Source organism: Leptodactylus fuscus, chromosome 1 (assembly GCF_031893055.1).
Source record: "Leptodactylus fuscus isolate aLepFus1 chromosome 1, aLepFus1.hap2, whole genome shotgun sequence".
In the NCBI taxonomy this organism is placed as follows: Eukaryota; Metazoa; Chordata; class Amphibia; order Anura; family Leptodactylidae; genus Leptodactylus; species Leptodactylus fuscus.
In genome coordinates, this window is record NC_134265.1 from 192272462 (window position 1) to 192344550 (window position 72089).

General features: G+C 41.1%; 4 protein-coding genes across 6 annotated transcripts in view; 2 read left to right on the top strand and 2 right to left on the bottom strand.

The window, feature by feature from the left end:
• NR2C2AP (nuclear receptor 2C2 associated protein) overlaps window positions 1–5417 on the top strand; it is a 12064-nt gene extending 6647 nt beyond the window's left edge. The window contains exons 3-5 of the mRNA XM_075280552.1: window positions 3751–3856; window positions 3968–4035; window positions 4881–5417. Of these exons, the coding sequence (XP_075136653.1) occupies window positions 3751–3856; window positions 3968–4035; window positions 4881–4997 (291 nt within the window). The 3' untranslated portion in view covers window positions 4998–5417. The remainder of the gene's footprint in view (window positions 1–3750; window positions 3857–3967; window positions 4036–4880) is intronic.
• A 5290-nt stretch (window positions 5418–10707) lies between these two features.
• On the bottom strand, window positions 10708–31426 carry RFXANK (regulatory factor X associated ankyrin containing protein). Of its 3 annotated transcripts, XM_075280408.1 has the most exons (10): window positions 31304–31426; window positions 29288–29416; window positions 27384–27464; window positions 23242–23307; window positions 23061–23161; window positions 17991–18116; window positions 15911–15977; window positions 14482–14562; window positions 13028–13073; window positions 10708–12951 (listed from the first exon to the last, which is right to left on the bottom strand). In XM_075280408.1, exons 2-10 carry the CDS (start codon window positions 29412–29414, stop codon window positions 12936–12938), a joined length of 711 nt encoding a protein of 236 aa, XP_075136509.1. In that variant the 5' UTR covers window positions 29415–29416; window positions 31304–31426; the 3' UTR covers window positions 10708–12935. The 3 variants fall into 3 exon arrangements, with proteins under 3 accessions (XP_075136509.1, XP_075136511.1, XP_075136510.1); XM_075280410.1 differs by lacking the exon at window positions 17991–18116; XM_075280409.1 differs by lacking the exon at window positions 13028–13073.
• A 106-nt stretch (window positions 31427–31532) lies between these two features.
• Window positions 31533–41818, top strand: BORCS8 (BLOC-1 related complex subunit 8). The gene is made up of 4 exons (XM_075280592.1): window positions 31533–31829; window positions 33002–33114; window positions 39272–39336; window positions 40229–41818. Exons 1-4 carry the CDS (start codon window positions 31793–31795, stop codon window positions 40338–40340), a joined length of 327 nt encoding a protein of 108 aa, XP_075136693.1. The 5' UTR covers window positions 31533–31792; the 3' UTR covers window positions 40341–41818.
• Window positions 41819–50476: 8658 nt separating this feature from the next.
• TMEM221 (transmembrane protein 221) lies at window positions 50477–63036 on the bottom strand. The gene is made up of 3 exons (XM_075264111.1): window positions 62451–63036; window positions 59179–59264; window positions 50477–51098 (listed from the first exon to the last, which is right to left on the bottom strand). Exons 1-3 carry the CDS (start codon window positions 62735–62737, stop codon window positions 50536–50538), a joined length of 936 nt encoding a protein of 311 aa, XP_075120212.1. The 5' UTR covers window positions 62738–63036; the 3' UTR covers window positions 50477–50535.
• Between the last annotated feature and the right edge of the window lie 9053 nt (window positions 63037–72089).

Consider the following 72089-nt stretch of genomic DNA (forward strand, 5'->3'; position numbering starts at 1 on the left):
AATGTCGGACCTGAATGGAGACTGGTGTGGAGCGATCTTAGACTCCGCCTCCTCCAGCAGAGCCAGCGCTGATTGGTCGAGTTCCGTACTCTGGCCAATCAGCGCTGGCCAATGCATTCTATTAGCCCGATGAAGTAGAGCTGAATGTGTGTGCTTAGCACACACATTCAGCTCTACTTCATCAGGCTAATAGAATACATTGGCCAATCAGCGCTGGCCAATGCATTCTATTAGCTTGATGAAGCAGAGTGTGCACAAGGGTTCAAGCGCACCCTCGGCTCTGATGTAGCAGAGCTGAGGGTGCACAAGGGTTCAAGTGCACCCTCGGCTCTCCTACATCAGAGCCGAGGGTGCGCTTGAACCCTTGTGCAGCCTCAGCTCTGCTACATCAGAGCCGAGGGTGCGCTTGAACCCTTGTGCACACTCTGCTTCATCAAGCTAATAGAATGCATTGGCCAGCGCTGATTGGCCAGAGTACGGAATTCGGCCAATCAGCGCTGGCTCTGCTGGAGGAGGCGGAGTCTAAGATCGCTCCACACCAGTCTCCATTCAGGTCCGACCTTAGACTCCGCCTCCTCCAGCAGAGCCAGCGCTGATTGGCCGAATTCCGTACTCTGGCCAATCAGCACTGGCTAATGCATTGTATTGGCGTGATGAAGCAGTGCTGAATGTGTGTGCTTAGCACACACATTCAGCTCTACTTCAACGGGCTAATAGAATGCATTGGCCAATCAGCGCTGGCCAATGCATTCTATTAGCGTGAACTGAGTTTGCACAGGGGTTCTAGTGCACCCTCGGCTCTGCTACATCAGATTGCTACATCTGATGTAGCAGTGCCGAGTGTGCATCAGATGTGTAGTTGAGCAAAACTGACTCAGCACTGCTAAGTCTGCATTCGCATAGGAATGCATTGGCCAGCCTTCGGCCAATCAGCGCTGGCTCTGCCGGAGGAGGCGGAGTCTAAGGTCGGACCTGAATGGAGACTGGTGTGGAGCGATCTTAGACTCCGCCTCCTCCAGCAGAGCCAGCGCTGATTGGCCGAATTCCGTACTCTGGCCAATCAGCACTGGCTAATGCATTGTATTGGCGTGATGAAGCAGTGCTGAATGTGTGTGCTTAGCACACACATTCAGCTCTACTTCATCGGGCTAATAGAATGCATTGGCCAGCGCTGATTGGCCAGAGTACGGAATTCGGCCAATCAGCGCTGGCTCTGCTGGAGGAGGCGGAGTCTAAGATCGCTCCACACCAGTCTCCATTCAGGTCCGACCTTAGACTCCGCCTCCTCCAGCAGAGCCAGCGCTGATTGGCCGAATTCCGTACTCTGGCCAATCAGCACTGGCTAATGCATTGTATTGGCGTGATGAAGCAGTGCTGAATGTGTGTGCTTAGCACACACATTCAGCTCTACTTCATCGGGCTAATAGAATGCATTGGCCAATCAGCGCTGGCCAATGCATTCTATTAGCGTGAACTGAGTTTGCACAGGGGTTCTAGTGCACCCTCGGCTCTGCTACATCAGATTGCTACATCTGATGTAGCAGTGCCGAGTGTGCATCAGATGTGTAGTTGAGCAAAACTGACTCAGCACTGCTAAGTCTGCATTCGCATAGGAATGCATTGGCCAGCCTTCGGCCAATCAGCGCTGGCTCTGCCGGAGGAGGCGGAGTCTAAGGTCGGACCTGAATGGAGACTGGTGTGGAGCTATCTTAGACTCCGCCTCCTCCAGCAGAGCCAGCGCTGATTGGTCGAGTTCCGTACTCTGGCCAATCAGCACTGGCCAATGCATTTCTATGGGGAAAAGTTAGCTTGCGAAAATCGCAAACTGACAGGGATTTCCATGAAATAAAGTGACTTTTATGCCCCCAGACATGCTTCCCCTGCTGTCCCAGTGTCATTCCAGGGTGTTGGTATCATTTCCTGGGGTGTCATAGTGGACTTGGTGACCCTCCAGACACGAATTTGGGTTTCCCCCTTAACGAGTTTATGTTCCCCATAGACTATAATGGGGTTCGAAACCCATTCGAACACTCGAACAGTGAGCGGCTGTTCGAATCGAATTTCGAACCTCGAACATTTTAGTGTTCGCTCATCTCTAATAAAAGTAACTCACAGATGATAGTGATCATATATGCATTTACAGTAGGTGCTAGAATGGAATGGGTAAAATTATGTGCTGCTTGGTCTGCTATGGATAATGTAAGTGGTACTGCCTCCTGTGAAGTGTTCGTATGATGCACCACGTGCTGTACCTACATCAGACTAGATGGGTTAAGGTTTCATTTAGGAGGGGCATATTTAGTTTCTTTGTGCACACCAAAATGCCTAGGTGGAAAGTGTTAGCTGTGATGGGTTTAGCGGACGCTCTTGGAGCTGAAGCAGCACCTACTGGATCCACACCACACCTTATTTTACACAGCCATTAACAAATATTACACACCACCTAGCTAACTGCACAAAATGAAAAATTAATAATGGTTGTAGCAATGCAAAGCAGTCCAACTGATGGGGCCCAGTTACTACAGATGTAGGAACCACTGGTGCAGTGTATAAGACAGCCGAAACTCGGTGCCATATCCAAAATATAGATATCTACTATAATAGTACAGCAGATGTCTGCAAGAGGCCATGTAACTACAGCATGTTAACCTGTTCTCTGCCATTGGAGTGGAACAGGTTACCAGATGCTGTAATAGATTAAAGTGCAGCACCAGCACTCTGCAGCTCTCTTCCCTGCTCAGACACTGATGATCCGGGCCAGGGACAGAGTTGTTGCATGCCGGAGCTTAGATGTCCAAATGCCTGAAAAAGTTTCATAAAACTTTTTTTCAACCTGTAAAAAAAAGCTTTTACAGGCATCTATGAATCCTGTACAGGCGTTGTGATCTCTGACTCCCACACCCATTGATGTGTAAACCATATTCCAATTTATTATGCAAATGACGGCAACCCCCTATTGACAAGGCTTTGGAGTCAGTAGGGTAAACCACCAACTTTGACTCCTCTATTTTTCCACAGCCTGACGCCTGCTCTGACTCCTTTAAAAAGGGCTGAAAGCCGGTATCAGGCAAAAGCACTAAAACACTATTTCTGAAAAAAAATTGATTTGCATCTAATCAATTATATAATATAAATAATTGTATAACATAATTTTAAATAAATAACTATTGTATATTGAAGCCAGAATCAGTAACTTTTTATCCAAGTTCGACTCCACTCAAAATTGGTCTGGGACTCCCTGTCTGTCAGTTATTTTTTCTCAACATCTGATACAAGGAGAAGGAGCAAGAAGCATACAGCTCCATTCTCTGTGTAGTTACTGAAATCAGACACTGTAGCTTAGCTTCCATTGAAATAAATGGGAACAAATCTGCAGTTCCTGCTCTGGCTACTACACATCTGTCTGCTCCATCCTTCATTCACTGGGTATCACCTGCTGAGAACAGCTGATTGATGGGAGTGCTGGGCGAATAACCCTCGCTTATCTAATATTGATGACCTATCTTAAGGGTAGGCCTCAATATTTTTAGCCTGGAAAACTGCTTTAGTACTCTTCTGTTTCCCTACCCTATGCTAGTGCTGCAGGGGAAGGTCGCATATGATGCCAGGATCTCTCGCATATTATAGTTTACTGCTGTGGATCACAGTAGAGAGACACTGACTGCAAGTAATCCTTAAAGGGATTGCCCAATGCAGACAGCCCACACCATAGTCAGTAACTTTTATAGCTTGCGTATTTTCTTGCTCTAGGGCTCATCTCAGTGGGTTACACTGGAGTTTCCACACACAGTCTGCATGTCAGAAATCCACATTCAGTTCCAAGGTGGCTTTTCCAGCAGGACCTGCATTCTAGAAGGTAAATTGGAAATCGATTATCTTGACCTAACGGATTTGTATAAATAGAAAGCACAATATGTTTGGTAGCTGTTGATTTAAGACAAAAGCCTTATTTATATTTTATTTGTAGGATGCCTTAAAGAAAGTGAATTGGTGAAAATTGCAGAGTTTTACCCAGAGGATAACAGTGCCCTTCAGATATCCTTTATATTGTGGTTATCATTTCTAGTCTTTCACCATTGATTTCTATGAATGCATGCTGCCATTCTGAAGATTAATGCCATTTCTCTCCTTCATTCTCTCCATAGAGTACTTTTCACTTAATTCGCACATTCTGCGGTAGGAGTCCTTTTCTGCTTTGGAATAAAAAGTAATAATACTTTGTCCTTGATCAGCACAACTGTCTCTTGCAGAAGTGAATTGCAGATTACATTTTTGGCACATGATGCCACACTGTGGAGTGTGCAGGTAGCCTCATGTAATACACCTGCCTACCCATTCCAATCTCATTCTCTATTTAGACTCTGCATAGGCACCCAGCAGAGCCAAGGAAGAGTTTGTTGGCTACCACTTCTCCTGTGTGAAATAGAAAATGTAGTAATCTAAAGTCATGTCAGTCATCAGTTATTGGAGATACTGCTCAAGTAAACTGGCAGGGATTACTATAACTATGTGGCTTGGTGAGGTCGGACCATCAGTCTGATCAGATTTATTATCATTTACGCCAGTTTTCAGGTGAAAATGAAGCCAGAAATCTATGCCAGCAAGGAGCTGGCATAGATGTATATTCAGGTGCACAGATCCTGGAGGATGTGTCCAATTTAAAATGGGGGGGTGCAATCGCCGATAGGGCAAGGATCATCAAGACCATAGCCTGGTATATACTGTTTATACCATGTTTACAGGAATAGATACCTGCAGAGAGTACTTTCCTTTTGGTAATGAAAAACGGTCATATCACTACTTTTCCTTCTCAAAATTTCTTACACTTGCTTAACTTATGTTCTTAGCTTGTGTTTTGTTCCTTAACTTCTGTGCTGTACAAATTTGATTTTCCAGAGCAGCATGCTGAAAAGCTGCGTTTATGCTTCACAAACAGTACTGATTTCTTTGGGAGGATTGTGATTTACCACCTCGATGTGCTTGGCCGCAAGAAGTGAAACTACAGTACAGAGATCCTATAGGTTCAGTAATATGGAATGAAATTTGTTTTTGTTCCTGAGGAGTCCAAACAATTTCTGCCATGCCTGGATTCTCAAGAGTGCAATGAACACTGATAATGCAATGTATTGCAGAAACTACAGTTGCCAATACAATCAGTATCACGTGTCTTGTATATTGTGCGAACATATCTTTACTGAACTTTTACAGAAGTATGTGAAAACCCATGTAAATTTGAAGCTCTAACATCAAAATGACACACTTTGATGCTTGCTAAGGAAGGACGAAACATGATACAAGTTTTACTTCTGCCAGGTCTTACTGTATTAACATGAACCAAATTGTAAAATGTTTACATTAAAATGTGTAAAAAGCTTCCATGTTCTTTACTTCAGGGGTTAAAGGGTTTGTGCTAATTTTGACAAATCACAAAGTATTGATTGGTAGGGGACAGACTGTTAGCACCTACAACATTTCTAAGGACGGGATGGTTTTAGTGTGGAACACGTGTCAAACTTAAAAGCTATTCCCATGTACATAACTATTTTTAAATTTGTAGATAGTGGATACGCCCATCAATGCAGGAACTTTCAAAAGTCAGAAAATCAGCCATGACTTCCTTATTATGGCCAGGATATCTCCTGATACATGTAGTCCTCTTGTCTGATAACCCAGCTACAATAAGGAAATCATGGCTGGCTTCCTGACAAGTCCCAGACCATAGAAAGCTTCTGTATTTGTGGTCATATCCATTGGCAACCGATCAAGACAGCAAGAATGTCACCACTAAGAAAATTAGAGAAAATCTTTAAAACTCTGCAGAATTTTTAACTACTTACATTTGCAAAAATGCTTAGCTTTTAATCATCTACAAATATAGATATGATTATGTTCATGGGAATACCCCTTTAAGGCCTTTCAGCCAGATCTGGTCCTCTGCGTAATTTTTGAAGTTTGCAAAGTCGCATAAGAACTTGCTCTTCATTTTCCCTAGAGTATGTAGCCAGTTCTTGGCAGATGGGGTGGCACCAGCACAGTAAGTGGGTGCCATTGTAGATTCTGAGATCCAGCATGCAACGCCATACCACTCTGTTCAAAAACTTAGAGGGAGTGGCAGAGCTCTGACAACTCTACCTAGGCACCCAAGCCACACTGCAAGTGGTGATAAAGAGGTGAAAAGGTGCTGGATATTACCTAACCTAGTCCTAAAGGCCTTGGTCTTTTACTAAGTATGTGGGACACACTAACCTCTCTGGTAGAAAAACTTTAACCACTTTATCAGCAACCTAAAAAAAAAAAAAAAAAAAAAAGAAGCTACATACACCATAGAAAGCCTGCTGGGACAGAACCATTTGTTTCATAATATATTTTGTGTAACTCCTGCCCCTTTATAGATTTTTATGTGCAATCCAGAGAAACACCATCATATTGCACCAAGCCGTGCTCCATAGCCGCCCTCAATATATCTATGACTGTATCCTTCCACTAGATTGCTGTAGTCTACATTTGTAGATTATTTTGTACAATTACAAATGGCATTGAGAAGGCAACCATAATGCTGCTGTGGCCCTTGGTGAGATTAGTAGCCCTGGTGGTGTAGAGTATGCTTTAAAAGAGGACCTTTCATGTCCTTATGAAAGTGCAGTTTTATATACCGCTAGAAAGCCAACAGTGCGCTGAATTCAGCGCACTGTCTGCTCTCCCAGTATGTGCCCTCTATCAGAAGGGGGTTCCTCATAGTTCGAATTTTGCCAATTTCTCTCAATGAAGAGAGAGAGTTGGTAAATACAAACACCACATCATCTGCAAATAATCACACTTTATGCTGTCTGTGCCCCACAGATATTCCAGTTATCAATGAATTCATTCTAATGGCCTCTGCCAGGGGCTCCATGGCCAGAACAAAAATTGGTGGTGAGAATGGGAAACCCTGGCGGCTGCCATTCAATGATTGAAAAGTATCTGAAAGAGTACCATTAGCCAACACTCTAGCTGATGGAAAGATGTACACAGTCACATAGCCTTACATAGTAGAAAAAAAGTCCCAATGGATTCTGTCCAATGCCTTCTCTGCATCCTTTGTGAGAAGCAGAGAAAGACTTCATTATAAACATTATATGAACAACATGCCATGTGCCATCTGAGGCCTTCATTTCTTTCATAAATCACACTTGATCATTATGAATATGATCGGGATGGATTTCCAAAAGTCTGTTTGCTAATATCCTTTCATATATTTTAGTATCTGAATCTAATAAAGAAACTAGCAAAAATTTGGTATGGTAGTTATAGTAGCTTGTAACATTTCTCTTGGAAGAGATTCTGAACTCATTATAGCATTATAGAATACTGTCAGATCCCTACCCCCCCCCCCCCACCAGAGGAGACTTTAGTTTTTAGTTTTTTCTAGTTTTTCTGATTATATCATATGTCCTCTGATAACTGCCTTATGGGCATTCCATAATGGGGCTGGATCTTCTATGGAACCCAGATTAATTTGAAAATATTCATTAATCGCCTTCTCCAGTTTATATTTCTAAGATGATAAAGAAATACATAGTTTCTGCATATACGTGTGGAAGTAGCCTTCATTTCTATTGCAAGTGGCATTGTAATCAGACCAAGAAGCCGCCTCTATAGTAGAAGATCTGACTGATGTAAGAGTCCATCAACCTACAATGAAAAAAATCTATCCAAGAAAATGATCTATGTCTAGGCAATTACCGTATGTACTCGAGTATAAGCTGACCCAAATATAAGCCGAGGCCCCTAATTTTACCACAAAAACTGGGAAAACTTATTAACTCGAGTATAAGCCGAGGGGGGAAAATGCAGCAGCTACTGGAAAATTTCAAAAATTAAAATGGTCTGAGTTATTGGGTGCAGTAGTTGCTGGGTGCTGGGAAAGGGGAGGGGATGTTTTGGTTGTCTGTCTGCCCCTTCCCTGAGATTGACGACTGTTTTTTTTTTTTTTCCCCCACTTGGAATTCAGCCCGGCTGAATATAGGGTATCTGCAGTGCTCCTATTACCCCCTTTCCGACGGAAGAGGAACACTGCAGATACCCTATATTCGGTAGACCGAACCGCACTTTCAGACACAGGATACCTAATGTGTATGTGTTTCACAGTCATTTTCTACTTTTGTGTTTATTCTAGGGAAAGGAGGGATTTAGAACTTTTAATTTTTTTAAAGCTTCTTTTTTTTGTCTTCCTTCTGCTCAATCCACTTCTGGCTTCGTCTCTAAAAAAACTCAGCAAAATCTGCAAGAAAAATAACCAGTTTTTTCGCAAAGCAGGGCTTTATGATCAATTCTAAACAATAGGTTTTCTCATTGGTCTTTTTGTGTATAGTAATGCTGAGTAATATGTCCAACGGCCTTCACAGAACATAGCAAATTCTTAGCTGGCTGGAATAAAGCCCCAGTGTTATCAAATAAAGTATGGACAATTTACTCTATGTGATATTTCTGTCTCAAGACTTGTATGAGGGTGGGTTCACATTTTTGTTTTTACTGTCCATTGCTCTCATCTGTCATAGAAAAAAAATGTATAGAAAAAAAAATGAATGAACACGTGAAGAAAAATGTGCAAAAAGCCCTGGAAAGTCACGACCTGGTATATCAACCCAGTACTACACGCAGACAGGTTAGGGTCACCTGAACCCGTATTTTCTCCTTGTGAACAAGATATCACATTTTTTGTTAACATACAAATGAACTCTTAAGCAACGAGGGCATTGTCCGTTACTTCTTTAATTACCGTATATACTTGTGTATAAGCCGACCCGAATATAAGCAGAGAGTCCTAATTTTACCACAAAAAATCTGTGAAAACTTATTGACTCGAGTACAGGCCGAGGGGGGGAAAGCATTGCAGCTTAGTAACTCCATGGGGATCATAGTAATAGCAGTTAACCCTATCAAGTCCCTCACATTAACCCCCTGGGTGCCTCACATAAGAGTTACTGATATGTGGGACATATGGAGGTAATAATTAGATATCTTCATAATTAAGGTCCTTCATTAGTACCCTCATGTGTCTCACATATTAGTAACCATACCTCCCAACTTTTGAAGAACCGAAAGAGGTACAAAATGTGCAGCGCGCGTAGTGCGCCGCTGCAAATCTAACACCGCCCACTTTTTGATGACTCCGCCCACTCGTTAATTTTTCACGTACTCCCACACAATATAATCCTCCTACAGTCACCCGTAAATTATATGTCCCCCCTCTATCTCTCCCCCAGTTTCATATACACCCTTCATCTGCCCCGTTTCATGTCCCCCTTCCATCTCTGCCCCCAGATTCATGTCCCCTCCATCTCTGCCCCCAGATTCATGTCCTCTCCATCTCTGCCCCCAGATTCATGTCCTCTCCATCTCTGCCCCCAGTTTCACGTTCCACCTCCACATTACACTTACCTTCTCCTCCACTCCCTCGCCGATCTCTGCGCGCCTCTCTCGCTGACACATATGCGGCTGAAGCAAGGAGCTGACAAAAGGTCAGCTCCTCACTTCGCCGCTGCCACCAGCTACTGGCTTGTAGACGCGATGTGACATCACATCGCATCTACAAGCCAGTAGCCGGCGGCAGCAGCGAAGCGAGGATCTGACACAGGTCAGCTCCTCGCTTCAGCCACATGTGTCAGTGAGAGAGGCGCGCAGCGGTAAAGCGAGGAGCTGACCTGTGTCAGCTCCTTGCTTCAGCCGCATATGTGTTAAACTCAGATCTGCGTCCTCTGGAAATCGGGACGGTTGGAAGGTATGTAGTAACCCTTATATGGGGCACACAGGGGTTAATATGAGGGACATGATGGGGTTAACTGTTATTAATGTGAGGCACATGTAGTTACTGAAACTAAATTAATAACCTCAAATGCCTGACATTAATAGGCAGAGTAACTAAAGGAAGGTCCCTGTGTGTGTCACTTTACTGTAGCTTCCTCTCCTCCATACAACAGACATCTTCTATAAGACATAATGAATCCTGGCCACTCATCTGCAGGGTAGATGCTAAATCCTAGTGCGCTAAAGGACCTCTGATGATGTCATGACCATGTGATCGGCCTTTGGTGTGGGCTGAGCTACTAGGATTTAGACTCCACCTTATCTGCAGATGTTACATACCAGTGGCTACAGGACCTTTGATGACATCACAGTCACATGACCTCATGACAAGCCAATCACAGAGCAGTAGCGCTAAAAGACCTCCCCCTTCCAGTTTTCTGTGCTCCGTGGACCCTGACTTGTGTATAATCCGAGGAGAGCTTTTTCAGCATGAAAAATGTGCTGAAAAAGTCAGCTTATACTCGAGTATATACGGTACATTAATTTGCATATTGACAAGAAAAGGCAAAGTCTTGGGTATCAAGGGCACTGATTCACAAGGGGAAAACACAAATAGATTCAGGTGACTTTATCCTATCCATCTATGGGTTGGGTTGATATACTGAGTTCTGATGACAGACTCTTTTTAATCTTCAATAAAGAAGAGTTACGGTTTTAGTATAGAGCTCTGCTCAGCCTTCTGTTGTTGACATGTCTAAATCATGTCCTTGTTTATGAAGCCTACTAAAAAAAAAGGCAATGGAGAGGTTTTACCTTGGAAAGTGGTAAAGTGGTAGAAATCTAAAAACATATCCAGTAGTTTCAGCCACGATACAATAATAAGAGCAAAACACAATATGTGCAAAACCATTACTTTATTTTAATAGCATAAAATAATTCTGTATTTTTCAGGGAAGAAAATTTATTTAAATCCCTCTCAGTATTTTCTTGTCGTAAAAACTATACATTAAACCTGATTTTATAACTGGAATACCTGATTTTTATATATGAAAACAATAATCTGCAGAAAACCTGGCACTAGGATAGCTCTTATAGGTTAAACCTCGTGAAAATGCTTGTGGCATATAACATGGCAGGTGATTGTGCAATATGGTTTTAATAGAAGTAGAAGGACATAATTAAAATGTGTAATTGGGATTTTCACTTGTATATAAATTCAATGTGTAATAACACACCCTTTCTTATATATTTTGTTTTTTAGCTGACATTTAAGATCGCTGCTGTCAGTCAATGGAAGTAACCATTACATATATGTAGGAGAAAACATGTCCTGTAAATGTTCTGGTGACATGGACACCCTGAATACACATAGAATTCATTCATACATTTGTTATAATTTCTACCAGAAAACTGGTGCAAATTCGAAGTAAAATCTACACGTGCCCCTAGCTGTCACACAGCCCACCCCACTATTAATAGCCATAGGCCTCATCTCATCAGCGGCGTAAGCATAGCAAAATGTTGCAAATTCATTGCATTTACCCCCCTTTTTTTTTTTTTGTTACACCGTAAAACTAGCACAAAGTCCGTCATAAATGTCTCACAATATCAGAAAGTTGCATAAATTCATTTACCTTATGCTGGAATGGATGACAACATTTGTGAAATGGGCTCTTTTTTATAAATGCAAGGCTGTTTTAGAGCAATGGAAAGTTCTAGTCTATATCTTGTCCTAAAAAAAAATGACACAGACCTTTTCTTTCAAATGTTGACTCCATATAGATATCCATCCAATAAACAGATGACCAAAATATGATGTGAATGGCCCATTGCAAAAAGGTCCATCTTGTGTGAACAGTTTAATATCATTACATGAGCTCTGTCACTGTGACTTGCTTGGTAAGTACTACATACACTTCCAGTAATGCTTGGTCTTATATCGCATTCTCCAGAGTTTTCTGCAAGCTGTATACAAATTTCAGCTCTAGCACACATAGGCTGTGGACATCTGTAAATCCAATGCTTCCTATGAAAAGGTCCAGAGCAATGGTACAAGATACAAGGGCATGTTCCCCCCATGACAGAACCATTCTAAAGTTCAGATCCATACATGTGCTTTAGTCATAGCCCTGGTAACTATTTTTTTTGTGGCTTTTGACCTTAACTGTTGTGACTTTATCAACTGTGATGATGTCTGTGACAGATCAGGTCACTTTAAAGGAATTTACTATTAAAATGCTAGCTGTCTAGAAAATACATTCAAATATCCATAGAATGAGACTAGCAGCCATTTAAGGGGATATCTAAGACATAAACACAGTGTAATTGATTTATTTTACAACTGGTATTTACTAAATACAAAGACCCTGAGCACCACCATGAAGCCGGGGACAACAAAGTCACCAAGTGCCAGTGTTACACGAGGTAATGTCTACAGATCATCCCATTTCTGGAACAGCAGAGCTTTCTTGCTCAACTTTTTCCTTTAACTTCCATTGAAGGAAATGGAGCAGTGCTATGTCTAAATAGGGTGGCAGGCAGGACAGGTTAAGATACTGGGGTTCTTCTTGTAGAAACTCACACTTATCACAAGTATGGGGTATATCCAGATGATATACCTTACATGTGTGAATTGGGAGTACTCCATCAGCCTTCAAATCTTTAGAGGTGTAAAAATGCTATATGACATACATTTCTATGTTATGAGAGCTAATGAAATGTGGTTTTTTTTTTCTTTTAATACTTTAACTCTACAGATTCATATATGCTGGAGATCTAGATATCCCACGCACACAGGCCCTAAAACCTTCCTAGGTGGGCAAGGCACATTCAGAAATAAAATAATAATAATAATGATAAAAAAAAGCAATTTCTGTCTACTTCTCCTTAAAGCAGAATATACAGATTTTGTTTCTGTCCTATTTGTCTAAAGTATTTTTCTCCACGTCATTTATTTCGCTGTAGAAGAAGAATAAAGTTCATGATAGGTTTGTTAGATGTCGGGAGTTAATTTAGCATTATCCTCTGTGAGATACAGAAACTGTCCACATTCTCATGGCTCTGTCAGATGAAGATGAAGTGACAAAATTGCTCCGAGTCTCTCTTCTGCCCATCACGGCTGATTCTGAAACAGTTTTAGGATGTGATTTTCAATTACCTGTTGAACTAAAGAAAGTAAAAAATATTCTTAAAACTATTTAGAAACAGTGTACATTTATACTTTCCCCATAATAGGGCCCACCATTCAGAAAGCATTTCTCCTGCACAGTAGCACTTCAGCCCATTGCCTATAGTAGGGAAATGGTGAATAGAACAAAGGATATGAGGTTACCCTGGACTAGAAAAGTACTAAAGAAGACAAGATGTGGAACAACTAGACATAATTAACAAAAAAAAAGCTTAGCTGTAGATATAGATCAATGTATGGTATGTTACTTACATATATTATGTATTTTCTCCTCCTTTCATCATTTCTATAAATTTGCTATGCATTGGTTAAATCACAGCCTTCCCCTTCATGTAGTCTTAAACACAAGTACAGAGATTGTAAAGCTCTATAAATGTTCAAAGCCGTTATGGGCATTTTTTTTAAATCAGCCATCCCATGGTAACATCTATTCATATGAATGGGGCTATTTTTACCAGTTTTCACAGATTCCACAATAAACTCATAGGAGGGATGTGTGAAAACGGGTACCCCACATATGGACAATTCTATTTATCCATCTAAAAACAATGTTTCATGAATTCACATGTTCTACTGATTACAGAACTTATCCCATTTCAGGATTTCAGCTCCCCTGCTGCCTCTCCCATCTACTTCCTGGATTTCAGCTCAGTCCAGACATAACAGTGCACTAATCGGGAAACTGTTCTAACTGTTACATGGGCTCAGCAACTAAAAGCAATATGTAGAGAGAAGGAGATAAGAGAACATAGATGGCTGGGAGCAGGGACTGAGTCAACAGCCTGACCAAAATTGAATGTGATCCTCAAGATGGAAAATCCCTTGTGGTTGAGGCCCCACATTGTGGAAACACAACTTTTTATTTTTTATTTATTTATTTATTTTCTAATGTAGATTGTGAGCCCTATATAGGGATCACAATGTACATTTTTACTATCAGTATGTCTTTGGAATATGGGACAAAATCCATGCAAACACGGGGAGAACATACAAACTCCTTGCAGATGTTGTTCCTGGCGGGATTCGAACCCAGGACTCCAGCTCTGCAAAGCTGCAGTGCTAACCACTGAGCCACCTTTTTACCCCAAAACTCTTTTTTTTGTTGCAGATTTTGTTGCTGTGTTTTTGAGCCAACACCAGGAGTGGACAGACTGAACAAAGCACATGAACTTCCTATATATTTCCCATTCCTTTTGTAGCCATTCTTGGCTTTGGCTCAAAAAAGAAAAAAAAAAAAAACGCAGCAGATTCTGCAACAGAAAAGCAACGTTTACGCAACATGGGGCCTTAGACTTAAGCTAAAAAAAAACTTTTAATGACACGTGCACTTTCAATTGAGTATCATACTTCTAGTGGTAGGGGATATATCCATGGTTGCTGTGTTCTACAATGACAAATGTAATTGTTACATTTTACACAAGATACAAATTGAGACAACCATGTAACAGGCAATGTTTTCTTGACATTTTGCTTTTGTTTGAATGAACTGCAATAACTGTTTAATATACCTTTTTTAAGTCCCAATGCAACAGCAAGATCCATTGGAGTATATCCAGAATCTGCCTCCATTGTTAAATCAGCTCCTCGCTCTGTATAAATATATATATAGAATGGCCAGAGGTCAAACTAAGTCATGGTTCATCTAAAACGTATACAAATTTACAGAATGCAAATTGCATGCCATTGACATCTCAGTTTACATGCAGTGACCATTGCTCTGGATTCCTACAATTTCAGTCTAGCTGATGAAACAGAATAAATTGATTCTTATATGCTAAATATAAATAAATATAATATAAATAATTAAAAACCCTGTGAGAAGAGATTTTGTGTAACCATCTTAAGTAGTGCCATTCTCTTGTCTTGATCAGTTGCCAATGGATATGTCCATAAATGCAGATACTTTGTATGCTCTGAGCCGCAGCCATGATTTCCTTGTTCTAGCTAGGTTATGTCCTCATGCATGTATTGTCCCTGCTTATTTCTGTGTAATGAATATGGAAATCCTGACTGGGTCTTTAAATTAGTGCGAAGGCATAGAAAGATTATTCATTGATGATTGTGTCCAACCTAGCAAGACAGCTGACTAATCATCTTATTGGTGACAGTCTGTCATCTTGCTAGGTTTCCAGTGGACATGATGTAATCTTCCATCTAAGAGAACTGAGCCATAGACTCTTTCAGGCTGAATTCACACTTTGTTTCAGTATTCTCAAAAAAAGTATGTCCAGCAACCAAACATCTTACATGCTCCAGGAACAAGACAGAAGAAAAAATATCCGCTTACGCGTTTCGGGACATGTTGTTGCGTCCCTTAGTCATGTGCTATGACGAAGGGACGCAACAACATGTCTCGAAACGCGTAAGCGGATATTTTTTCTTCTGTCTTGTTCCTGGAGCATGTAAGATGTTTCCTTTTCATTTTTTGATAAAGTAAAAGTTATATTTTATTCAATGGTTGCTGGACATACTTTTTTTGAGAATGTTTGAACATTGTTGACCCCTTTTAGTCAGGGTTTTGTCCGATGCAACCATATCGGATCTACAATTGAGTCTGATGTAGCATTTATCTTTTGTAACTCTGTTTCAGTACTATGTTACGGTTTATTCAACAGGAAATTATACACTACATTTTTTTTTATACTTTGGCATTTTTTTTTCCTTTGAAAACTCAAAATGCTCTGAGTCTTTTTGGGCATTTTCCTAAATATTTCATTATAGGAATAAAATATGCCACAAAACTATGCATGCAAAAAATGTCAGAAAAGAATGCACGTGATAGCGGTCTTTTATTCAATGTATTACTTCCACAGAATAGGATAAAAACTATGTGTGCAGGTAGCCTCAAATATTTCTACAAGTATTTTTCAAATTAGCTATTTCCTTATATAATACAATAATGTCCCTATGATATTGAGAATAGGAATAGATAAGTACCTAGCAACACCTCCACACATTTTACATGATTCCCTCTCACTGCATACAGTAATGGCGTCCCCCCATTCTGCAATATAAAAACAAATAAATTATATGTATTATTATAATGTACATTCTACTTGGTCATAAGAGCTATGATAAACCCATGATGGCATAACATAAAGCATCTCACCACAAAAAATTATGGGAAAACTGCCAAGCTAGCTCTTAGTAGAGACTGCCCAAATCTTTATTGTAGACTAAATATAGAAGGGGTTTTATTTCATATTGAGATTCTAGCTAACAACACAGCATTCTAACATGCAGATAGTACAAGATGCAACAGTTTCTATATCTCCATCCTATGAAGATATGAATGACTGTAATCCATTACCAAGTTTAACTCAATTTGGAAAACATCCCAATAGATAAAAGACACACTATAGAAGCAATATACAGTGCCTTGTGAAAGTATTCGGCCCCCTTGAACTTTTCAACCTTTTGCCACATTTCAGGCTTCAAACATAAAGGTATAAAATTTTAATTGGGGGGAAGAATCAACAACAAGTGGGACACAATTGTGAACTGGAACAAAATGTATAGGACATTTTAAACTTTTTTAACAAATAAAAAACTGAATGATCCAAAACATAAAGCAAAATCTACAATGGAATGGTTCACAAATAAACGTATCCAGGTGTTAGAATGGCCAAGTCATAGTCCAGACCTGAATCCAATTGAGAATCTGTGGAGAGAGATGAAAACTGCTGTTCACAAACGCTCCTTCCAACCTCACTGAGCTCCAGCTGTTTTGCAAGGAAGACTGGGCAAGAATTTCAGTCTCTCAATGTACAAAACTGATAGAGACTTACCCCAAGAGACTTGTAGCTGTAATTGCAGCAAATGGTAGCGCAAGGGGGCCGAATAATATTGCACGCTCAATTTTTCAGTTTTTTCTTTGTTAAAAAAAGTTTAAAATATCCAATACATTTCGTTCCACTTCACAATTGTGTCCCACTTGTTGTTGATTCTTCCCCAAAAAAATTTAATTCGATATCTTTAAGTTTGAAGCCTGAAATGTGGCAAAAGGTTGAAAAGTTCAAGGGGCCCAAATACTTTCGCAAGGCACTGTAAAACTAATGCCATTAGAGATTTTACACACATGAAAAGGTGTAATGTTTTCACTTTATGTGTAAAAACTGTTAAAATATTAATAAACTTATGTATTTTTTTTATCCTAAATCAAGTTCAGGGAACAAACTTTGCAATATGCATAACTAAAGAAAGTTGCTGATTCTTTACAAAATACTTTTAACTTTGATTCTTATATGAGCGATTCTGATCCATACTGTCCCACATCTATTTACAATGAAGTCTAAAGTAGAGTAGTAGAGTAGAGTAGTAGTAAAGAAAATTCACTCTTCACGAGGCTAATGTCTTGAAAAGCGTAAACCAGATTTTTTTGTTTTTTTGTCATATGATGTTTTCACAATGTTTTGGATGTTTTTTTCGTGGTATATTTATTTATCTTGTTATTCTTAAATAATTCTCATCATTAAAAGTTTCATGCGATCCTAATATATTTTTGGTGGTTGGTTTTGCGTTTTTTTTCGATAGTTTTTTTTGCCTGTAACAGAAGTTTTTCCGTGCACCGTTAGAGAATATTATTTGCAGGATTTGAATATTTTGGGCTGTGTTTTTTTTCTTTTTTCAAAACTTATTTATATTTGCAAAAATGTTAAAATTTTAATTGTCTACAAATCTAAATATGGTTATGAGTGTGGGAAATCTTTTAATCCTTTCTGCGTTGGTGTCTCCGTAGGAAAATTGACGGAGAAAAAAGTCCTACATATTGTCAACTTTATCATTTTTATTTGTATATTTAAATATATATTTCAGTTTTTATTTTGTATTGAAATTATTTTTAGGGCTCTTTATGCAGGTCGTATACTGTAACCCAGTGTTGAATGTACATAACATTTACATTTTTTTTTTTTTAATTAAAAGCAGAATGTATTAAAAAATGCATAAAAATAGCAAAACCTTTTTTTCTTTACCCCATTCACATTAAAATGAGAAAACTGTTATTACATTACCTTACCCAGTCATAAATATTAATATCAACTTTCTTATTTAGGAGTAAAGTCACAATATCAGAATATCCTCCAGTGCTTGCTAGAGACAAGGCACTTTCTCGCTCCTTGGCCAGTATGTGAGGATCTGCTCCCTGTGGACAGACAGCAGTGTGTTTATTGCATAGTAGCTGCATCAATTCAAAAAGTGGAAATAACATTTAAAGAGAACTTTTTTCCTCCACCGCCAACTGCAGTTTGTATCATTTGTTAAAAGGTGCCATTCCACTGATTCCAGGACAGTTGGAATATTTTCTCTAGCCCCCGCCGTTCACAGGTAATCAATGCTGTCAGCTTTGCTGGCTGATAAGCGGTTTAGGCTCTGTACTGTCAGGTGGGAAGTGTCAGGCAGAGGCAGGAAAGGCTACATGATTCAAAGCTTCAATCTGAGGTAGACCTGGTCAATGCTCAGAATTACACCTTTTGCCTGCTCCTGCCTGACACCACCCACCTGACCGTACAGAGTCTAAAAATCCCAACTGTGCCACAGACAATAGGGCAGTGCCTATTAAATGATGCAAAGAGCTGGATGTGGTGAAAAATCCTTTTCAAGGCTAAAGTGCTGCTTTTTTTTGTTGTAGATTTTGTTGCAGTTTTTTGAGCCAAAGCCAGGAGTGGATTGCGAAAAGGGAGACGTATAAGAACGTCCAATATATTTCCCATTCCTATTATAGCCATTTTTGGCGTTGACTTAAAAAAAACGCAACAAAATCTGCTGCTGCAAAAAAAAAAGCTTTGTTTCTGCAACGTGGGGCCTTAGCCTAAAAGTGGTATCAAAGCATATTTCTTCTGTAAAGTGTTTGCTGGTCTGGTTTGCTGGGTGAATATACATCTGTGACATCTCTGCACCTACTCACCTAATTTCTTTTATATAAGCAAAAATTCCGCAATGGAGGTTCTACCACAAATAAAATTGTTTCTAAACCAATTATATGCGGCTTCTGTGTGGAGCAGTCAGTGTATAGTAAACATACCTTCTGTGTGCAAGTGCAATTACTTATTGCTGTTGTGGGTTATGGAAAATCAAATACCAGTAAGTAATCATCATTATTTACTTAAGCACTAGAAAGAGAGACACCTTCCCCTCTATGGGAAAGATCTGAAGCAGCTCTCACATCCAACCACTAGTGGTTAATGTCTTCCAGCTGCAGACATTTTTTTTGACTCTCAATTATTGCTTTCCGCCTTCCAGAAGCCATAACTTTTTTTTTTCCACAGGATATAGGAGGGCTTACTTTTTGTGGGATAAATTGTACGAATCAGTATTCCATATGATGTACTGGGAAGCTGGAGAAAATGAAAATGTGGTGGAGTAAAAAACTTGCTACTCTCAGTCCCAGGATCTCTGGAAGGCTTTGATACAAATAGGATCCTTAGCAATGACAATTGCATTCTCCTTGGCTAGAACAGGGCTATCACTATGACCCTTGCCTGGCCCTCCCTGATCTTACTCAGAACAGCTAGAATCAGGAAGAAGGGAGGAAAGGATTAGGTCAGATCAAACTCCCATTTGTCACACAGCGCATCCTCCACAAAAGGGGATTCCCCTGAATTCAGGGAGACAACCCTATCCACTTTCCTATTGCATCTGCTGGTGAATAGTTCTATTGTGGGATCCCCCGATGACTGACAATTTCTTGGAAAAAAGACCTTAGACTGCAGTGACTCAAGAAGTCTACCCTGCCCTTTTCTGACTCTCTGATATGAAGAGCTAAAACGGGCAATTCTAAGCTCTGACACTAGCTGCTTCTCAATGAAACTCTGAAACACAACCCCTGCCTTATTCTGGCCTTCAGACATTGCAGAGCTTAAATAGTAGATCAGGCATTAAAATTAACTACACTTGTTGCTTGGGAATGGTGGGGGCCAGAGAGAAAATTCCAACTGAACTGGAATCAGTGGAACAGTGCCTATTAACAGATGCTAAAAACTTGATTTGGTGGAGGTGGTGAACGGTCCCTTTTTCATCCGGTGAATTGGAGAGAGGAGAATATTTCCACAATGGTACAATAAATGCAAGTTGGACATAGCGTTTTCTCATTGGACGATGAAGGCTTTACACTCATTGTGTTTAGAGTTAGCCAATGCCTTCCTGGGTCTATTCTAATAATGGTTGTTTTCATTTCCTGATCTGGGCATTGGTTGTAGAGATAAGGCATATGCAAATAGTGCGAATCACAGTACTACCATGAGAATACAGGACCAGACTAGACTTTGGAATCTCTGCCTGGTCCTGTCACATAGCAGCGGTAAGGTGGCCAATTTTAATGCAGCAGGCGGAAGAAATTCGGAGAGCTGGAGATGCCCTAGATTGCTCATTAGCATAATATCATTTATAAACGTCCAGATTAGAAAATAAAAACCACCATTACAATCAGATGGGCATAATCTATCTAGCAGTGTTTTTTATGCATGTGCTCATCCCTGGCTACAGACTCCCTTTAATTACTAAAATCCAGAAAATGATAACAAGCAGCCACTTTCATACCCTCTGGGACTACCATGGTAGGTGACAGTGGCACATTATCTTGCACTCTAACCTGAGCCTTTCCTCTGGTCCGTGGTTGCTGCTGACATTGCTAATGTTCCTCCATTTTGGCGGCAAGTAAAAACACAGAGACAACTGGAAACACTGCTTAGAACGCAGCTCACACCAGCGCCTCTACCTGTGTCTTCCATCTTCTTATACTTGTGGTAGGATCTCCCAGCATCTCTGTAGGAAGATCTCTCTGGTACCATCCATTCGTAAGTGAGCTGTTCTTTGCACATGGTATATTGTCATGTCTGCTGGTGCACCCATTTTTGCCTACAGTCACTGCACATTGGGACGTGTCAGTCTCTATGTCAGCGGGTTGTGCTGGGTGGCAGGCACAGGGGAAACAGATTCTCTCAGGTTTTTTGGCAGATGCACCCACAGCCTGGGTGCACCAAACAGAACTATTTTTTTTTGTATATGGATTAAAAGTTGATTTTCTCTACAGCAAGATTGCACATTGAGCTATGTTCACTATACCACTAACCCACCCCTACAACAGAAAAAAGTGGATTAGGGCCAGGGCCCTATGTTGTGAAAACACCATACGGTACCAGTAAAGGAGATGTATTCTGGCTAATCTCATCCACACATTGCAGAAAAATATCTGTAGCTGAAATGCTGCAATTTCAAAAACGGTTGCATTTTCGTAAATTACAGCATATCAATTATACCTATGGAAACATTGGAGTTCTCTGTATAGTTATAATAGAGACAGAAAGTCTGCACAGAGAATCTCTGCAGGCTTTCTGTGAAAAGCACTGCAGAAAACACCACAATACGTTTCTGCCGCAGTCTTTTCCATAGTGCTACTTGTCTATGGCTCGCTATGTGGAGGATTAGCTGTAAAGTGATTTTGGTGATGGTAAATTTTCTTTAGGGGTTATTGTAATGGAAAAATTATTGTTCACTTCCAGAGGATGATCTGTCCTGGTCATGTGCTGGATAGACAGGTGCAAAGTTTGTTACACTAAGGTTGTCAGAGAGCTCTTTTGTTCAACACCACTGTCAACACCTTCGCAAGACCAGAACATATTTTCATCTTCTGAAAATGAACAGTGAATCCACTGATTCAACAAGAGCAACCAGACATCCTGCAAATCATGAGCACTTCATTAAAAAAAAGTATGTTAGAAAATAGCTGAACCTGAAATACTCCTTTGAATTGAAACTGGATTTCGACTCATAAACCAGTCCACTTTTTATTTTCCCAGTTTAATTTTGCTTGTTTACAGTGGTTAGCAAGACTACTTTCACTTAAAGGGAGTCTGTCACCAGAACCCAGCATATCAATCCAGCTCTGCAGTTAGGGCGGATTCACACCTGTGCTCAGACCCTGTTTCGTGGGTTTCCGTCTTATGCCCGAGAAACTAGACCTGCATATCTGACTTTGTGTCCAGTTAAAAAAATGGTTTCGCCACGGAGAGGCAGAAGGCGCTCACGGGCGGACACTTTGCAAACCCAAATGAACTCAAATGAATGGGTTTGAAAACTGACTGGCGGTTTCTGTCTCCTGTCCAGTTTCTCGGGGCAGAAGACGGAAACCTGCAAAGCAGAGACCGGGCGCAGGTGTGAACCCGCCCTTAGATTGATTAGGCCCGTTTCACATCTGCATTAGGCCATTCTGTTCCCCTATCAGCATGAAATATGCAGAGAGAAAAGTCTTGCAAGCAGTAATTTTCTCTCCACTTTTATTGTGCGGAAAGATAGCAGAAACCACACGGACCAGAATATAGTCTATGGGGTCCGCGGGTTTCCTTAGGTAACCGCTTTTTTATGTGGATAGGTTTCCATTTGTGGGTTCCCGAACAGAATCCTGAACGCAGATGCGAACCGGGTCTTAGGGTCACCTAAATCATACATCATTTTCCTCTTGTAAACTGGTGCCTCCATTGTCCAGCCTTTCTTGCCAATATGTAAATGAACTCTTTGGTGCAATGAGGGTGTTAACATGTTGCTCCAAAAAGGTTAGTTGTAATGCTGTCGGAGCTCCAATGTGCTCGAAAATTTACAAAAAACGCATTCTCGGCCACAAAGGCACCGATTGAAAAGGAGAAAACACGTTTTCATTCAGATGATCCTAATGTATGCATCTGCAGGGTGGGGTTGATATGTTCTTCCTTTAAGAGCAAAGTCACCAAAACCAATTTCTATGGGACCAGCTGACTATGTTATGTTTGTGGATGCGTGCTAACAAATGATGTCGGGATAAAACAATTGACCAGGTTGAAATTTAACATGCCTAACCCTTTGTTCTCACAAAAGATAATCCGCCACCAAATTGTCTGCCAGCGGTTTACTTCCCTTCTCCTGTTGTAAGCACATGCATGCCTGACCTAACCAAGCATACATATGTATGGAGGGGCTGTGAGAAACAGTTACTAGCCAACAACAAGTTAAGGTGTACAACTAGCTATAGAGACAGTTTCGATACATGAGACCCATAGTCCTAATCTTCAATTTCTTTCACTTATTCTATAGCTGCATAGCGACTTGTCTTATTTACCATATCGAGGAGGTAACGGACAGTCTCTATCTCACCAAAAGCAGATGCCCACATTAAAGGAGTAAAGCCTCGCTCATCTGGACGGTTTAAAAATGTATCATCTAGATGCAAATCAAAAGACTCATTAATAATTTGCCTACGGTAGTTACATAACAGCTGTTTCTGGGTGGGTGTGACTTACCCTTTTGCAGATATTCTTTTAACTGTGTCAGCTCTCCCTGGGCTGCAAGTTGCTGCACAGAAAGGGCTAGGATGAGGCAAAAGACACAATTTATCATTAGCCATTCTTTACATAGAACATATACGCTATAAATAATCAGTGGAGATTCAGTGAGAAACTTATGCAAAACATAAATTATTGAATTAAACCATTTAGTGACTGGACTGTTTTAGGCCCTAATGGCCAAACCATTTTTTTCCGACATTGAAAGACTATACATCGGTTTCTAGTGGGTTAAAAGTTATGACTATTTTCAAATTACGCCCCTTAAAATTGTTGTTTCGTGAAACCAGTCAGCAAACAACTAATCTCAGCAGGTTCAGCTTCACAATCTGCAGTCAGCCATTCATTTAGATCTTATTATGACTTTAAAGCATAACAAAGCAACTTTTATGGCACCATTTGTATCATTAACAATATACTTTTAACAAATGTTAGCTCTTTTCTGTGAAATACTGACAGTTCTTTATACTTTACCTTGTTTTTCTATTAAGAGATGTGAGCTATACCCTGCTCCACTGGAGTATAAGTGTTTGGCTCTTACATAATGCAGGAAAGTTAAAGTTCAGTAAGGGTGGGTTCACACCTGCGCCCCGGTCTCCGATTTCAGTTTCTGTCTTCTGCCGACAGGAGACAGAAACCCGGCAAAAAAACGGTTTCGCCACGGAGAGCACAAAACACTCATGGCGGACACTTTGCAAACCTATTCAAATGAATGGGTTTGAAAAATGACTGCCAGTTTCCATCTCCTGTCCAGTTTCTTCGGCAGAAGACGGAAACAGAAAGCAGAGACCGAGGCGCGCAGGTGTGAACCCGCCCTAAGGGTCATTTCAAACAGCTATATCTCGGATATTATAAAACACCATTATATGAGACCAGAAGTACCGTTGCGGGAAATACAGTCCTGGCTGTAAATGTTGGCACCCCTGAAACCATGACACTGGACCCTATACTGTGATCCAAAATGCTTTGGTAATCTTCAGATTTCATGATGTCTTGCACACAGCTTTTTTACATCTATGTGTGAGCAGTGGGGTCCCTCTTGGGTCTCCTACCATAGCGTTTCATTTCGTTCAAATGTAGACGGATAGTTCACGCCAAAACACTGATGCACCCTGAACCCGCAGGACAGCTTGAATTTTTTGTAACTTGATTGGGGCTGCTAATCCACCATCCGGACTATGCTACATTGCAACCTTTCATTAATATTCCTCTTCCATGCATATCCAGGGACATTAGCTACAGTGCCATGGATTGTAAACTTCTTGATTATGTTCACCATAGACAAAGGAATACCAAGATCTCTGAGATGGACTTGTAACCTTGAGGTTGTTGCTATTTTTCCACAATTTTCACTCTTAAATTCTCTTCTCCTCGTTCTCCAAGCTTAGTGTGGCACACACAATGCAAAGATTTAGTTAACTTCTCTCCTGTTTAATCTGGTTTCAGATGTAATTTTTATATTGTCCACACCTGTTACTTGCCACAGATGAGTATAAGAAAGCATCACATGCTTGAAGCAGTGCCAACAATTTTGTTTGCACCATTTTGTGAGTTTTGTGTGTAATTATGACCGATTTGCCGTTTTTTGTGTTGTCCCAATACACACAAAGAAAATATACATTTGTATAACAAATCATTTGTAATTACAATTTTCTGAGAGAATTACTTCATTTTCTGTAAAAGTTTCAAGGGTGCCAACACTTATGCCCATGACTGTATATCTATAAACCTTAGCTTCTCTATATCACAAAAGAACCTGCCCTAGTACTTACCGTGAAAGCAATTTATAGCTCTCAATAGCGACATAACAGAAAGAATAAAGAACTGCAGTATCTCACAGAAAGGAGTCATAATTTCTTAGTAATAAACTTTAATTTATTTTTCATTAACACAAATACTGACAGAAACTCAAAAGTCTGAAAGTTTAGCTACAATGAAAAAAGGGAGTTTGGCATCAGGAAAATCGAATCAAATCTCAGTACCTTGCAGTGCTCCTTATACATATTCCAGATATGCCCTATTTAGCTCCATTAATGAGAAAAGCTGAATTCATATGCAGATTGGTGATAAGTTCTTTGGGAGGTTCCTTATCTTCCCTATGCTTTGCTCTGCCTAGCTCCGCCTAAATTTCTTGATTCCCAGGAAAGAGCTAGGCAGCAGTTAGGGAAGGTTATCTACAGAGTGAAGCCTGAGGAAGGTAAGGAATGCCCCAAAAGCTTAATTTACCTAATTTACTAATGAATAAAACAGCAATTGTTATCGGTATTGGAGCTTCAATGCTGAACTGGGATTACTTTGATCATGATTTTCCTGCTGCAGACTACCGTATATACACGAGTATAAGCCGACACGAATATAAGCCGAGGCTCCTAATTTTACCACAAAAAACTGGGAAAACTTATTGACTCGAGTATAAGCTGAGGGGGTGGGGGGGGGGATGCAGCAGCTACTGGAAAATTTCAAAAATTAAAATGGTCGGAGGTTTTGGGTGCTGGGAGGGGGTGTTTTGGTTGTCTGTCTTCCCCTTCCCTGAGCTTGAGGACTGTTTTTTTTTTTTTTCCCCCATTTGGAACTCAGTCTGGCTGAATATAGGGTATCTGCAGTGCTCCTATTAACCCCTTCCTGACAGAACAGGAGCACTGCAGATCCCCTATATTCAGTAGACCGGGCACTGTCAGACACAGAGATACTTAATGTGTATGTGTATCGCAGTCATTTTCTACTTTTATATGTATTCTAGGGAAAGGAGTGATTTAGAGCTTTTTTTTTTTTCTCTCCACTATTTTATGGGAGATTCTGTACATTGATATTGTGGCTGGTCATAGACCTCCCCCACCACCACCTTAAAAAAAATAAATAATTTTTTTTTTGCTGACTTGAGTATAAGCCATGGGGGGCTTTTTCAGCACAAAAACTGTGCTGAAAAATTCGACTTATACTCGAGTATATACGGTACTTTGAAATAGGCTATCCGTCAATGGACAATTATCACCTGTTCTCAATAAATAAATGAGGAATTACATAGAGCCCCTCCACTGGAACCTTAACTGGTCATTAACATGGGAGCCCTGAACCTCTGTTCTTCATCAGCCTCATATCTACAGCGGAGCAGCAGAGTCCATGCTTATAGGGGTGGTCCTGGAATTTCATAAATCACATGTTTCCAGCGCCCAGATATCCGCTGCTGAAGTTCATTCTGACACTTACATAACTTACTGGTGCCTTTTCTGTAGCCACTGAGGACACCTGACAGTCAAGCATGATTTTTTTTAATGCTTCACCTGCATCGGCCTCCACCAGGATTTCTGAAATTCCTGGACAACCACTTGAAGTATTGCTCCTTTCAAAGTCCTCGTTGCATGGTTGCTAAAAACAGTTCAACCATCATCAATTAGTCATTTAACATCTGTCCTGTAGATAGGTGTTAAATGTCTATAGTAGAACCCCTTCAGGTTACAAAATGTACATTTGCAATCGTATGACATGGCATGAGGAGTGCTGTTGTAAACCATTTATGTCTGTATCATGTACTAAATAGCCTTTGTTAACTTTTTTGAATAAATTAAACCTAAAACTGATTAGTCAAAAACATGCAAGAGGTGAACACACGGAACATAACTATTAATATTATACTTAAAAGGAGGAAATAATCAGTCTCCAGAAAAACTAAAACATCAAAGAAGTAACCTCAGGTACATAGTAACAGCAGCACCATTAAAAGAATATAGTCATACAACTAAATTACTTACTGAACATTCTCCCTGGACCCCACTCCACTGAAGGGACATTTGGGGGTGGAATTTTTCTGGGGGCCACGTATTTCCTCCTTTCATAAAATTATTAAAAGTTATGTTTTAAATGTTCATCTTTTGGACGTTTTTTGAAAATTTCTGGTGCACATTTGTAATACTGGATGACTAGTGCTGCTCTTTTGGACTGTTTGTTCAAAAACTGATTAGATCTTGAACTTAAAGGGGAGGCCAGGTTATAGTTCATTTGCACATAACAGGAAATCATACATCACTTTACTAACTTGTAACAAGTTACTGTACTAAATATTTATTAATTGTAGAAAAAATATGCATTGGATTTGCGCTCACAGTCCAGAGTTGCTGGTAACACTGATACCATGTTTCCTCGCTGTCTGTTGGTTAGGGTTGTAGAATATTTCAAAGGACCAACTGTGAAGAGAATAAAAGATAAATAAATCAGTATTCAGGACAATTTTACAACTGCCATATAGAATAGAATCCTGCATTAAAACATGTAAAACTATAGTGGATAGTTATAGAAATTATAGTGGATCTCATGCCACTTTGCAGCAGTTGTTGCCTCCTTTGAGCGCATGTCGGGGGGGGGGGGGGAGAGGGGGGTGTCCTACACATATTAAATGGTTGGTCAAAGCCATCTAAATTTGTAATGTGTATGGCTAACCTTACAGCTCACAGACAGATCAGGTTATATAGAAGTCTATGGAGAAGGGAGGAAGAGGAACAGCTGATAGATATGCTCCTACATTTAACAGTGTTTATGTTGGATTATTGTGCATTATTGCATTTGTAGCAATTTTACAGTTTTCCAGTAGTTTTTAGCAGTATTGATCTGTACTGATGTGAAGAAAACTCTGGTGAGATAGACGTCTTACAAATATCTGAAAATGAAGGTCTGTATGTCTTTGTGCTTTTCTCACTCAGTTCCTCTTCCATCTGTATAGATATCTGAGAAGTGATGGAAGATAACTTCAGGCTTTTTTTTTTTTTTTTTTTTTTTTTTTAAAGAGGACCTTTCACCATTTTGCCCATAGGCAGTTCTATATACTGCAGGAAAGCTGACAGTGCGCTGAGTTCAGCGCACTGTCGGCTTTCCCGATCTGGGCCCGGTGTGAAGAGCTTACGGTCCGGTACCGTAGCTCTTCTATGGTCAGAAGGGCGTTTCTGACAGTTAGCCAGAGACTTCCTTCTTCACAGCACAGCCAATCGCGCTGTGCTGTAAGAGCCGGGAGGAACTCCCCCCTCCCTCCCTGATAATGCTCGTCTATGGACGAGTACTGCGAGCAGAGGGAGGGGGCGTTCCTCCCGGCTCTCACAGCACAGCGCGATTGGCTGTGCTGTGAAGAAGGACGTCTCTGACTGACTGTCAGAAACGCCCTTCTGACCATAGAAGAGCTACGGTACCGGGACCGTAAGCTCTTCACACCGGGTCTACATCGGGAAAGCCAACAGTGCGCTGAACTCAGCGCACTGTCAGCTTTCCGGCAGTATATAGAACTGCCTGTGGGCAAAATGGTGAAAGGTCCTCTTTAAAAATAATAAAAAAAAAGCCTGAAGTTATCTTCCATCACTTCTCGGATATCTATGGAGATGGAAGAGGAACTGAGTGAGAAAAGCACAAAGACATACAGACCTTCATTTTCAGATAATTGTAAGACGTCTATCTCACCAGAGTTTTCTTCACATCAGTACAGATCAATACTGCTAAAAACTACTGGAAAACTGTAAAATTGCTATTTATAACATTATTCTTATTAGTAGTTTGTTGCAAATCATCATTTGGAGTCTGCTTTTTTTCTAGAAACTGCATCACACATCTCCACAGGTTGTATCTGGTATTGTAACTCATCCACAGTCATGTGAATGGAGTTGCAACACCAGATATAGTCCATGTATGAACAAGCGCGGTGCAGTTTTGAAAAATATAAAACAGACCCTTTTTTTTCCCTAAGGCTGCGTTCACACAGAGATGTTTGGCTCAGGAGTAGGACTGTACGGTGAGGCGTTTTTTTGGAGGAGGAATTTGAGTCAGTTTCCTGACCAAATTCCTGAGCCAAAACACTCCGTGTGAACGCAGCCTAAGGCTTTAAACCCCTTTAACAGCTATATTCCATCTGTTATGCACACATATGGCTCCTGAGTAAAAGAAAGATTTCATTAAAAGGACTGCAATAAAAAAAAAGTATCCAAAGCAATTACTCTTATTAATCATACAATTTCATTGTTCAAGTTACCATTTAACTGAGCCGCCTCTTCTTCTGTGTCTGAGCCATTCTGGGTTTCAGGATAAATATTTAAGATCACTATGCTCCCATCATCAATAGCGGGGCAAGCTGAGGTATCTCCCATATGGTCCGCCATTGCTGGGAAAAAAAAAAAAAATCACATTTCTTTATATGTGAAATTATATATGAATTAATTAGTTCAGCAAAGCCATGTCTGGGTCGGTTATTGCTGCGGATACACATTTTTTTTCTGTTGTACACAGGCTGCTTTCATATGGTCAGTGATTTTCCATCAATGACTGTGTACCAAAACTAGGATTGGGTTAAAAACACAGAAGAGGTACAAATATTTCTATTATACCTGATCTCTGTCTAGTCTCCACTCCTAATTTTGATACATAATCACTGATGCTTGAATGGCTTTTGAGAGCAAACCACCAGTGTATGCAGCCTCTCCGCGGGGAAACCGTTTTGTTTTTTTTTTTGTTTGGCCAGACACAAAGTCGGACACGCAGGACCAAAAAAAAAAACAAACTGATTCCCCGCAGAAAGGCTGCATACACCGGCGGTTTACTTTAAAAAGCCATTCAAGCGAATGGGTTTTAAAACTGACCACCAGGAAGCCATCCCCTGTGCAGTTGCACCGAGGCTTAGGATGGAAACCCAGCAGACTGACACAGGGCACACAGGGGTGCAAGTGTGAAGGGCCTTAGGCTCAGTTCACATCAGCACTTGTACCACACACGGGGTTCCGTTCCCCTCTCGCCTCTCTTTTTTGCCCTTTTTGGGTGGAAATTGAATGGAAAACAAGGGTTAACTAAGGTAACCGCTTTTTTTTTTTTTTTTTTTTTTTTTTATGCGAACGGAATGAAAACCTGAGCACAGATGTAAACTTAGCCTTAGCCTGGGGAGACAGAATTTCTGGGTTAATTTGTGCCAGAAACCAGTGTCACATGCCTAGCACCACATTTATCAAGTGTTTTGGACATTTCTACAACTTATATGAAAAGGGGATGTGGTTTAAAGTAAAAAGGTATAGAGTTTAGAGTGGGCTTCAATGCACCAAGAAACGCACTAACAATTTTAATCCAATTAACACGTGGTGTAACACTATCTAGTCTAAATTTGCGTAACTTCGCATTCACCTGACTGAAGTTCAGTTATGAAATTCTTTCCATGCGTTGGCCCAGTTTACTAACCTGAACATTAAATTCGGCCAACACGCAGACACCCCGCTTCCCCAAACGGAAACCTAATCCGAGTTAAAAAAAAAAAAAAAGGAAACCTGTGGACAACCATAATCTATAATGGGGTCTGTGTGTTTTGCAGCACTTTTCTCTTTGCATTTTTAACGTGGAGAGGGGAATGGAGTCCCGAACACAGATGCGAACCGAGATTAAGCTTACAACTAGTCTAGGTTCCTAAAAAAAAAAAAAATTAAAAGAAGCTAAGGCGAGGTTCACCCCGACCCCTGCGCTCACTTTCCGTTCAGATCCCCATTACGCTCGAGTTATAAGGAAAAAAAAATTCTGCGTGTTTCACTGCGCATTTTTCAAGTGGAAACCCGGGAGACCCCATTATGGACATGCGGGTAACTGCTTTTTAACCAAATTGGATTTCTGCTTTTCAGGTCCCCAAACGGACCCGAGAAATGGAAACCCGAAAGCAGGTGTGAACCTAGATGGACACAACACCAGAAATCCAAAGAACCACTTTATATTCAAGGGGTGGCCCATCGTGCACTGCTGAGATTTTAGTTGTGCTGGTCCTTTAGATGTGAACCTAGTGAACAGCCATGGACCTATAGTCTAGAAGTCCAGAAGAGCCCAGGAATTAGCAGCCGTGGAGCTTGTCACTGTACAAGATGTCATCACAGGGACAGACCAACATTGCAATGACTGATAACAGCGAGCAACAGAATGTATTACAGCACACAGAAATGCCCATCATATGTTTACTGTCCCATATAGAATGAGCCCAGTGCATTATCAGTCAGAGTGCAGGCTCCTCCACAACATCACTCACCCGTGTAACGCAATGATCTGCATCCGTCCTCTCCGGGGGTTCTTAAAGGCGCAGCTCCCTCCTGTTGTGCAGCATGGTAAGTGTTAACCAGACCAGCTTCCTAGCAGACGAGCAGCGCACACTTCCTGGTGTTTGGATGTCAGGCGCCTTCTGATTGGCTAGCACTAGACAGTTTCTGATAGGTCGGTATCATAGTCTGCACTGTGATTCGCCACAGCATAGTCAGGTGACTTTTCTATATAGTTTTCGTGGACTAGGGGTCCTAATGTAGTCAGGTAAACTTGTGGGGTTAGTAGCACTGCGGTGTCTAGTGGATTACAGGGTGGTGTAGCAATAGTGTGCGCAGGTGGAACCTTTACACCTTGTGCCTGTTACTGGTGACGAACCCTCTGCACTCCATCCTCAGTCTAGCGTCTATCGTGTTCACAAGGCGTAGCTTTCCATTACGTCTACCTGTGTGTGTGAGCAGAGCCCCATCCAGCGGTGGTCATGGAGGAGCAGGAGATGCAGATAAAGGTGAAGAAAGGTAAGAAGGAGCCTGGGGGCTGTCACAGATGTGTAACATATATAACATTCCCTTGGGGAATCACCAGCATTGTGCTCCAGCAGCCATAACTGTAGCATGCATTCACTTCTATGGAAGTTGCAGACGTAGCATATTTAGTGTCTAGTGGACTGGGCTGTTTGTCAGCAGGATGGGTCTGGGGGGATCCATTATAGAGATGGAGAGGACGGATATTTGTGACATATAACATTCAAGGGATTATGTAACACAATTATTTACCCCCCATAGTACAACCGCCGATTTCTAGAAAAAGCACATTTTATCTGCAATGCATCCTCTCTATATTCACATTAGTGGTAAAAGACTGTCATTCTCTGCATCAGTAGTGGTCTCCATGTTTGGCCCCCCACCGATAAGCAGTTTAGGCTTTATCCTATGGATAGCGGATCAGTAGTTTTTGTTCCATAACCCCATTAATAGGGGCCCAACAAAACTCTGAAAAGTGTTCTGCCTGAACAGAGAATAAAACCTCATGCAGAAGAAGATACGTTTGTAATTTATATCTTCATATGGAAATGCAGATGACCATAGTGTCATATAAACGCTGAGTGAGATGGTTTTCTATTGGTCTTTCTGGCTATATATTAAAGAGGACCTTTCACCACTTTTGGGCACAGGCAGTGTTATATACTGCTGGAAAGCTGACAGTGCGCTGAATTCAGCGCACTGTCGGCTTTCCCGATCTGTGCCCGGTGTAAAGAGCTTACGGTGCCGGTACCGTAGTGCTCTATGGTCAGAAGGGCGTTTCTGACCGTTGGCCAGGAACGTCCTTCTGCCTCGCGGCGCCAATCACGCTGTGCTGTGGAGCGGGGAGGAACTCCCCCCTCCCGCTCCTGATAATGCTCGTCTATGGACGAGCTGTGTGAGCAGATGGAGGGGGCGTTCCTCCCGGCTCCACAGCACATGCAGTATATAACACTGCATGTGCCCAAATGTGGTGAAAGGTCCTCTTTAACTGTAGTGATTATATGTTTACATACCCCCGATTTGTACAAAGTGTTAGTTCTAACATCCCTAATAGAATTATAGTTACACAAATTATTAAAGGGGTTTTCCAGGTTATGGATATTGAATGGGATATGTGCAAAAAAAACCAAACCAAAAACCATTTAAGCATCTTTGTTTTGTTCTAGTAACGGACAAGTTCACTGAGAGCATGTATGTCCTCGCCAATGAGCCTTCTGTGGCTTTATATAGGCTTCAAGAACATGTCCGCAGATCTCTTCCAGAACTGGCTCAGCACAAGGTGGGTAAGAATAACACAAGCTCATACTTTCCTATAAAACAGTGTCGGTTTTATATCTGCTCAATAAGGGCACAGCTATAATCAATGACCGCAGCTTAACTAAGTCAAGTTATAAGCTTTTAAAACCTTAGCTTTGCCTCTGCAAATGTACCTTAGTACATGTACCTAGTCACTGGGAGCAGCTTCAAGTAGTCATGCAGTCTTTGCACTAAATAATACCCTGTGAACCAGCAGTAAAGTAGACTATTAGGCTAAAGTCCAATGAAGAGGATCATGTCAGGTGATCTAGCGTGATGAATTGGATGAAGCAGTTCCCAGTGACTAATTAAGATAAATTTGCATATGGCTGTCTAAGGTTTTAAAAGTTTATAAATTGACTTCTCAGATGCAGAAAGCTTAGTGACTGGCATACTAAGAGAGGTCATTATGCTTGATGTTGAATATCCTTAGTTTAGGGTAGAAAAATCACTTGACACATTCCCTTTAAGGCTAATGCCTTATATGTAGCGAGTCGCAGCCAAAAAACGCTGTGGAAAAAAACGTGGCGGAAATGCGTTGCAGATTTTCCTACATCACTTTTCACAGAATTTCTGCAGAGTTTTTCTCTGCGGACCTTCTGCTTTAATTATACCTATACGAATAACGGCTGCATTGTCACAGGTATTATTGACATGCTGTGATTGACAAAAATGTGACTGGTTTTTTTAAATCGCAGCATTGTCTCTGCAGATATTTTTCTGCAATGTGTGGATGGGATTACCCACAATCCATCCATTTTACAGGAACTGTAAAACACTGTCTAAGGTACTTCTGTACGTGTGTATACAGTGTTGGTCAAAAGTATTGGCACCCCTGCAATTCTGTCATATAATACTCATTTTCTTCATAAAATGATTGCAAGCACAAACTCTTTGGTATTATTATCTTCATTTATTTTGCTTTCAATGAAAAAACGCAAGAGAAGGAAAAAAAAAGTCAAATCATTGATCATTTTACACAAAACTCCAAAAATGGGCCGGACAAAAGTATTGGCACCCTCAGTCTAATACTTGGTAGCACAACCTTTAGACCAGAGGTTCTCAAACTTATTTTGTCTACCGCCCACTTCGAGAATTAATTATTTTCTAGCGCCCCCCAAATTTTTTTACTTTACTACATCTTAAGAATCACAATTGCAGTCATTATGTTAATAATTAAATTATGTGTGTCATGTGAAAATAAGACTTTCTGATGAGGGTAATGTAAAACACCATTTTGTAATATTAGGAAAACTTTTATTCATGTTATTAAAACAAACATTTCAATTTTAATTTTAAAACTAATCTAATGTGAAGGATGAATTTGATGATTTTTAACAAGTTTGTTAATATCAGGCTCGAATTTACTCAAAAATAGCCGTAAGTCACCGCGTTCGGTAATCTGCAACCAATTTCTCTTTTTAGTTAGCAACGTTGCCACAGCACTAAATCTAGACTACAAACTTCTTGCATTGGAGCTTACCGCCATCTATGGTACAGTATGGTACAGTTTGACAACTTTTGGATAGGAAATAAGTTACTGTCTAGTCCCCTAGATGGCGTTACACGAGGAAACGCGCGTTAAGCGTAAAGGAGCGGTAAAGTTTGTGTTAAAAGCAAAAAAACAATTTTAAAGGGGTAGCCTCATGAAGCTTGATCTGCCTTCTAAGCTACCTAAAAATCTTCTTTCTTCCTGTTTGCTCGCGTCAATTAGCCCCGCCCCAAAATTAGCACGTAGCTCCGCCCACCACATAGCGTGATCCTATGGGATGACTGAAGGGCCTGTGATGTCATCAAAAGGTCCTGTAGACTTGGATTTACCTTGTACGGAGTTTCCTAAAGGACCTGGCTCCTCTGCCCACTAACAGCCTGCTCTATATAATAAAGCTTTATCCTAGTGAACAGAGAGACCAGGTCCTTTAGCCCAGTAGGATTTAGACGGCTTTATATAAGAAAGCAGCACTTATTCCACACACCCCTCTCTATCTCACAGCAGGGAGCTAGGTGATGTGTATGTGATGTGTATGTGTGGTGCAGACACAGGCTGGCTCCGTACATTCAGCCCCCCCCCCCTCTCTCTCCCCCCACACAGCAGGGAGCTACGTCATGTGGCTCCCTCAGCAATGAGCAGGGGGCCAGGTGCTAGTGTCCATAATGAAGTGAATAAAGTAAGATATTGGACAAACAAAGCAGTTTTGCTGAAGCAGTGTATTTAGGAAAAGTCTTAACCCCTTCCCGCCGATGGCATTTTTTGATTTTCGTTTTTGACTCCCCTCCTTCAAAACCCCATAACTTTTTTTATTTCTCCGCTCCCAGAGCCATATGAGGTCTTAATTTATGCGGGACAAATTTTTCTTCATGATGCTACCATTAATTATTCTATATAATGTACTGGGAAGCAGGAAAAAAATTCAGAATGGCGTGGATTTGAAGAAAAAATGCATTTCTGCGACTTTCTTACAGGCTTTGGTTTTACGGCGTTCACTGTGCAGCCAAAATGACATGTCCCCTATATTCTGTGTTTCGGTACGGTTCCAGGGATACCAAATTTATATGGGTTTATTTACATTTTGCCCCCTAAAAAAAATTCCAAAACTGTGTTAAAAATTTTTTTCTAAAAGTCGCCATATTCCGACGGCCGTAACTTTTTTATACGTAAGTGTACGGGGATGCATAGGGCGTCTTTTTTTGCGGGGCCGGGTGTACTTTTTAGTTCTACCATTTTCGGGAAATGTTATTGCTTTGATCACTTTTTATTTAAATTTTTATCAGAATCAAAACCGTGAAAAAACGGCGGTTTGGCACTTTCGACTATTTTTCCTGCTACGGCGTTTACCGAACAGGAAAAATATTTTTATAGATTTGTAGAGCGGGCGATTTCGGACGCGGGGATACCTAACATGTATATGTTTCACAGTTTTTAACTACTTTTATATGTGTTCTAGGGAAAGGGGGGTGATTTGAACTTTTAATTCTTTTTATATATTTTTTTTTTTTTTTATTTATTTTTTTTTTTTTGCATTTATTAGACCCCCTAGGGGTGTTGAACCCCAGGGGGTCTGATCACTAATGCAATGCATTACAATGCTAATGCATTGCAATGCATTGCAAAAAAGCATCCTTTCTTTTGCAGGCTGCATAGACCAGCCTGCAAAAGAGAAGATTTGCAGACAAGCCTGGGAGCCTTGTACAAGGCTCCCGGCTGTCATGACAACGGGACGTCAGCCCTGGAGCATGCTCCAGGAGCCGGCGATCCCGGCCAAAATGGCGGCGCCCATGCGCCGCCGGGAAAATGGCGCCTCCGACGCCTTTGATCGCGGCGCCGGAGGGGTTAATGCCTCCGATCGGTCCGGGGACCGATTGGAGGCATTAAAGCCGGTTGTCTACTGCTTAAAGCACTAGACACCCGGCGGCTATGGCCATAGTTACAGACCCGACATGCGCCGTACTATTACGGCGCATGTCGGGAAGGGGTTAAATCCACATTAACAAGCAGTATAGATAGAATCATTGTTATGATACCACCCCTTTAAATTAGCCATCGCCCCCCTAAACCGCTTCAACACCCCCCAATCTTCTCTGTGCCCTTTACTGCCCCCCTATAGGCCTCCAGCGCCCACAAGGGGGCGTTATCGCCCACTTTGAGAAAGACTACTTTAGACAAAATAACTGCGAACAACCGCTTCCGATAACCATCAATGAGTTTCTTACAATGCTCTGCTGGAATTTTAGACCATTCTTCTTTGGCAAACTGCTCCAGGTCCCTGAGATGTGAAGGGGGCCTTCTCCAAACTGCCATCAGGAGATCTCTCCCCCACAGGTGCTCTATGGGATTCAGGTCTGGACTCATTGCTGCCACTTTACAAGTCTCCAGTGCTTTCTCTCAAACCATTTTCTAGTGCTTTTTGAAGTGTGTTTTGGGCCATTGTCCTGCTGGAAGACCCATGACCTCTGAGGGAGACCCAGCTTTCTCACACGGGGCCCTACATTATGCTGCACAATTTGTTGGTAGTCTTCAGACTTCATAATGCCATGCACACGGTCAAGCAGTCCAGTGCCAGAGGCAGCAAAGCAACCCCAAAACATCAGGGAACCTCCGCCATGTTTGACTGTAGGGACCGTGTTCTTTTCTTTGAAGGCCTCTTTTTTTTTTTTTCGTGTAAACTCGATGTTGATGCCTTTTCCTAAAAAGCTCTACTTTTGTCTCATCTCACCAGAGAACATTCTTCCAAAACGTTTTTGGCTTTCTCAGGTAAGTTTTGGCAAACTCCAGCCTGGCTTTTTTAAGTCTCTGGGTAAGAAGTGGGGTCTTCCTGGGTATCCTACCATACAGTCCCTTTTCATTCAGACGCCGACGGATAGTACGGGTTGACACTATTGTACCCTCGGACTGCAGGGCAGCTTGAACTTGTTTGGATGTTAGTCGAGGTTCTTTATCCATCATCCGCACAATCTTGCGTTGAAATCTCTCGTCAATTTTTCTTTTCCGTCCACATCTAGGGAGGTTAGCCACAGTGCCATGGGCTTTAAACTTCTTGATGACACTGCGCACAATAGACACAAGAACATTCAGGTCTTTGGAGATGGACTTGTAGCCTTGAGATTGCTCATGCTTCCTCACAATTTTGCTTCTCAAGTCCTCAGACAGTTCTTTGGTCTTCTTTCTTTTCTCCATGCTCAATGTGGTACACACAAGGACACAGGACAGAGGTTGACTCAACTTTAATCCATTTCAACTGGCTGCAAGTGTGATTTAGTTATTGCCACCACCTGTTAGGTGCCTCAGGTAAGTAAAAGGTGCTGTTAATTACACAAATTAGAGAAGCATCACATGATTTTTCAAACAGTGCCAATACTTTTGTCCACCCCCTTTTTTATGTTTGCTGTGGAATTATATCCAATTTGGCTTTTTGACAATTCTTTTTGTGGTTTTCCATTGAAGACAAATTAAATGAAGATAATAATACCAAAGAATTTGTGATTGCAATCATTTACTGGAAGAAACTGAGTATTATCTCACAGAATTGCAGGGGTGCCAATACTTTTGTCCAATACTGTATATCTAACATCACCAAATGCAGCAAGATTTTAGACAAAATTGAAACATTAGCAACAGAGTTTTCTGGTATGGGGGCTACATTGGTACATTGGCCTCTTATACTACTGAACTGCAATACTTGGGTATAAAATGTTATTCATTGGTTAGTTCTTTGCTGAACCAAAGTATTTTCCATACTAAAACCATGCACACGAAATCTGTAAAACTCACATCTGTACGTGCATATTTTGCAGCAGAATTTGATGTAGATTTTTCCTTTTGCAGAGAATTGCAGCATATGAAATCATCTGCAACAGATAGAGGATGTTATGAATCTTCAAATCCATGTAGATATTTTTTCCTTTGTATGTGTATAGGGTTTTGTTAAACCATGTTCACATTCATTGTTCTGTAGTTCACTATGTGCAGCTCACTCACAGGTAACCTGCTACACAGGATCACAGACTAATGATTATAGCAGTCATATGTCTTCATCCTTTCTCATTTTGTCTCTTGTGGTCACAGCATACATATTGAGTAAAGGATAATGCCTTCTCAGCTGGTTTTGACTGAGATAGGAATACATGGCTCCAAGTCTTGAGGCCATTTATAAACAGCTGAACATGGTTTCTGTAACGTTTATAGAATTAAATAGAAGGTCCAGAAACCGCAACACAGTTTGGTTTGTGTTACTTATATTTACCTCTGTAGGTCTTATGCCTGGTTCACATCTGTGCATGGGTCTCCATTCGGGAAGTCCGCTTGGGGACCCCCCCCCCCAAACAGAAGCCGAATCCTCATAAAAAAAGCGGTTACCTTAGGAAACCCGCAGACCGCTTGGACTGTAATGGGGTCCGTGTGGTTTTCGCTTGCTTTCCACATGAACAATGCAGAGAGAAAAGTGCTGCTTGCAGTGCTTTTCTCTCCACATTTTTCATGCGGAGAGGAGAACGGAATGGCCCAAATGCAGATGTGAACCGGGCATTAGAAAACCTGTGTTTGTATGTTTCTGTAAAATCCCTATAAGGAAATCGATACTTAATCTAGTTTTTTTGTTTCTGTTTTCTTATTTAACTAAACAGCTGTGTTCTTGATGTTGTAGGCAGACATGCAGAATTGGGAAGAACAAAGTCAAGGATCCGTATACACTGTAGAGTACGCATGCAGGTATTTGGTCAAGGTTTTTTTAAATAATTTTTTTGTTGTACTATTGAGGATGTGTACATTTGAGTGAATAGGCCACCAATATCAGATCGGCAAGTGTCTAACATGTTGGGACATGTGCGTTCGGGCCATTTTGTGTACTTGTAGACGATCTACATAGTAACCATGGTTTCTCACACTCTTTTTACATAAAACGCCCCCTCCCCTCCTGATAATACTAGTCTATGGACGAGTACTGTGAGAAGAGGGTGGATGTGTTCCTCCCTGCTCACACTGTGCAGAAGGACATTCCTTCTGACTGTGAAGAGCTACGGTACCAGCACCGATAGCTCTTCACCTGGGGCACAGATCGGGAAAGACGATAGTGTGCTGAATTCAGCGAACTGTCGGCTTTTCAGCGGTATATAACACCACATGTGACCAAATCCATGATCTCTCTCCTCTTTAACCCGCACGGTGGGATTCCGAAAACAAATGCTGGAAATAATGATTACAAAAAGTGTATATGGATATAATATATATACTAGCCTCTGCCCGCGACTTCATCTGTGGGTTTTTGGCATCGATGATCCGCCTATATTCAGCAAATTGCTGCCGTCGATGGTTTGCCTGCTCTAGCGTTTTGGCAGTTGTCAAGCTGTCCTGCTGCTGACATCAAATCAAATCAAAAAAAGCTTTATTGGCACGTCCGAATAGATATTTGGCATTGTTCCTCATACCGTGCCTGTGATTGTTCTGGTGTGTGTGTGTATATATATATATATATATATAATAATTACTATTACTATTACTATATATATATATATATATATATATATATATATAGTATTGTCAGATTGTGTAGAATGTCTAAAATTCTGCTAATTACTGTTTCATGTATTATCTGTTCCTCCAGTGCTGTTAAAAGTATGACGTTCAGCAGTGTACACTTCAAGAGCATTGACAGCCTCCTGAAACAAGCTATCAATCTAAAGCATCAGCTGAATGCGGTCCAGAGTCGTAGGTAGCACAAAGGTGCTGACTGAGTGTCTCTCTTACTGCCTTCCTGCACAGGATCCAAGGACTGCCAAAGGATTCCCAGTGCTCTGACTAAATTCCTGTAGCATGTGCTGTGGACGTCATAAGATAAAGTGTAATAATTTATGATGTAAAGTATGTTTATGTGAGGGCCTGTAAAGCTCTAATGCATGCCTTGTGTTGCTTTCATACTAATTTGCGTTCTATACATTTATTATATTACTGCATATGTTAGGCCTGGTTCACATCTGCGAAAGGAATACCGAACACAGATGTGAACCAGGCCTTAGGAAGGTTAAATAATATTAAAAGCATCTGAAAGATGTCCATAAAGAGATGTCCATAAAGGGGTATTATAGTAAGAGAAAAACACGCACCACACCTGTGAATGAATTGTCTGCTGTTGCAGGTCATTTTCATTGAAATGAATGCGGATGAGGTGCAGAACCACATACAACCAGTATGTAGTTTTTAGAAGGTAGCATCCATGTTGCTGTAATCCTGTACAAGAGAGTAAACCACTTTTTCCCTTTGTTGTAGGTCTGGGTCACGTAGCTATTCAGTGCACCTGTTGATTATTCTTTTATGTGTAGGCAAAGCCTATAGGGAGAGGATCCTTATGAGAAGAAAAGGAAATTAATTTATTTTCAGATCCACTCCTTGTTTTGGCTAAAGAAAAGTTTCCTAAAAAAATGACATCAATTTTGTCTAGCAATCCACTATCAGAATGGTGAGCCTCTGTGTAAGGGCAACTCCTGCTCTGGCCCACTGAGAGCGTTCAGATATTAAATAGCTGATCATTTTCAGGGTTCAAAGAAACAAGACTTTTGGCCCCCTGCAGCACTCTGCACACCTTAGAATGGTGAGGATGAGGGGCTGACATATATATCAGTAACTAAGCTTATCTAGTGCAGGAAATGCTGGTTTTAGAGATAGATTCGGGTCCCACCCCTATCAGCATACTCTGTGGATATCCCCTCTACGAGGTCCTGGGATTATGGAAGTGTTATTATGGAACCAATTTACTGCTTAAGAGAATCCATCGAGACCTGTAAATGCAGTCATCTGTTTCTTCACTGTGAATGTGCATGGGACCCCTGTTTTCAAGGTGGTTGGGGGTCTCACTTCCTATCCTGTGTATATAGCTGCTTAGATGGAAATGCCACTTTAAAGCCCTTTGCCTGATGACAGATTTGTACTGGTCAATTATTGATTACTGTAATCCACTTAACATAATGGTCATTATCATCTAAACAATTGATTTAAAAATATTGTTTGGTCACCTATTTAATAATTGTATCATGGCGGTTCCCAAAACAAATTATACATGCACATACTAAAACATCATCTTAAGTGATTACTTTTATCTGTTCATGAACGATTATTCAGTTATAAGTCCAAAATATGTTTTTTCGCTACTTGTTCTCTTGTGGCATTTATTTATATTATGTGATTATCTGCATGTGTAAATGGGTCTTTGATTATAAAATTTTATGTTTTTTATCTTGGTCAGTTAAAGAAAAACTATCAGTTTGTATAACCATGGTAAGTGTATTCTGTTGACTCAAATAAAATACATTTTCTTTTTAAAATTTTGCCTCCTATTGAAACATTTACTGTGATGTACAAAAATAAGGACTGATGTTAAAGGGATTCTATCTTTAGAATCCCTTTTTCTACAAGACCATGTCTTCTCTTACCACCTTTTTCTTATCTGCGCCGCTGTCATTCCTGAGCATTTTTTTTTATTCCTTATGCAAATGAGTCTTCAGAAAGCACAGGGGCCGTCCCCTGTACTTACTGAAGACACTCTAGTGAGACCTCTGTCTTCTTCTGCTGACTCCTCTCTGCCATGTCATCAGCCAGCAGAACCAACTACACATGTCCGTTCAGCCATTTTCCTGTGGCCACTTACACAAGCATCCGTTCGGCCATAGGAAACTGGCCGAACGGACATGTGCAGTCAGCTCTGCCGGCTGATGATGAGGCTGAGAGGTGTCTCCAGACAAAGACAGAGGTTTCGCTGGATCGTCTTCACTGAGCACAGGGGATGCCATAGAGCACCCCCTGTACTTTCTGAAGACTCATTTTCATATGGAATAAAAAAGAAAATTCTCAGGAACTGCAGCGTGGAACAGAAAAAGCTAAGAGAAGAATAGCCTTTAAAAAGGCTATTCCAATGTGGTTTTTGTAGAAAAAGGGATTCTAATGATAGAATTAGAATCCCTAATTAACCTTTTCCTTGCCGAGGACGTAGCTCTACATCCTCCCAGGGTGGCACTTCTCTAGCTGAGGACGTAGCTACTACATCCTTACTTCTAAAGCCGATATCTCTGGACTCGTTTGGGCTATGAAGATAATTTTAGATTCATTTTAAAGATTAGAATCTCATCTTTTAAATTATACCAAGTTCTTTATGTTGACCCTTACAGTACCAAAGCGATTCACTGTTGAAAACGCTATTCAGTTTTGAGATCCCATTGAAGATCTTAATTCCTGACATTGTTTTTAACAGCGATTCGCTCCATATCTGTAAGTGCTATTATGAAGAACTTGGTATCAATTTAAAGATGAGATTCTTCTCTTTAAAATGAATCTAAAATTATCTTCATAGCCCAAACGAGTCTTGAGATACAGGACTCTAAATTATTTCTCTCAACCCCCCCCCCCCCCCCCCCGTCTTGGGAAGCATTGAGTGAACTGTAACAGGAAGGGGAGGGAGGAGGAGGACTCCTGCAGACTACACAGAGACTGAATCATTCTCATCTGTGCATAATCTGTATGTGACCCCCTTTCCTGTCAATCAGAGAGCATACTATACTTTTCCTTTCTGATTGTCACATACAGGTATAATTTAATCCCCCCTGAGCCTTACTAGAGGGGTATTCTTATGTAATACCCTCTGAACATAATTAGGAAGTTTATTGGCGCTGTCACCCAGACATTTATCATTGTCCAGGTCGCAGCACCAAAAAAAAAAAAAGTTGCACCAAACACTTACACATCACATACACAAAGTCGTCAGTAAAGTTTACATTTCACTAAAGCCCTGTCCTGTCCATACCTGAGTTTTCTACAGAAAAATACATCTCTAGTGATATCCGTTACACTCTAAAATAATAGTAATAAAGATTATCACTAAGGATGAGTGTATAGTTTGATAAAATTTTTATAGGGGGATAGAAAACAATATTTTTTATGTAAAGTCATATTTAATTTGCATGGACAAAATGGATTGGCGCATTTCTGCGATTTTAGTGTTTCTTTAACACCCGCCCCTGTAAATATATACATGTGTGGTATGTATGAACATTTTGTTTGCATAAAGACAAAATGCATGCCTGTGTAGGCCATAGTAATATGAATGAACTGTGCACATGTTGAACTCTTGTTTTTTGGTTTCCACTTTTAGCAACTAATATACATTTATTTGCATTTTTACATAAAACATTTAATTTAAACCAAAATTGCATGAAGGTAACTGTTTGTGTACAGTGCCAAGTGACATTCTGAAAATGCTGCAGGTGTCTACTTTAAGAAAATATATAGGTATGGGGGGAGGGGGTTGGATGATTTTTTTAATGTTGCGATTGATTTGTCCATCTCAAAACTGTGAAAATTGCTCAGGCTACTGGAGGTGCAAAATTTCCAGAGGCCCTTGGCAGTGGGTTCAAAGATTCCCTTTTTACTCATCATATGTTTCTTCTTCCTTTTTTTATTTCTGTACTCAGTTGCTGTCTTTTCGGCAGCCTACTGTTGTGTTTCCAGCATAGCTGTTTGATCACCTTACCTTTCTGTGAAACACAGGTGACTATATTATACCCACAATTCCCAAAAAGTTGGGACTTTGTGTACAATGTATAGAAAATAAGAATGCAATGACTTGGAAGTCTTATATAACTATATTTTATTCCCAATTTAAAGAGGACCTTTCACCATATCCGGGCACAGGCAGAACTATATACTGCCAGAAAGCTGACAGTGCGCTGAATTCAGCGCACTGTCGGCTTTCCCGATCTGTGCCCGGTGTGAAGAGCTTACGGCCCGGTACCGTAGCTCTTCTATGGGTAGAAGGGCGTTTCTGACCATTAGCCAGAGACGTCCTTCTGCCTCGCGGCGCCAATCGCGCTGTGCTGTGGAGCGGGGAGGAACGCCCCCCTCCCTCTGCTCACACAGCTTGTCCGTTGACTAGCATTATCAGGAGCGGGAGGGGGCGTTCCTCCCGGCTCCACAGCACAGCGCGATTGGCGCCGCGAGGTAGAAGGACGTTCCTGGCTAATTCCTGGCTAAAGCCCTTCTGACTGTAAAGCGCTACGGTACCGGGACCGATAGCGCTTTACACCGGGCACGGATCGGGAAAGCCGACAGTGCGCTGAATTCAGCGCACTGTCAGCTTTCTGGCAGTATATAACACTGCCTGTGCCCAGATATGGTGAAAGGTCCTCTTTAATGTTTTCCCTTTTATTTGAACAAGATTAACTCTCTCAGAAATTGCTGGCAGCAACACATCTCCATAAAGTTGGGACAGGGTCAATAAAAGACTGGAAAAGTAAGTGACACTAATAAAGAACTACTGGAGGGTCTTCATTTTTCAATTAAGTCACATGCCTGTATAAATAAAGAGCATATTAGAGAGACACAGTGGTTAATGTTCACCAATCTTTGAAAAGCTGTATCTACAAACTTTGAGCAAGTTCAGAAAAATTTTTCTTAATGTAAAATTGCAACAACTTTGAATATTCCACCCTGTACAGTACATAATACTGTGAAAAACTTCAGAGAGTATGAAGAAATCCATGTACACAATGGATAATATTGAATGCTTGTGATCTGTGTGCCCTCAAGCGGCACTGTATTGTCTCGGGAATGCTTCCAGAAATCATTGACTGTGAACACTGCTCACAATTCAATCCACAAACACAAGTTAACACTGTATCATACAAAAAAAAAAAAAGCCATATATCAACACAATCCAGAGACGCTGGGCCAAGCTCATTTCAGATGGAAAACTGTTCTGTGGTCAGATAAATCAAGATTTAAAATGCTTCTTGCGGACTCGAGAGGAGAGGGACAACCCAGCTTGTTATCAGTACACTGTAAAGCCTACATCTCTGATATTATGGGGTTACATTAGTGCCCATGGCATGGCCAGTTTACACATCTCAAAAGGAACCACCAAAGCTGAGCAGTATATAGAGGTTTTAGAACAACATATGCTCCCATCCAGACATTGTCTCTTTCAGGGAAAACCTTGAATATTCCAGCAAGGTGTTACTAAACCAAATATTGCATCCATCACAACAGCATGGCTTTACAGAGGAAGAGTCCGAGTGCTGAGCTGGCCTTTCACCTACGGAAAACATTTAGGACATTAGAAAATTAAAAGTAAGGAAAAGACAACCTAGGACTGATAACCATTTAAAATCCTAGATCAGACAAGAATAGGACAGCATTCCTCTCCCAACTCTACAGCAATTGGTCTTCTCACTTGCCAGATGCTTGACAAAGTCCATCTTCTTGGACGAAACACGCGTAGGGCGCTTCACTCCTCAGGCGGTATGGTATAGTATTGAAGGGGGTTTTGCTTATGTGGTTTAATCCTATTAGGGTTTGTGTATATGGCATTAAATTGAAGGACTTCACTTTTATTTGCTTTTTAGCAATATCATTTGGTATATCTCCTTTCATGCCGGTATATGGAGATTTCAATTACCCCCATGGTGTACAGTATTATAAACTTCTATTGTGCATTGCAATTTATTACTATTACATTAGACTTACCCACCCCTTCAATATTGTGTCCCTAACCACCTCAGGTTAGGTGTTTTCTGGTTCTTTGACTATTATGTCCCCCCTGTTATATGTGTATTATGTTTTGTTATTTGTGTTGTTAATTTTATTTCATTTCATTTCATTGTATTAATAAATTGATTAGTTTTATATACATTTTTTGTGTGCATTCCTTTTCAGTATCTTGATCATGTGGCATATGTCAAAACACATCATTATTATTATTATTGCCTTTGTAGAGAATAGTGTACTTTGTCCAAAAGGAAACTCCATTTGCTTCCCAGAACTGAAGCTGTAGTATGAAGCCATATGGAAATGCAATGTATATAGTTATATAAATTAAAATTAAAGGGTTATTGGGTGTCCCTGATCTTAACAAGTATTATCATTCTACTCTCCTGACTCATCTAGTTAACTGGTGGCTAGACCGCTCTTCCTTTAGGTGGGTGGAGGTTGAACAGGAGGCAGCTGGGGTATCACTGGTTGCACTTCTGTCTCCTTTATCACAACCGCCCCTGAAATTAAAGTGTCCTTTACAAACAATATTGGCATCTAGAACAGCATGGGGGTTCCTTCTGAGGTGTACCAAGTGTAAGCCAATGGCCGGCCAGGTAATGGAGGGGTTGTAAATCTCACCTAGACTACTAAGGTGGGTGAGATGAGAAAACTCCAGAAAGAATGTTTCTCAGGGCTCGTTCACATCTGCGTTGTCCTCTCTGTAATGCAGGTTTCTGTTTCCTGCATAAAACAGAGCAGGAGACGGAAACCTGCAGGAGTCTTTCTCACCCATTCATTTGAATGGGTGAAAAAGATGTGCGGCGGTGAGCGTTTTGCACTCTCCGCCGCGAAACCGGGTTTTTTAATCCGGACACAGAGTCTGACATGCAGTACTCTGTGTCCGGATTAAAAAATCCGGTTTCGCGGCGGAGAGCATAAAATGCTCACCGCCGCTCATGGCCAGACCCGGTCTGTGCTTTCCGTCTTCTGGCATGCAGAAGACGGAAAGCACAGAACGGAGAGTAGAACGCAGGTGTGAACCTAGCGTCAGCAGATAATTCTGTCGTCTGAGTGTTATTTCAAAGTTCTGTTTATTGGGCTGGATTTTTTAGGAATGGCAGGTAGGTTGATAGTGGGACCTGTCATTCCACCCCCCTCCAGTCCACACTTTGGGGATGTTCCGGCAGCGACTCAGCTGCAGAGAGTCTCCTCGTCAAGGGAGCTTAAGAAGTCAGCTCCAGCAGCAAACTTTGGACAGAGCTTGGCTGGAGAGTCAGCAGCAAGGTCAGACTGTTGCAGCTGTCTTGGTTGATGCAATCTACTGTTGAGTCTGCTATTATAGGTGTGTTAACTTATGTTGAGTTAGAACCTTGCCAGGCAGTATTTATTTTTGTATTGTTTCCTTTTGTTGCTGCACTACCTTTTTTGAGTCAAAATAAAACTCTTTTGTTTTGGACTAAAGAAACTGGACTTGTGTGTCTATGCCACCCCACCTAGCAACCCCAGACTCTGGCACAAGGTAGAACCTACTAAGCACATGGGACAGTTACCACTACAATATCTGTATGTTCAACCATCCTTGCCATTGCATAGCTGGATCAACCAAGGTATTTCACATATTAAGCTCCTGCTATGTAATGGGAGGATATGACCTTCCAAGACCTTACTCAAAAATATTTCTTGACCCGCCATGATTTTTATAAGTACATGAAGGTAAGGGACATTCTAATCTTATTTCAAACCATTTTATCCCTCTTGCAGCGGATTCCCACTTTACAGTTGCTATTGGGAAATCCAGAGGTATTTCAGTTTTCTATTCTGCATTGGCAGCTGCAAATTCTGACTTAAAGGGGTTGTCCCACGTCGCATACTTACCCGTCTTCATTCCTCTAAAATCTTCTGTCTTCCGGCTTTGTCTCGTCATTGATGGGCGGGGTCACATATGCAAAGCCAAGCAGCGAGATGCCGCCGGCCCTGCGTGCACGCTCATAGACCAGTCTACCCTTCACAATGCAAATACAGACCCGACACCCTGCGGGTCTGTATTAGCACTGTGAAGGCTAGACTAGTTTATGAGCTTGCACGCAGGGCCAGCGGCATCTCGCCGCTTGGCTTTGCATATGTGACCCCGGAGCGGAACAGCATCGCTTCTGCCGCTGCTGTCTTCATGCAGGGCAGAAGCATAGCGATGTTGCTGGCTTCACCTGTCCCCCAAAGGGTAAACTAACCCCCCCTCCAGGCTCGCTCCCGTGCACTTAGCCCCTCCTCTCTCCCCCTGAGAGCAGGCAGACACATCACTTGACTCAGGAGCAGCTAGGTCAGGGCTGTGGCCACAAAAAAATGAATAAAGTGAGATAGTGGCCAAACAAAGCAGTTTTGCTGAAGCAATGTATTTAGGAAAAGTCTTACATTCACATTTACAAGCAGTATAGATAGGATCCTTGTGATGGGACAACCCCTTTAAAACCGGGGCAAATTCTGCGGTGAGAATCACACTTGCAATGTCAGTTCTCTCTGCAGAGAGACCTGGCACTCAGAGCTACTGTAAAGTAGCCCAAAAGCTCTTGCTTAGTTGTTACAGGACACCCTTTTAATTGTCCAAGTTTGCTCCAGAATATTGTCCCCTTTGCTGGCAGAACTGTGGGGAACTTGGTTCCTTTATGCACATGTGGTGGGAATGTCCACCGATATATACTTTTTGGAAAGTGGTTTCTCAATACACCACTGAGGTGGTCCGTACCCCTGTGCAGTTAACACCCTTTTTGGCGCTGTGTCTTATGGGTTTTAGATTCCATCCCATACCCTTCCCAAAATATGGTAGGACAAATAATTCTGATTGCCCATTTACTTATCGCAAGACCCTGGAAGATGAACATACCCTCATCAAGTTTGACTATGTTGTGGAGACTATGACCCATAGGAGAATACGGCCAATGAAATCTTCTCCTTTGCATTGGCTTCTTTGGAATGGCCACGTATCTTGAGTCATTCCATCGTGCCTGTGTACATCCTTTCTTCTTTTTCTCCTTGGGTTAAGCCTGTATTATTAACTAACTTTGCTTTTGTTATAGTTGTTTTTGTAGTAGAACTGTTCTTTTGTTGGATACTAACGCCTACTTTGATTATGTTGCTTTCCAAAGATAGACTTGCTGATATATACTGCTGGAAACTATTTTACCTGTGTTACTTATACCTGACTTGTTATACAATGTCTGAACTGTCCTTGTTTGTATTTTTTTAAAAACTTAATACAAATTTTCAAATGGAAAAAAAAAATTAAAGGGTAATTGATGTTTAATTAAAATAAAAAAATGACAGATATTGGATTGTTGGTGGTCCAAGTGTCGAACAACAATCTTACATTTATGAATGCCACCCATCTCTCCCTAGTAAAATAATAAGGATGCTTAGCTGAGCGTGCATGTTTATCATGAATGTAGGTGAAATAAATATCATGTGCATGTCATCTCCTCAATAAGACATTCAGTACTAACTACACTAGCAGCCATATATCTAGGGTAAAATTCATTTGTACATCTAGTTATTTTAAGTACACTAAAACATATATTTCATACAGGTTTTGACCTCCTTACAGCTCTTAATATTAACACTGTACTTTTGTAGCAATAAAAGAGTAATGCCAGTATTTTTAATTCTCCTGTCATTATCACAGCAACTTATCTCTGCTTGTAAGAACAGAGATAAGAGTGGTGTCTAACATGTCGCTTTTAAAACAAAACCCCTCGTTCTGGTCTTACACGACCGTAATGCTTTTACGGTCCGCAAGTTGCTGAACAGCAACACTAGTTGCTGATCATCAACTTACACTCCGCAGATGTCCGTGACCTGCCGCACTCACCCTTAGTTCTATGGGCGAGTCCGTGCAGTACCGTGAATTGCGGCCATTATGGACGTTCTAAAAAGTGTGGACCTCGGTTGCAGCCCGGCACACCACGGATAAAATATCCGGTGGTGTAAGAGGCCGCATTGAGTATAATGTGTCCGCAAATGGTCCGCAATTGAAAACCCTCAATCGCGGACCATTTGCGGATTTAAACTATGGTCGTGTAAGACCAGCCTAAAAACTACAGCTGTACCAGTAAAGAGATTATCAGTCCGGAAGGTTTGTTTTTTGGCAAATTTTATCTTTATATATTTGTGAGATAACGGTGGTTTTGACAGTTCTTGTAGTGAATAGAAATGTACAGTAGAATATGTTTTATTAACAGTTCTGGTTTATTTAGCACTATCAATGTTGTCTTTGGCTGAACATCATCATACTTTTAGACTACAAGATGAACTTTCTTCCTCATTTTAACAGTGTTTGAGCAATATGTGTAACACAAAATTAGTATGTATTGGATCCTAGTGACAGACTGATGGTGGCATACATAGAATTCATACTAATGTGGAGTCCTTCCCAATCACTCCTGGTTTCCTTAGTACCATTGTTCTCATCTCTTGCGTTCCACCATTCCAGGGTCTGGCATTTGGTTGTGTGAGTCCAGATTCAACAGAAAGCGTTCGTTGCATTCTGGGAATGTGGTAGCGCTCGTCCCTGTTGCTGTTGCACATGCTCTCACTTTGTTTCACCACACACTGTGCATTGTTAAATAGTGGAGAGAAAGTCTGTGGTTTCTGTTGTTGTAGCTGTTGTTGCTGAAGAAATGGTGGGTAAGAGAATTCACGGTGGATCTCTGGATGTGGCCGCACCGGTGACATTTCTTTATCATTATTAAGGTCAGAGGAAGGTGTCGAATCATTAAGGTCCGCTTCATGGGCCGAATCATTTTCATAGAGTGTACTTGCTGCCTGGTCATGATTTTGGCAGGTGACCTGTGAGGCTTTGTGGAGTGTATGGGCCACTGTGACTATCATAAAAATGGACCCCATACTGAGAATACAGGAGCTGGCTATGCCGGTTTCAATTTCAAACAGGATCAACATGTAGAGTGAAAGGGCTGCAGAGAAAGGAGAAAGCCACAAAAAGTTACACAAATTATATGTAGGTAAGCTAACATGATGACAGTATATTAGACTTCACAGTATAAAAACTGGTGGCTCAGCGGTTAGCACTGGTGACCTGTACTGCAGGGGACCAGGGTTTGAAGCCAATCAGGGACAAGATCTGCATTTGAGTTAGTAAGGGTACAGTGATTTCTTTCCACACATACAGTACAGATAGATTAGTGTGCCTGTGTACATGCATGTATCTGTAATAGGGTAAGAACTAAAGTAAATGCCAAAGGTTTGAGTAAGGACAATGACATAAGTGGGCACCGCAAAAGTGTATAATAGCAAAGGGCCCAGGCTACATAAGTGCAACATGAATCAGTACACATAATGAAGCCATGTTTATGATGACTGGGGGCCTCATTCATATGCCTGTCTTTACACTCACCAGGATGCCCATATATTTTCATCGTATGATTTATTTTTTTTCTCTATACACTTACTATACTGTGCATTTTCTACTCTCATGTGTTATGACACTTCATTATAATGTGTAGTGGTTGTATTATACAGTGGCATGCAAAAGTTTGGACACCCCTGGTCAAAATGACTGTTATTGTGAACAGTTGAAAGGGTTGCCCCATCCCAAGGATGCTATCTATACTGCTAGTTTATGTGGATTTAAGACTTTTCCTAAATACATTGCTTAAGCAAAACTGCTTTGTTTCGCCGCTATTTAAATTTATTCACTTAATTGTTTACACTGTGTTTCCATAACCACAGGCCTAGTGATGATCTTATCTCCTCTGTCGACAAGTGACATAGCTCCCTGCTCTCAGGGAGGGAGGCGTAGCTGTGAGTGTATGGGAGCGAGCTTGTATTTCTTTTTTTTTTTAATCAAAATTTTTATTTTCAAAATATAGGGGAACAAGGGGTACAGAAAGGAAAACTGGGAACAGCAAGTCAAACAGAGCATACATCCAACATATCGACCCATAACAATGCAGAAACAGGGTCGGCTAATGCAAGAGATAACAGTCACAAAATATGTATGGTATCTAGGGTAGGACAGGAGACAAGAAGGAGGGAGAGGTAGAGGGGAGAAACAGCGGGAAGAAAGAAAACATGAAAAAGAGCTAAGAAAGGAGTAGATTAGGCAAGCAGAAAAGAGAGAAAGAGAGAGAGAAGTGGGGGAAGATGACCAAGTCAGAATTTGTGAACTAACCAAGGGGTCCAAACTTTCAGGTATGTATCATGAGTGCGGGAGGACCAGCTAAGCAGTTCTTCAAAGCGGTTGATTTGGTGAACTTTCTCCTTCCAGAGTGACAAAGACGGAGAAACAGTTTGCATCCATAAAAGAGGGATGAGAGACTTAGCAGCAGCAATAAGGTGAGTTATACAATTTGTCTTTAGCAGGATTGTAAGACTGCGAGGGTTTATGTAGGAAAATCATTTCAGGAGTCAAGGTGAAGAAGGGGTAGCTCATGGCTCTGATCTGCGTTTGAACGGCATTCCAGAAAGGAGATACAATAGGGCAAGACCACCACAAATGCAAGTAGGAACCAGGGCCTGACAAACATCTCCAACATCTGTCAGTTGACGAGAGCTTCCGTTTGTGTAACCATTCCGGTGTGTGGTACCATCTCGTTAGTAACTTGTAACTATTTTCCTGGAGACGGACGCATGGGGAGAAACCATGAGAGGTACACAGAGCTGTATCGATTTCTTCCATGGTCAGAGAGATATTAAGTTCACGTTCCCAAGCGGAGATAAAGGAAGGCTTGCAGGATTTGGGCGGGTCAATGAAACTGTGCATAAAGTGGGAGACTTTGCGTAGCATTGATGTCTTGGACACCAACAGTTTCTCAAATTCAGTTAGACAGGTGCGGAGGGAGAAACGGTGCTGGAGAGCAGTAAAAATCGCGTTAAGATGTCGTTCATGTAGGAAGTTTAGGGGAAAGTCTGTTAACAGTTGACGAATTTAAGGTAGTGGCAGCAATCCTGTCTGGGAGCAAATATCGAATAAAGTATGAGAACCAAATTTGTTCCATAGAGGTGCATAAGCAGACTCCTCCAGACCTAGTAGACGCGGGATTAGGGAGAGGGGTAGCAAAGGCGAGGGCTGAGGCATAAGACCATCTATTAGGGCAGACCAAGCAATGGAGGTGTCCGAGCTTGTATTTCTGAGCTGTTTATCTCTCTGCACCACACAAGTGATGTAGCTCCCTGCTCTCAGGGAGGGGGGAGCTGAGTGCTCTGTGCTTGTATTTCTGAGCTCTTTATCTCATGCACTTCCAGTTAACAGTCGGTTAATTGAATTTGGCTGATAAGGGCTGAGATAGAGAGTCTGTTACCTCTGTATGTAACACAGACCTTAACCACTTCAGTACCGGTCCAATTTGTGGTCCAGGACCAGACACATTTTAGGTTTATTATGTATGTGCGGTTTTGAGGGCTGTAACATTTTTCTCGTATGTCTCAGTCAACTAATTTTTGCGTCTTTTTTCAGGGACACATAGGGCTTTATTTTTATGTTATCTTTATTTTCGAATGTGTTTTATTTTTTTTTATATCTGGGAAAATATAAACAAAATAGGAGGGAAATTGCGTCTGGTTTTCAATTTTTTTTTTTTTTATTTAATAACACAAAGTGTCACTGAAAAACTTTATAATATAGTTTTTCCTCTCCGTTACGGTAATTTTTATTTTGTATGGTGTCGTCGGGGGTGGGGCTATAACCTTTAATAACGGCGTTTTACAGTCCTATGAAAAAGTTTGGGAACCCCTATTAATCTTAATCATTTTTAGTTCTAAATATTTTGGTGTTTGCAACAGCCATTTCAGTTTGATATATCTAATAACTGATGGACACAGTAATATTTCTGGATTGAAATGAGGTTTATTGTACTAACAGAAAATGCGCAATATGCATTAAACCAAAATTTGACCGGTGCAAAAGTATGGGCACCTCAACAGAAAAGTGACATTAATATTTAGTACATCCTCCTTTTGCAAAGATAACAGCCTCTAGTCGCTTCCTGTAGCTTTTAATCAGTTCCTGGATCCTGGATGAAGGTATTTTGGACCATTTCTTTCTACAAAACAATTCAAGTTCAGTTAAGTTAGATGGTCGCCGAACATGGACAGCCCGCTCTCAAATGATCTGAAAACAAAGATTGTTCAACATAGTTGTTCAGGGGAAGGATACAAAACGTTGTCTCAGAGATTTAACCTGTCAGTTTCCACTGTGAGGAACATAGTAAGGAAATGGAAGACCACAGGGACAGTTCTTGTTAAGCCCAGAAGTGGCAGGCCAAGAAAAATATCAGAAAGGCAGAGAAGAAGAATGGTGAGAACAGTCAAGGACAATCCACAGACCACCTCCAAAGAGCTGCAGCATCATCTTGCTGCAGATGGTGTCACTGTGCATCAGTCAGCAATACAGCGCACTTTGCACAAGGAGAAGCTGTATGGGAGAGTGATGAGAAAGAAGCCGTTTCTGCACGTACGCCACAAATAGAGTTGCCTGAGGTATGCAAAAGCACATTTGGAGAAGCCAACTTCATTTTGGAAACAAAGATTGAGTTGTTTGGTTATAAAAAAAAGGCGTTATGCATGGCGTCCAAAAAGAAACAGCATTCCAAGAAAAACACTTGCTACCCACTGTAAAATTTGGTGGAGGTTCCATCATTCTTTGGGGCTGTGTGGCCAATGCCGGCACCGGGAATCTTGTTAAAGTTGAGGGTCGCATGGATTCCACTCAGTATCAGCAGATTCTTGAGAATAATGTTCAAGAATCAGTGACGAAGTTGAAGTTACGCCGGGGATGGATATTTCAGCAAGACAATGATCCAAAACACTGCTCCAAATCAACTCAGGCATTCATGCAGAGGAACAATTACAATGTTCTGGAATGGCCATCCCAGTCCCCAGACCTGAATATCATTGAACATCTGTGGGATGATTTGAAGCGGGCTGTCCATGCTCGGCGACCATCTAACTTAACTGAACTTGAATTGTTTGTCCAAAATACCTTTATCCAGGATCCAGGAACTGATTAAAAACTACAGGAAGCGACTAGAGGCTGTTATCTTTGCAAAAGGAGGATCTACTAAATATTAATGTCACTTTTCTGTTGAGGTGCCCATACTTTTGCACCGGTCAAATTTTGGTTTAATGCATATTGCACATTTTCTGTTAGTACAATAAACCTCATTTCAATCCTGAAATATTACTGTGTCCATCAGTTATTAGATATATCAAACTGAAATGGCTGTTGAAAATACCAAAATATTTAGAACTAAAAATGATTAAGATTAATAGGGGTGCCCAAACTTTTTCATAGGACTGTATTAGCGTATTATTTATTTATTTTTTATTATTTTATTTACTTTTTTTTTTTACTTTTTTATTATATTTTTATTTTATTTTTTTTCCAGATTGTGTCCCCATGAGGTGATAAGAGACCTTTGGGGACATCTGATCACTTATTTTTTTGTACTGGAGGCTGATTTCTCCTATAACTGAGGCTGCAACATTTAACCTCAGATACAGGAGGAATAGAGACTCCTGCACACTGTATATACAGCTTACTGAGCTGATCTGAGTCCTGTAGGACCCAGCAGCTCTGGTAAGACTGTGCTCCCAGCGGATCACGTGTCCGCCGGGTCAGAGGGCAGCTGAATTATGGCTGCGTCCATAGCTGTGTATACAGCGCTCATTGAGCGCTGTATACACAGCGATCGAGAAGGCAGGGTAGGTAATAAATCTTCCCTGTCTTCTCTCTGGGAGCTCCGGCTGAAGTTACAGCCGGCTCCTAGTGAAAGCAGCTACACGATCACCGTGTAGCTGCTGCGTTCTGACTTGGACGTACAGGTACGTCCTGGCAGAACTAGGCAACCACTTCCTGGACGTATATAGTCTATGGGCGGTCCGGAAGTGGTTAAACTGAGTTTATTGCAAACTGACTCAAATCCAGCTCTGCTACATCAGCTTCATATTGTGCATCTTCCAGTGATACTGTGCTAATTTATTTACAACCAATCCCTCATTACTGACTGCAAACATGAACTGCTATGAAGAGAGATAGCACAGCTGGCTTTGCCTGGGAGACAGCAAGTGAAACCCCGCTCACCAAATTAAGGAGAAAACCAGGTAGTGAACAGAGCAGGCAGCCTGCAGGTTGCTGAACAAGCCAGTCGGGAATACCCCTTTAAGGATAATATAGTCAGTCTAAATATTTAAGCGAGTTGAAGATAAAATGATCTTGTAAAGGCATAATATGACACATTCCAATGTATTTTTTGTAAAAAAAATATATATATTTTCATGTTTTACATTTTTAAAATAACTAAAAATTAAAATGCCCCAATGCAAAAGTTAGAGCGCCTTGCACAGCTTGTAAACATTTTTTGTAGCCAGCCAAGAGTCTTCAATTCTTGTGTTAGGGATTTTCATTCATTCTTCCTTGGAAAATTCCTGCAGTTCTGTGAGATTCCTGGGTGGTCTTCCATGCACTGCTGTTTAGAGTTCTAGCCACAGATTTCCAATGATGTTCAGACTGAAAGCCATGGTAAAACCTCCAGCTTGCATCTTTTTAGGTAGTCTATGGTGGATTTTGACACGTGTTTAGGATCATTATCCATTTGTAGAAGATATCCTCTTTTCAATTTCAGATTTTTTACAAATGATGTTATGTTTGCTTCAAGAATTGAAATTTCATTGAATCCATTCTTCCGTCTACCCATGAAACGTTCCCCGTGCCATTGGCTGCAACACAACGCCAAAGCATGATTGATCCACCACCATGCTTAATGGTTGGAGAGATTTCCTTTTCCTGAAATTCTGTGCCCTTTTCTTTCCAAATCTACCATTGATTATTGTGGCTAAAGAGTTCTATATTATCCTTATCGGTCCACAGGACTTGTTTCCAAAATGCATCAGGATTGCTTAGATGTTCTTTTGCTTTTTCTAATGCTTAATTTTATCTTGAGGATGCAGCAAAGGTTTAATTCCGATGACTCCTCCATAAAGGCCATATTTGTGCAGGTATCGCTGAACAGTAGAACAATGTACAACAACTCCAGAGTCTGCGAAATCTTCCTGAAGGTCTTTTGCAGTCAAACGGGGGTTCTGATTTGCCACTCTGACAATCCTACAAGCAGCTGTCTTTGAAATTTTTCTTGGTCTTCCAGACCTTATCTTGACCTCCACTGTTCCTGTAACTGCAATTTCTTAATTACATTTGGAACTTAGGAAAGGGCAACTTGAAAACGCTTTGCTATCTTCTTATAGCCTTCTCCTGCTTTTTGGGCCTCCACCATTTTCTTTTTCAAAGTGCTAGGCAGCTGCTTAGAAGAACCTGGCTGCTGTTTTTTCGCATAAGATTAGGGGAGGCTGGGTATTTATAAAGCTGTAAAATTTGCATCACTCGTGCTTTCCTAACAATGATAATAAACAAGCCATAACGCTAACTGGCTAGCTATGGTCTGAGATCTTGGTCAAAGTTATCTGAGCACACAAATCTACAAGGGTTCCCAAACTTTTGTAAGAAACTCCTTTACCCTTCGTCACTCTAAAATTTTGACCAGGGGTGTCCAAACTTTTGCATGCCACTGTATGTGGGTACATATTGTTCACTATTCACTCAGGGAATGAACTTATTACTGTTTGTAATAATAATTATTATTATTATTATTATTATTATTGTTGTTGTTTATATAGCACCATTAATTCTATGATGCTTTACATTTGGGGGTTACATACAATACACAAATTATACAGGTAGATATAATACTAATAATGACCGACTGGCACATTGGGGCAGAGGGCCCTGCCCGCGAGGGCTTACAATCTATGAGGGAAGGGGGCTAGAGACAGAAGGAGAGGGGGAGACTGTACAGATGGTGGTGTGGTGATAGTGTTATTGCAGGTTGTAGGCCTTCCTGAATAGTTGAGTCTTCAGGGCCTTCTTGAAGCCTGTGATTGAGGGGTCAGTCTTATGTGTCTTGGTAGGGAGTTCCAGAGTATGGGGGATGAACGGGAGAAATCTTGGAGGCGGTTGTGTGAGGAGCGGATGAGAGCAGAGCGGAGTAGGAGGTCGTTGGAGGATCTGAGGTTATGTGTGAGCAGGTAGCGGGAGATTAGTTCAGAGATATATGGAGGGGCCAGGTTGTGGATGGCTTTGTATGTTAGCGTTAGTAGCTTGAACTCAATTCACTGGGCTATAGGTAGCCAGTGGAGGGACTGGCAGAGGGGAGCGGCCGATGAAGATCGGGGGGAGAGGTGACTTAAACGAGCAGCACAGATTAAGGTGGACTGGAGGGGGGCGAGGGTGTTTTCTGGGAGTCCATGGAGAAGGGTGTTACAGTAGTCTAAGCGGGTTTGAACGTGTCACTTGAAGTCCAGGGTTACCCAAAGGCATCGGGTCTGTGAGACAGGGGTAATTGTGGTTCCGTTAACTTTGATAGATGAGTCAGGTGGAGGGGCTATAGGGGGTCGGGTGAAGATGAACTCTGTTTTCTCCATGTTGAGTTTGAGAAAGCGGGAGGAGAGGAAGGAGGCTACAGCTGCTAAACAGTCTGGAACTCTGGTCAGCAGGGAGGTAATATCTGGTCCAGAGATGTATATTTGGGTGTCATCGGCATAGCAATGGTATTGAAAACCATGAGATTCTATGAGTTGACCCAGGCCGAGGGTGTAAATGGAGAACAGGAGGGGTCCTAGGACGGAGCCTTGGGGGACACCTACAGAGAGATCCAGGAAAGGGCCTTTCAAATTTTTTTGGTCAGCAACAGTGTGGTGGTGTCCGTAACTGGACTGGGATCATGTGTTCCTTTTTGTGTTTTTACTATTCCCCATTATGTGTGTGTTATTTTTATGATATGTTCCATTAAAGGTTTTGATTCTGTGGTGTACAATCCTATGTGCAAATGGAAACAATCTTATCAAAATTTCAGCTTTGTTTGGGAATTAATTCTACGCGTGCTGTTATCATTTAATATCACGTGCTAGTTAGTTTTATGTAATTGTGGGCAATGTATTGCCTCACTGCTGGATACAAACTAAGGTACACCAATAATATCTTACCAGCCAGGTATAGTGATAGTCCAAGGCAGAAGAGGCAGACTGCGGATTGTCGTATACTCCTGTTATCTAGCAGGAACCATTCGCACCTACACAGAGAAGAATATATATTACTTTGAACCATAAGAGAACAGTAACAAATATTATGGACTTGGTGTGATGTCTATAAACCTTCTGTGTACAGAACCTCATTAGATAAATGTAGCTCCATTTGCCTAGATACAGTTGATGAACTAGAACAATGATTTCATGGCTGGCTTGGCTTCTGAACTGGGAACTTGAGAGCCTCAATGTGAGCCTCATAGATTCTCAAAGAAAAAATGAATTTAAGTCCACATACAAAGCAGTCTGTGTGCTGAATTCACTCACTTTCAGTTTTGTTGGTATCTTCCCCCATTAGTTTCAGGTATCGTTATCAGTGTACTGTCAGGGGAGCCCAACATCATCACTGGGCGGTGAGGCGCAGCCCCTTCACAGTACAAGTCTATATAAGGACCAAAATACTCTGTGTGAATGGACTCTTAGTGCACTGTCAAGGGACCTTACCCGGCTACCTAGCCATGAAGCAGACTTGTAGGCTGGTCTCCCTGACAGTACAATGATATCAATAGTTGAAACTAACAGCACCGATATCTTTGTACCCCGCAAGATACCAACAAAACTGGAAGTGCGATGCATTCAGCAGTCAGCTTTATAATAGTATATAACATACCTAGTGACATAGGTAGGGAAGACTGCATTTTAAACTGTGGTGTATTGCCTTTAAAAGGAATGGCATGGAAATGTCAAGGATTAAAGCTAATTTCAAGCTTGGAACCAATGTTTTCTAGCTTCTTCAATACAAATGAAACACCTTTGCAAATATTTTTGATTAAATATATACTTTTTTTTCCATGCGTATCTAAATAACTCCATGGAAACAAACCCAGTTTAATCTGATCCTGCACTCACTGCAAACTACTTGTCATCTACTTATTTTTTACATGTAGGCCTGAATGGAAACAGGCCTGGAGAAAGCCAAGCATCGGACTCTTCTATTTTTCCACACTCCTGCTCTGACTTTGACTTCTTTCTAAATTACTTTTCTTTGATTCATTCTTGTCTATAGCAAAGCAAAAAGCTCTTTCCCACCAAACTGTCATGGCAAAGTGGTGTGAAATTGGGCATTAGTCTGTCTATCCAAAAATGATTAATCCAGAACCAATGTCTAGAGCTTTAAGAAGTAGTCAGAGTAGGTAAATATCATCTGGTGGCAGCGCTCACGCTCATTGCACACTACTTTTCTAATGATAATGAAGCAGAATCATGGCTGAAAGAACATCTGCCACTTCTTACGAGGGAGGATTACAGCAAGGATGACTCCAGTGCTGACACTATATTACAGACACCTCACACTTGAAATAGAGATTTTAGCTAATTCTGTTGAAGTATGCAGTGTACAGCACTCCTCTAATTCAGGGGGGAAAAAAGCCAGTGATTGTAATGACAACGTGAGAAAGAAACAAATCCCCAAAAAAAGTTATTTGTCATCAATAACCCCTGAAAAAAAGAGAGTCTGAACAAGTCCTGTAGCTGACAACAGACAAGAACTGGTCAAGAGGAGGAAGAAAACTTTGGAAGATATAGTCCATCATGATCATTTTTATATAGGGACCTTAGATTTCATACATTCCCCTGGAAGACAATATGTAGCAAGCGATGCAATTAATTTTACAGTATTAAACATACATAATATTTTATCATTTTATTTAGAAGTCAGAGTTAGATTTGCTATGATTTCTACTGACTCAACTTTCACTCAGTCTCCATCCATAACAGACTATGACTCCTAATTCTACCGCCCTGGATGGAAAGCAGTCAGATAGCAAGGTCAGACTACATACAGAATCTGTTGACATAGGTCTCTATACCTCACATATATGCAAAACAGTAGGCCATTTTTAATCAAATCTGCAAATTAATTTTATATTCTACATGCATTGGATCAATAAAGAAAACGCTTGCAAAGATTATACACCCCTTAAAAAAAAAAAAAAAAAAAAACTAAAGATAGTATAAGAATAGCTGAACAGAAAATTAAAAAAATCATTGTTAGAAAAACAAGTCCCATATCAGAACTACTCATGTGCCCTTTGAATCCACATACAAATAGGTTTGTAAGCATTTTTTTTCCTAACAACCCCCACCCTTGTTTTTTCCTCTATCTGTACCAACTGTATATCAATGCTATAGTAACACATGCAGATTTCAATAGATCCATATATGTAAGATATTTATGGTACCCATGTAATATTTGCACCACTGTGGTGCAATGTTTAATATTTGCACCACTGATTAGGAAATATCATGGGCAATAATAGGGGCAATTATAAATGCAATATTCCACTACCATTTACTATGTACTTGCATATCCCATATCTGGGGAATCGCTGGGGTCAGGACACTTGAAGTGCAATGCATGAGCTGCACCCTGCAAAAACCAGTTTAGTGATCAAGGTATCTCCCCTGCCAATAATGTCAGAGATCCCTTTAAATCATCATACAGAAGGGATTTACATTCCCCTATAAAATGATAATAAATATCAGGAAATCAAAAAAATAATGATTTAAATGCCAAAAGCATCATAACTCATTTTTTTGTCCCTTTGTTGTGTTCATCGGTCACATGTCATACTTTTGAAATGATTGCTATTACCTGTAAAATTGCTTTTGATGGGACTGTCCCCTATTGTTGACTGTGAGGAGTTAATGGTCATGTGGAGTTTAACAAGCTGTAAGCAGCTCCATGCTGAGGCATTGTTTTCAGGAGTTGCTCAGAACAAAGGGTGAGCATCTGAGAACTGGGGCAGAGACTATGGCGGCAAAGAGCAGGTTCTTAAAATACATGGTTAGAGCGTGAGCTACATGTAATGAGGGGGTTGATGGAGGCCACTGTGTACTATGCTGGGAAACAATGTTCTCAGCATCAAGTAGATTTTATAATTTCTCGTTGGATAAGGGTTGAAACCTTGCTCTGACAATAGCTCAAAAGAACTCTGCTATAAAAAAAAAAAATAAAAAAATCCCAAATCTGAGTGATTGCTTGCTTGTAAAAATATGAAGAAGAAATCTGGTGGTGCCCATTATCCTGCTTAGTACCACATTATATCTATGATATATACCTAGAAGATGTCACAGTTCATACTGTAATAAGGCAGTGGCCATTCTCCTAACATAAAGGCTACTGGGGAATCCTACCTGTTGCTATATGAGGGCATCACTTGTAATGTACTCACCTCCTGGAGTCTGGGTCCTCACGACAAACCTCAGCAGTGAAATAAGAGTGGAGCAGGCACAGCAGGAGGCAACTGGTATTGAGTGCAAGGCATAGAGTAGCCAACACTGCTGAAGCTGGCAGTAAGATCCTACCGGCGGCAGGGCCTAGCCCCGCAGTGAGTTCTCCTTGTTTTGTAGCACTTTGAACTTGGAAGATTAAGATAACTGAAAGAGAGGCCATGATGGCAGCCAAAATGCCAAAAAGAGCAAGGACTATAATGGATTGATGGCTGTAATGAGAAGGCATTTTTGGTCTTTTTGCAGACGTGTGTTCTGCTATTACCCTAGAATAGATCAATTAACCAACTACACTCCAAAGAGAGTTTACCAACTAGACTACTATACTCTCTGATTCTGCTCAATCCAACCATACAAAGCAATGAATTCCCAAAATTCACTATATCTAATACGATAAGCTCTTAATACGTATAACATTATCTGGTAATACAATATAAAAACCGGTAACTGCTTTATCAATCACTGTTACATAGCAGCAATAAGACATACACAACTATATTGCTACACAATACAAAAATCTAACTCATTCCATATATTGTTCTCCAGCCTCTGGCACACAAATTTACAAGTACCAAACTGTGTGTCCAAATGGTGCACTTCTATTTTCTAAGCATAAAAATCAGGCTGTAAATGCTAGGCATACTGATAGAAACAACAAACACATATAAGTATAAAACATGCAAACTACTTATTCAATAATGCCCTTGGCAAACCTATTATACCAAACCTACATACAGCTGTACATTAAAAAAAATCCCTCTCAATGTATAGTATAAAAAACACAGCATAAACCTTAAAATTCTGCACCTGCAAAACAAAATAAACTGATAAAATCTATACAATTACAGAAAGGACTTCCACAATTCCACAATCTTAATCTCATTTATCACATAATATAAATCCCAACTCCTTCTTTCACTCTACAACCTGAACAGTACCTGCCTTTTAACCTCTCGATGGACTCCTGAAAATGAGCTCCTGTGACTGATCACTTACAGTCAGGAAAAACAGAGAAAATTTGGACTAAAAAGCGAGAGTTTGGAAAAGATTGCCTCGTTTCCCAGATTCTTGTAAACTCTGGGGTTTCCAACAGGATAAAAGAAGGAATCTCTGAATTGTTTGGTCCAGGCACAGAAGGAGGGGGCATGGGCGGGAATTTCAACCGTCTTTTTAACCTCTTCCCCAACTACAAATCAATGTGGTAAGAGGGGGGTTAAAGCTATCACGGATTTCAATGTAGAGCATTGTCAATTGACTCTAGAAATATTAATCCTACACCAGAATCCTCACAATAATACAGATAAGACTATTCTTTTGAATTTCTAGAATTCAGTATTTAGAGATTTATTATTAATATGCGATTAAGAACATATGTATCATACAAATAAAGCAAGCATGTGCCCAGAATGACGTATTCTAGGTTAGACCTGTTATATAGTGTTTTTGTCAGTATTGCAGCATGTCACACAAAGGACACGTTTCTACATCATACATGACCATTGGAGGTTTCAAACTGGACGCAGCAAGGAATTTCTACGACATCTGGATTATTTTCTCATTTGAATTATGAAAAAACCAACATATTCTTTTATGCTGAAATGATGGGATGATATTGAATAGACTATTCAAAAGGAAGATGGAGTAGAGGGCCAGCACTCGATGTCAGTTACCCATCTGCTATCTTTTCTTCTACTTTCAAAAGTCCTGTTTTGACCTATCCATCACACTGCTTTTCAGACAAAGACATGGATTATCTGCACTGGTCTTCAAGGCACATAAAGGGAATTAGCTATTAATAGAGATGAGCGAACACTAATCGAAACAGCCGTTTCGAATAGCATGCTCCCATAGAAATGAATGGACGTAGCCAGCACGCGGGGGGTTAAGCGGCCGGCTGCCGACAAAGTCAGCGTGCCGGCCACTTCCATTCATTTTTATGGGAGTGTGCTATTTGAAACGACTGTTTCGAATAGTGTTTACTCATCTTTAGCTATTAACTATGATCATAACTCCACCACAAGCATTTATAATATTATATCACCTCAAGTGAGATAAATGTTCATACCACATCATATCACAAATCTACTTTTTGGTGACTTGTTGTTAGCAAGTAAATTATTTTCATTGTTCAATGAAAAGTTATATAGTTTTCAATGACTCGCGATTTTCAAGACATCTGCACATGTGCCAGGAAGCTGAGGTGTATTTCTTTGGCTTCAGCGAACAACTGTGCAGGTTCCAGGAACAACAAAGATGGGTCCAGTGAGATTCAACTGACTCATCTCTCGGTAAGTATAATTCTTTTTTTTCCATTGTGGCCACATACAGTATTAGGCTAAAGCTCCACGTTGTGGAAACACAGAGATTTACAGTACCTGTAAAGTGGATGGAATTCTGGCTAATCCCATCCACACATTGCAGAAAAAAAAAACACTGCAGAACAGCTGTGTCTTCAAAAATTACCTGCAGAGACACCTGTATTTTCCTTATAAGATTAATAAGAGAATTTGTATAGCAAAAGCTTAATGAAAAACACTGTGGAAAAAAAAAGATTCATTCCCATTATGGTTTTTCTGCAACATTTTTCAGCTGTGTTTTTATGTGGGGCTTTAGCCTTACAATAGGGCTATATAGGATTCTAAACCACCAATTCTTAAGGACTGTCAGTGTTTTAGTATCCCAAATAGAACAGACAGGTCCCCTTTAATGTCACCATTATAGTCCTAAATGTTGACATTTCTACACTTTAAGCAGTTATCAGGTCTTTATCCTGTAATACACCAGAACTTAAGCTGTTAATAAGTAGTTATGGAAGAACATGTTAAGTAACCAACATTAATAAACATTACTTGTATTTATGCACAGAACATGTAAGAGAAAGTTATCTATAAACTAGGCTGTGGTTCAGAGGTCAGATAAAAGTCATATAATACCAAAAGGACAGAGTCAGAACTGGCCCCTGTTCACAATGACTGTTGTTAGTAATTTACAAGAATATTACTGGAACTACACTCAAGGTTCCCTCAAATCCTTAGTAGCCAGCTGATGTATATACAGTGGCATACTTTGGAGCCTTCTATCAGAGATATATGTCAGGACATATATCTCTGATGGAAGCTTCTGATATGATGTAAAAGGCCTAAGAAAATATACAGCAATACAGAACAGCATCCAATTAAAGGGGTTGTCCCATCTCAAGGATCCTATCTAAACTGGTAGTTTATGTAAATTGAAGACTTTTACTAAATATATTGCTTTAGAAATGCTGCTTTGTTTGCATGCTATGTGAACTTATTCCATACATTGTTTACACAGCATTGCTATAATCATGGACCTGTGAGATAGGACAAGTGTTGTCAGTGCTGACAGGACAATCTATTCAGATAATTGCAGTTTGCTGATAAAGCTGAGTCTGTTATCTCTCTATGTAAACACACAAATAACACTGAGTCCCTTCTATACAAGCATCTGCGTATTATCTGATCTGCATAAGTATCAGTGTTCTGTTCAGCAAGAGCAAAAAAGTCAATGCACCGAGCTGATCTTGTCGAGTATTTGGATGGTATCTATTGGGTAAGTCCCAAGTGAAGGTGGCTACTCAACTGGTGGAAACAGGTGTTAATAGCAGCAGTTATTCAAACAGCCCAAGACTGAGAAGTAGAATTACATAGGATGTGACCAGTAGAATCCCCTTATATCCCCCGTTCAACAAGAGGGAGGGGGAGGGGAGATAAATACAGGAAGTCAGAAGAAGAGACTGCTGAAACACTGAGATGGGAAAACCCCTTTAATACTGTAAAGCACAGTATGAACCTGATGTGTCATCTAAGGGCTCGTTCATATCTGTGCCCGGGACTCTGTTCTGCAGATTTCCGTTTCCTGCACAAAACAGGGCAGGAGACGGAAACCTGCAGGCATCTTTCAAACCCATTCATTTGAATGGGTTTGAAAAATGTTCGGCCGTGAGCGCTGGTGAGCGCTTTATGCTCTCCGCAGCGAAACTGTTTAACTGGACACAGAGTCGGACATGCAGTACTCTGTGCCCGGTTTAAAAAAAAAAATGGTTTCACTGCGGAGAGTATAAAACGCTCACCGGCGCTCACGGCTGGACTCGGCATGACAGGTTTCCATCTTCTGCCTGCAGAAGATGGAAACCTGATAACGGAGACCCGAACGCTGGTGTGAACCCAGCGTAACTAGTGATGGATAGTTCATGAACTATTAGTTCTTCATAATGAAATATCTCACTTAGGTCCTGGCACAGATTAGTTTACCAGAATCTAAAGCAATTTCTAGTGATGCAGCACAGCAGATCCAGCAGGCTTACTTACTGGCACACCGCTAGATTTTTAGTTCCTAATGCTAACATGAAAATTAAAAAAAACACGTGTGAGTTAGACAGGGAGAAAATATATGTGTATGTAGCTTCATGCAACTTGCCTTTTTTGTGATAAAATCACCATCTTGTTAGTACATAGATCCAGTCTACAAGGTACTAAATTTACTCGATGCTGCTGCACTGTTTCACCGTGAGCCTGTACCATTCAGCTACCATAGGTATCAGTGCCGTGCTCAACCAAATGCATCTGATTGAACTAGACTTTCATTATTTATTCTGATAGCATATTAATTCAATAGTTCATGCAATTCAGTTAGTTCACAAATTGCATGGTACACTCCCTACCAGCCTTATTAGGAAGCTGAGGTAAATGCTGTACTACATGCTATAGACCAGTGATGATGAACCTTTCAGAGACTGAGTGCCCAAACTGCAATCCAAAACCCACTAATTTATCACAAAGTGCCGACACGGCAATTTAACCTTAATACGGTGCGGATCCACAATAAACGGACAGTTACGAACCTGCAAAATATGATCATGTGAATGGGGCTTTTCTGAGATTTCAATGATACAAAATAACTTTGTTCTGAAAGGTAATAGTTTGTATTTTGTACTTTTGAACAATTAATATTCACTATTTACATTGCAGAGGATCTGTTTTATAGTGACCGTGCAATGTTATTACAGCCTGCAATAATATTATATCTGCTATAAAACAGATACTGTGTGATCTAAATAGAGAAGGACCTCCACACAGTAAAATGTGCTCCACAGTGGCCCCCACGCATTACAATCTGCTGCAAAGTGGCCTCCACACAATATAATCTGCTCCACAAATGGCTCTGAGTGCCACCTTTGGCACGTGTGCCGTAGATTCGCCATCCCGGATATACTGTATACTATATTGTAGATACATATTGTAGGTATCTGTTCCTTGTTCTTATTAAAATCGCATGGTTTACTGTGTTGCTGTCCCTAAATCACTTGTCAATAATTCTAGTTTATAAGGCTGACAAAATGTTATTAACTTTGCAGAGTTCAATATGACAATGCTAGTTTATGGTATGAGTGATTGTAACATTAGTAATGATCAGACATAATATATCAGTGTGATCATTCTAACACAACTATAATAAGAGATGAGCGAACGGCGTTTGATCCAATTGATATTCGATCGGATATCAGGCTGCTTGAGATATTCGATTCCAATCGAATACCACGCGGCAAACGCAATAAAAATTCATATCCTCTTGCACCTTCCCTGGTGCTTTTTTGCACCAATAACTGTGCAGGGGAGGTGGGACAGGAACTACGACAGCATAGACATCGAAAAAAGTAATTGGCTGGCTAAATCAGGTGACCTCCAATTTATACGAATAAGGGATTTCAGATCCGGTTCATATGAGACTGAACTATGTGACTGTGAGACAGGGATATATGTACAGGCAGGGTTAGCTAGGGATTACCTTTATTTAGGTAGGAATGTTACTCAAACCGCTCTTTGGGGCACTATCTCGTTGGGATCCCTGTCAGCTTGCGATATGGGGGAGCTGACTTTTTCTCATAGGAATGCATTGACCAGCGTTGATTGGCCGAATGCCATACAATGTACAGCATTCGGCCAATTAACGCTGGTTCTGCCGGAGTCTAAGATCGGTCCACAGCAGTCTCCATTGTGGTCCGATCTCAGATGTAGAAGAGTTGACACAGCTCTGCTACACCTGAGATGCAGCAGAGCTGGCCGTGCACTGAACCCTGCTACATCTGAGATGTAGCAGAGCTGACTGTGTGCTGAACCCTATTACATCTGAGATGCAGCAGAGCTGACTGTGCGTTGAACCCTGCTACATCTGAGATGCAGCAGAGCTGACTGTGCGCTGAACCCTGCTACATCTGAGGTGCAGCAGAGCTGACTGTGCGCTAAACCCTGCTACATCTGAGATGCAGCAGAGCTGACTGTGCGCTGAATCCTGCCATTATTCCAAAGAATCACCTGCACCCGGGGCAAGTTCTGGGGCCGGCGTCCCGTTACTATGACAGCTGGGAGTCTTTTGAAGACTCCCAGGTTTGTCTGTCATTACCTCCTATTGCAGGCTTGTCTATGTAGTCTACAATAGAAGTGCCAATATTTTGCAATGCATTGTAATGCATTGCATTAGTGATCGGACACCTTGATGTTCAAAACCGGGGTCTAAAAGTGCAATAAAAATTTTTTTTAAAATGCAATAAAAAGATTTAAAAAAAAAAAAGTAAAATAAAAATTTTAAAAAATTCAAATCACCCCACACACACACACTTAGAATACATCTAAAAGTACTAGGGCAGGGGTGCTCCCACTTTGTCAGCATGTGAGCTTCTTCTTTAAATGACCAAGCCCTAAGATCGACTACCCACTTCTTGTGTGCGGGGCCGGGGGCGGGTCTGTGGGCGGGACCTGGTGGGTCTGTGGGCGTGTCTGTGGGCGTGGTCGGGCATGTGGGCGTGGTCGGGTGAATCGTGAGAGGTGGCCGCCCAGACATCCCCGCTGTCTGCTTCTTCACAACGTAGGCTGAGAGTTATCTCTGGACACTTGCAGGCTGGGGCTGCGGCTGAGGCGTTATTTGTAGGAGGATTTTGAGTCAGTTTCCTGACCAAATTCCTGACCAAAAAACTGTGTGAATGCAGCCTAAAGAGCTCTTTTGCATTGAACTGATTTACCAGTGAAAAAGTTTACTTGGTTCAGATGACCCTAACATCTCTATTTGAGGGGCTGTGTTGACATACTGGGTTCTGGTGATAGACTCCCTAATAGCACACTTATTTGTATGCCTGAGTATATTAATTTACATAACACAAGTTATGTGATTCTTAATAAACAACAGATACCATATAAAATCTCCACTTACAAACCTCTCAATGTATACACATCAGAATGTAAATCATGGTACTAATCTACAATTCCGAATTCAGTAAGTGTTCTTCTAAGAGGAGATGTAAACTACTGTAGCCCTTTACTTACTTCCTGATGATGTCAGCTGCAGGAATAGGTGGAGAAATAAGTACCTGAAATAACCTGAATATCTTATCCTAGCAGTGATATACAATTTGCTTGTGTTTATGTGGAGCACAAATCCCCAGCTTTTTATATCTCATGAGTCACATTCAGCTATGAGTGTTGGTCAGCAGCTACATTTCTGTAATTTCAGACCCCCGAGTATAATAATCGGAGCCCCAGGGGAGGAGAGGGAACATAATAAACATTGTTACTTACCTCTCCGGGATCCGATGTTAATCCTAGCAGGCTTCGGGCCCATATGGTAAAGTGTTAGACATCACGTGGTCTGGGATATTACCATATAGGCCTGAAGCCTTTGCTAGCATTACAATATAGGCCCAAAGCCTGTGCTACTAGTAATAGCCTGTTACTGCTAGCACAGGTTTTGGGCCTGTATGGCAACAGGCTTTTACTGCTACCACAGGCTTTGGGCCTATATGGTAATATCCCAGACCACGTGATGTCTGGGACATTACCATATAGGCCCTAAGCCTGCTAGTATTAACATCAGATTCCGGAGAGGTAACAGTGTTTATCTGCCCTGACTTAACTATGCACATTTCCATAGTCCCTTGGTTCCCCTGCCCATCAATGAATTGCCTTTTGAAAGGATTGGTATGGACTTGGTCGGTCCAATAGTCAAGTCCGCTTGAGGTCACCAATATATTCTGGTTGTCTTAGATTACGCTACTCGCTATCCTGAGGCAGTTCCCTTGCGTAATACGACACCAAAGAGTACTGCCCGTGAGTTATTCTATATGTTTTCAAGGATAGGCATACTTAAAGAGATACTGACTGACCAAGTCACACCATTCATGTCATAGGTTATTAAAGAGCTATGCAAGCTGTTTAAGATTACCCACATACAGACCTCTGTGTATCACCCCCAGACAGATGGGTTCGTGGAGCGCTTTAATAAGACTCTCAAGCATATGCTTAAAAAGGTGGTAGAAAAAGATGGTCATGACTGGGATTGCCTGTTGCCATACCTGATGTTCTCTATTAGAGAGGTTCCACAAGCGTGTACAGGTTTTTTCCCTTTTGAATTAGTCTATGGTAGACACCCCATGGGCATACTAGATATAGCCAAAGAAACCTGGGAAATGGAAGCTTCCCCATACCATAGTGTCAGAGCATGTAGCTCAAATGCAGGACCGCATTTCAACAGTCATGCCAATTGTAAAAGAACATCTGCAAAGAGCACAAGAGGCCCAAAGCAGAATTTACAATCGTTCTGCCAGAGTCCGAGAGTTTAACCAGGGGACAGAGTCCTTATTTTGGTGCCTACTGTGGAGAGCAAGTCCTTAGCGAAATGGCAAGGTCGATATGAAATTGTGGAAAAAGTAGGGCCAGTCAACTATAAGGTTCACCAACCAGAGAAAAGGAAGCCTTCATGTGAATTTGATTAAGCCCTGGAACCAGAGGGAATCCTTAGTGACCTCAAATACAGAGGTGGGTGATTCGTTGCCACCAATCCCTCCAGTCCATGTGAATGAGACACTCTCAGTGCCCCAGCAACAGAAGAATAGATGCAAGTTCTCTGCACAGGTTAAACACATGCTTGAATTGGGAGTGATTGAGGAATCCAAAAGTAAGTGGTCTAACCCAATTGTCTTGATACTAAAGTCCAATGGTACTTGGAGGTTTTGCAATGATTTTAGACAATTGATTATGGGGATAACGTCTATTCTTGGGGAGAGACCACCTTCTCAGGTGTATGGAGACTTATATAGCCATAGTTGCTCCACTGCAAGGGAACATGGGGAGAATATGCAAATCTGTCTCCCAAGATGTAAATAAGGAGGCAGTGCCTCTGTTATGCTGCCCTCTATAGCAAGCACCCTGAACAACATGCCCGACTTCCCAGAAGTCTTCACTGCATGATGCGAGGTTATAACCAAATCAATTTCTCAGCTCTCAGTCAGAGCATTTCTTGGCATTGCTGGCTAACTACTGGAGGTTTCTGCCAAACTTTGCCTCTATTGCAGCTCCTCTCACTGACCTGACGAAAGGTGGGAAGTCAGTGATGATCCACTGGACACCAGAGGCAGAGGAGGCGTTCCAGAAGCTAAAGTTAGCTCTTTGCCAGCATCCAGTGCTGATAGCCCCTGACTTTAAAAAAGGGTTCTTGGTGCCTCAAATGCAGGTTTAGGAGCAGTGCTGTCCCAGGTGGTAAATGGTGAGGAGCATCCAGTGATGTACCTG

What these genes read in the sequence shown, in the direction of transcription:
- RFXANK (XM_075280408.1), bottom strand. Translation starts at nt 29,414, where the DNA reads ATGGCGGACCATATGGGAGATACCTCAGCTTGCCCCGCTATTGATGAT. An exon ending in AAAAGAATATCTGCAAAAGG is followed by an intron (nt 23,162 to 23,241) that starts GTAAGTCACACC and finishes ATTTGCATCTAG; the next exon opens with ATGATACATTTTTAAACCGT. An exon ending in ATATTAATATTTATGACTGG is followed by an intron (nt 15,978 to 17,990) that starts GTAAGGTAATGT and finishes TTTATATTGCAG; the next exon opens with AATGGGGGGACGCCATTACT.
- BORCS8 (XM_075280592.1), top strand. Translation starts at nt 31,793, where the DNA reads ATGGAGGAGCAGGAGATGCAGATAAAGGTGAAGAAAG. An exon ending in GCAGATAAAGGTGAAGAAAG is followed by an intron (nt 31,830 to 33,001) that starts GTAAGAAGGAGC and finishes GTTTTGTTCTAG; the next exon opens with TAACGGACAAGTTCACTGAG. An exon ending in CAGAACTGGCTCAGCACAAG is followed by an intron (nt 33,115 to 39,271) that starts GTGGGTAAGAAT and finishes TTGATGTTGTAG; the next exon opens with GCAGACATGCAGAATTGGGA.
- TMEM221 (XM_075264111.1), bottom strand. Translation starts at nt 62,737, where the DNA reads ATGCCTTCTCATTACAGCCATCAATCCATTATAGTCCTTGCTCTTTTT. An exon ending in GAGGACCCAGACTCCAGGAG is followed by an intron (nt 59,265 to 62,450) that starts GTGAGTACATTA and finishes TTCTCTGTGTAG; the next exon opens with GTGCGAATGGTTCCTGCTAG. An exon ending in ACTATCACTATACCTGGCTG is followed by an intron (nt 51,099 to 59,178) that starts GTAAGATATTAT and finishes CTTTCTCTGCAG; the next exon opens with CCCTTTCACTCTACATGTTG.